Genomic DNA, 72,089 nt, shown 5'->3' with positions numbered 1-72,089 from the left:
TGACATCGAGCAGAGCAGTGTGCTATTGGTCCATTCATGCCTCAAAGACCCCCTGTAATTAAGGGGTCCACCCGATCTCGTAAGGGCATCCTCATGATTTTATTTATTACATCTGCTAACAAGCAATTGACCTGGGTGTAATCAGAAGAATTTTTTATTTCTTATTTCTGACTATATGGACTCTAATCTATTCACTTAATTAGTTTGGAACATATTGATTTCCAGCAGTTATTGTTTCTTTTTTGCGCTGCACTTAATTGTTTAATGACATCTGACCGTGTGTTTTATTCCTTGAATCTTGGTGTGTTTTGTGTTTTCCTTCCAGATCTGTGTAGTAATCCAGTGTGAGACTTTACCCCTGTGCAGGAGCTTCCTGTAGTAAAGACCGCTCACTGCTGATCTCTCTCCTTGTGCAGAGTGACTGGTCTTGTCTCCCCACCCTGTAGTTTTCTGAAGGCGTCCTGTAGTGGGTTGAGCCAACAGGGCTCTGCTCTCTTCATAGGCTATGTACATGTAACACTATGTATTGTTACTGTACTGCAGAACTTTATTTTGGCCACAAGATGGCAGTGTTCAGCAACTTAGTTCAACACAAGGCCCAATACAGGAGTGCTGAGGTTGCTGGGACTTGAATGTTGTAAGCAGAACGTTTTATACAGTTTAGCTAAGATTGAACTACACTGCCCAGGAGTAATTTCCAGGGGATAGGAGCAAATAAATTTAAAAAGCCAGGAAACACTGGAGGAGGAGAGAGCGTGAGACTGTGCTGAAGTATGGGAGAGCTGTTTGGATCGGCGTAGGCCCAGACCAGATAGGGCCAAGCCAGAAAGCTGCAACTGTCACCAGAGAGCTGAGCATCCTGAGGAAGCAGTCCATGGGTGGTCAGTTTAGGTCATCACCATATCTACTGAGGACAAAAGGGGCCCACCCAACAGGACTCTTAAAGCTTTACCCTGCTTTGCTTAATGACCATATGAAAGGGTTCCTAACCCCTGGGAACCCTAATCCTAATCCCCTAATGCTACCCATGTTTCCAGTGTGTTTGCCATTTCCAGTTACTGTAAGTTTAAATACATGGGGCAGCACAGTGGCTAAATGGTTAACACTTGTGCCTTGCAGCACTAGGGTTGCTGGTTGGAATATCAACAACTACATTATCTACCTGGAGTGTGCATGTCCTCCCTGTGCCTGCATGGGTTTCCTCTGGGTACTCTGGTTTACATCCACACTCCACAGATATGCTGGTAGGTTAATTGGATAATTTTTCTGTTTAAAATTGTCCCTAGTATTTGTGTGAATAAATATGAGTTAGGCACCTTAGAACCCCGTAAGAGCACCCAGAATGGGAATGCCTGAGGCATAGAGAGTGACCACACTGATCCTGCATGGAGACCACACAATCAAATGCTGGGTAGGGGGCAGGGCCATGTTGCCTTTTCTGTTTCAATAGACACAGACAGGGCAGCTCAGGAGGGAGCATGAACGGGGGCACTTGCCAAAGAGAAGGGGCCTGGAACACTGGCGGGGGACCCCAGAAGAAGAGGATCAGGGCTGCTCTGTGCAAAACCATTTTTGGATGCACTTATGTATATGTATGTTATCCATGATGTTTTATGATTGTTATGCTAATGAATTTATCAGTCACAATTATTTTTACATTATATTATGTTTTATTGTACTTTGCACTTTATTGGACATCAGTGTGTTTGGTTTATATTACTCAGAGAATCAATTTTTTATTTATTTTTATTATTTATTTCTTATTTAATATATGTTGATCACTCTTGAACAGCGCCAATTCCCATATAATAGGATTTCCGTTTTTTGAACTTCACTGAGGTGATGTTCTTTGTTGGGGGGCTGCAGTTCCTTTTTCCTAAGCGCGGAATAATTAGCTTTTATGTAGAAGAATACATATCAGCCTAAAGTGTAGAAAAAAATTATTATAGCAAAAAGTACAAAATACAGTATTGTGTTTTTTTTAAAAACTGTCACTCTTTTTTTGTTTATAGCGCAAAAAATAAAAAAATAAAAACCGCAGAGATGATCAAATACCACCAAAAGAAAGCTCTATTTGTGGGGGAAAAAGGGACATCAATTTTGTTTGAGTACAGCGTCGCACGACCAAGCAATTGTCAGGTAAAGCGACGCAGTGCCGTAACGCAAAAAATGGCCTGGTCATTGAGCAGCCAAATCTTCCGGGTGGTTAATAAGTGGTTAATAAAAAGGATAATATATCCAGCTCTGAAAGATATCACCCCCTAATAAGGAAGTGAATCGCAATCGTTCAAAGTTATAACAGGCACTTGTTAACTATAGACAACTTAGGTCCATTTTATTTATTTTTATTATTTATTTCTTATTTAATACATGTTGAGCACTCTTGAACAGTGCCAATTCCCCTATAATAGGATTTCCTTATTCTTCTACATATTTTTGGTAATAAAAATCTCAATAAGCGTATATTTATTGGTTTGCGCAAAAGTTATAGCGTCTAAAAAATAGGGGAAAGATTTATGGCATTTTTATTATTTTTTTTTTTTAACTAGTATTGGCAGTGATCTGCGATTTTTATTGGGACTGCAACATAGCGGACAGATCAGACACTTTTGACACATTTTTGGGACCATTGACAATTATACAGCGATCAGTGCTATAAAAATGCACTGATTACTGTGTAAATGTCACTGGCAGGGAAGGGGTTAACACTAGGGGCCGATCAAGGGGTTAACTGTGTTCCCTCATGTGTGTTCTAACTGTAGAGGGATGGGACTGACTAGAGGAGATGACAGATTATTGTTCCTAGCTAGTAGGAACTCACGATCTGCCTCTCCTCTTCTCACAGAACAGGGATTTGTGTGTTTACACACACACCTTGTCTGCTCTCGTGCCCGCAATCGCGAGTGGCCTGAGGGATCGTGCCGACCTGCCACAGTATAATGACGGCGGCTGGTCGGCAAGTGGTTAATGATTTTCTTCTATGTGCCTTCCTTTATTGTGAATGGCTGTATGTGCCTTCCTTTATTGTGAATGGTTGTATTTCCGGTAATCTGGAACGCTGCTAATATCCGTTATTTTTGCATAAGCCGTCCCTTATATAAATAGCCGTATCGTCCTTCCAAGCCACGCCCCTGACGACATCATCTGATGATGAAACGCGTAGGGAGGAACCCAAATGTGTGACGCTATCACGTGTTGGGACGCAGAGGCCATCTTGTTGGTTGGAAACGCTGGTCATTTCTATATGCGATTATCTTACTATGAGAATGTGAGTTATATTCCTTTTTTTACAATAAACCGTTAACTGGGATGTCTGTGCAATGAGGAGTGTTTCATTTGTATTTTAAGAGTATCATTGTCGTGGTGGAAGCATCATTTGACATTCATGCGGATTGCTGGTGGAATATACTCCTAAATTGGCATCCATTATCTGCTAATCGGTGCTAGTGAAATCTTGCTCTGGTGGAGGTGATATCCTTAGAGTGGAGGATTGCTGAGTTTGCCATCAGATGATACTTATTGCCTATATGTTTCTTCCTAAGGGTAAGAGTCGGTGTGATGATCGGGTGTTGGTGACGCTCTCCATGCATTATTGTTACATAGCATAGAACACCACTTTGATTACTTATAAACTCTTTAATTTATTACAGACTTTATTTAATTCAGTGCTGCACCATTACCACATATTACTGTCAACAATCCTGTACTAGCTGCTTTATGTAGGATTCTTATACTAACCCTAGCGCACTAGATGTGTGTTTTTTGAATGTGTAGGGATCCTGCTCGGTTATGTAAAATTATTTGTTTTAATTCTAACCTTTTAGAATAGGGTGCGTCAAGATTGTGCATAATTTTAAAGGGTGCCTTGATTGAAAAGAGGTTGAGAAACACTGATATAGAGAACAGCATTCCCCCACAGATTGCTAGGATTCCTCGAGCAATGAGAAATTTCTGCCTCTCAGATAAGTTCCTACAGACATCATTAATCCTTTTAGCTATCAGCACGGTAGTAATACTTCTCAATCACCAAAAGTGTAAGGAATATATATATATATATATATATATATATATATATATATATATATATATATACTATATATTATAGTCATTTTTAGTAGGGGGTTCCCTGAGATTGGAAAAGTTAGTTTAAGGGTTCCACTGTGTTTAAAAGGTTGAAAAAGACTGCTCTATATAGTTACACTGTGAGTGCCAGGTATCGTTATGATGTCCCCTCAAGGAGCAGTATCCAAAACACCCTGCACTCACTTGGGAGAAAAGAACAGTCGCTTCTAAAAGTATCTTCAAAAATCCCTACTGGGTTTTCTTTTCCTTTCATTTATTGGAATTTAGAAGATACTCTGAAGTGCTTTTATTCCTTTCTTACAGTTTGGCATCATTGGCACCTTTGGTGGAGTAGTTGTTTCAGAAGTCTTGAAGGATTCTTTAAAAACTTCTAGATCACCTCATGTGGAAGATTGTTTGTCTTTTGACCCCTATTCATTTAAGGTTTTTTTTTTCCTTATTTGGACTACACTCACTTGTGTCCTTAGTTTTCCAGGTTGAATAATTCTGAACATCATTCAGCCTGGAAGGCAGTGCTAGAGGGAAGGTGTGCATTGCTGTTTTTATGTATATTTAAGATGGCTGGAGCACCATTTAAAAAATAAATTGGCCAAAGTTGGGCTTTAAGGAGAAAATCCTCTGACCATTATATTGCAGGGAAGCATATGAGTTCTCACGACTTTTTTCCCTCCTGGGTATTCTCCATTGGTATGACTCTTCCTCTTCAGACCCTTCTGAACCCTGCTGTTATGTAATTCTCTCATGGTTTATTGAGGAGTTCTAAGTTTTAGGAAGAGTGGGGAAGATTCAGAACCTGAGTTTTTTTTTTACCACTGGCTGTATCCCTATTTGGGAGGTTTTCCTTCACTTCCTGGCCAGGTGACAGTTGTAAGATCAGGAAGTGATGGGAAATCCAACATTTTCTAGTTGACACAGAACAAGAGGTAAGGGTATTTATTCCACAGGGGGCATCTGTTCTGATGGCAACTGTCTAGGATGGGATCCCCCCCCCCCTTTTGGGAATATTTCTTTCACTTTCTGTTGTGTCTGTGGAACAGGAATTAAAAAGAAATATAACTATTGGGGGCAGCAATAAAAAAATTACCAGAGGTTCTCTCATTTTCCAACTCCGCAAAAAAAAAAAAAAAAAATCTGCCCATGTACCGCTTTAAATTCTCCAAATCCAATGAAATGCAATACAAAAATGGTGATGATATTGTTTATCCAAACATCTTTACCACATTCAACTTTTTTCCACATGTTTTATTTTTTGTCTAATCATAAATATATAAAGTATAGACATCTCACAGCAATATAAATATATAAAATATATAAATACATTAAATAACAAAGATATGCTAGGATTTGCAACATACATTGCTACTCAAATAACCACACTTTTAAAGTGCTACTGATTCTTATTATGCATGGTACAGTTGCCTATACATACTACAGATAAATGTCCAATTCAAGAGACCCTGTCACTGGTGGCTATTTTGTTAGCTGACCTAATACTCATTACTTTGAAAACAAGTCACATCACAATTGGCAGCATTCTCTGGAATAAAAGAGAAGCCAGCAATATTGCCGAGTGACAGGATCTCTGCAAAGTGAACTTGTCAATGTGTAATAAATTATATTTTGCAAAGGAAGCGGTTTTGGGAGGTTGGCACTGACCTTTTTTAAAAATTATTTTTACTTTGGTTTTGAAGGCTTGGTCTATTTCGAAAAGGTGAATGATCTCCTGTACTGATTATGATAAACAATACATATTACAATGTTACCCTGTCAGCGGTGGAGTGCTTAGGTTATGGAAACATCAGTGTTACCTCTAGCGATGTCTTAGGGTGACAATTTAGCCTATCACATCAAACTGTCTAACAACCTAAACTTTTTGCTCTAAACATGAAAAATGCTTATCATAATCAGCAAAATCAAGAAGTAGAAATTCCTTCCACATAGAGAACTGTTTATGGATGGCACCCCAAAGGAGTCCAGTAACATCACTCTCGTTCTGTGTTATTGCTCTTGGACCATGGGCCGGACGCAGGTGCAGCCAACAGTGACCACCTTCTTCTCCAGCTTAAAGGTGGGGGTACAACCTTTCATCTCTCGGTGGAGGACCAGAATCTCTTGTCTGATGGGGACTGAGTTCAGGTTGATGTCCACATTACCCTCTGCATCCAAACATCCGGTATGGAGACACTTGGCCTCAGCAATTGTAGAGGGGAATCGGTTGTTGTTTACATCATAGCTGCGTAAAAGAAACAACATTATAAGTTATTATTGAGAGACCTCAGGCAACAAGCAAAATGAGTCAGAGAATATTTAGTGGTGTCATTACTCTGCAACTGAGCTAAAAAGACATTTAACATATATTGTCTTAAAGTCCAACTCCATACTCTGACATCGGCACCGCTCTGCATATATACACTATAAATGAAGGATACTGTAGCCTCTTAGGGATTAGACCCAAGATGATTATTCATTTATCGTATGTCCTCAGATTTCCCAGGGTTTATTTACTAAAACTACAGAGTGCAACATCTGGTGCAGCTGTGCATGGTAAGCCAATCAGTTTATAACTTCAGCTTGTTCAGTTAAGCTTTGATTAAAAAAAATAAAAAATAAAATAAACTGGAAGCTGCTTAATTTCTATGCACAGCTGCACCAGCCTTTTCAATCTCCAGTTTGAGTAAATCAACCCCTGTGTGTTATTCAACTTGAAATTTGAGGCCTTTTGTGGTGAAATAGAAATTCATCAGGAGTCTACTCCAGATTACAGGTGAGTATTGCAGCCTAAGCTGCTTTTGTATATTTTTTACAATGCTTGGGGTCTCAGTTTAATAATCAAAAAAATGCCTGACGTGTTATAAAGTGTTTCTGAAGCCAAAAGATTTTGTTTTGAATGGAGTGATGAGGGATTATAACCTGTGTCCCCATTAAGAGAATTCACGCTTTCTATTTGTCCTTATAACCACTGTCACCAGGACTAAAAGTGAAAAAAGTTAAGTTGTCACTAGAACAGGAGTAGGGGAATGGAGATACTTGTTTGGGTGACAACTAAGGGAAGAGAAGGTTTCCTTCACTTTGGAGAAATTTCTTTTCATTTCCTGTTTTGTCTACAGGAAATGAATGTAAATCTCCCCAATGACACATTGATGGCAAAAAAAAAACCTGACATGGATATTAGCCCCTCTCTACTCTATCCAAATACCATTTAAGGAGAACTTTTATAAGTTTAAGATCTCTGGTCCGCTGTCAGGAAGAACTTTGGAACCCTGTCAGAAAAAAAAATCTCTTCAAAGTGAAGGAAAATTGCATCTTTGATACTCTTTACCAAAACAGATACCTCCATTAAAATAATTTCTCATACCTCCTGTTCTAATGACAACTGTAACACATGTTAAATGATCCCTCATTCCATCCTGGTGCAATGGTCACAATGATACATTGTGAGGTGAATAACAAACTTGAAATAAAAACCTGTAATAGCTCAACCAACCCTGTGGTAGCACATGTCTATGGAACTTCACTCACCATACAAACATGATTAGCAAAAAAGATTTATTGGTGTCAAAAATAAGAAAAAGACATTAAAAAGCATCATACATACATTAGCATCGAAGCTATTAAAAACAAAAGAACCATCTCTGGACAGGTGGTGCAATTCCACCCAAGTAGCGGGAGTTGTAAAAATGCTGTAGTACAGCTGGGATGATATCCCCAGGTCTAAACGACCTAAGAAGAGTGGCCCATAGTAATGTAGCTTTTACATCCCTTCCACCTATCACATTTTTCTATTGGCCAGTGAGGCAGCCCATCCTAGTCATTGACCGATAGGAAAGTGTGGGGTTCAGGAAGGAGCAGGCAAGCTATGACACTACCCATAAGTGTTGGGGATTTACTCATTCAAGAGGGCCTTGCATTTGGGCAGAGGAGAACAATAAAAGCTGCTTCATGTACGCAAAAACATCTCTAACATTCTGCCCTTTATGCCTGTTTTTTTAATGATAGAGTCACTTTAATAACAATCTATAACAACTTTCAAAATCAATAACACATTTTAAAGTTTTCCCCATAAGTTATTTAATGTGCAAAGTGTGAGCTGTCATATATGGTGAACATAAACATACTTAAATATTTTTGGGGTTTGTTCCCAAGCTTCTTGCCCTAGTGATGACACACAGTGAGGGAAAACCCTTGATAGTTGTAACCAGGACAAGTGCACTGAAAGGAAGAGTCCCCTCACCTCTTGTTCTGGAACACCTGTCAACTGACGGATGTTCCCTCACTTTCTCTGCCTCACTGAGGCAACAAATGAAGCCAAATATTCCCAACAGGGATGTAAACAGCAATTAAAACAGGACAAACGTTGTAACCCATTGCACAATTACTAGTTGCAAATTTCTGCCAATTTTTGTATGAAATCTGTCTGTGGGTTCAAGTAGTAAAGGGATTTTTCCTTTAAGGAAGCTAAGATCCTGGCAATTATGACAGCAAAGAAAGATTACCTGTACTCCCATGGAGAGATGGAACGTGTCCTCACATCACCACTAATGGCGGGAGCATTCTGTCCACTAATGTTCAGATTAACTTTCACTGATGGGGGGAACTTTGTAACAGGGGGACATCCTCCTTTCTTCAGGTGATGGAGATCAAAAGCCGCGATAGGGACCAACAGAGAGTCCCCCAAGAGCAAAATCAGTACAGTGAGCTGGATCTGGGGAATAAAAAGAAGACCAGTTAATGATATATATTTTACAGCACTACTACTGGGATAATCTAGGTCAAATTTCCATTATCAGTAAAAAAAATATGACAACTGATTTTAAAGTATGTTTAAGTAAATATAAGTAAGCATGTTTTTACTTCAAAATCTATTCTACACAAAATACCAAAAAATTATAATTAGGCATTATTTTGAAATGTATTTATATGTATATTGTGAAACAGAAAATACATTTACAGGCAATAATTAAAGCAAAACTTGTAAGTAATATTAAAGTACCCAAGGTGCACAAGAGAGCATTTTAAAATTATAGACTTTCAACATTTGATAGTTGGATGGTCTCAAAAACACAGTGGGATTGATTTACTAAAACAGGAGAGTGCAAAATCTGGTGCAGGTGTGCATGGTAGCCAATCAACTTCTAACTTCATCTTGTTCAATTAAGCTTTGACACAAAAAAAAAACAAAAACTGGAAACTGATTGGTTTCTATGCAGAGCTGCACCAGATTTTGCACTCGCCAGTTTTAGTAAATCAACCCCACTACTCTTTGCTCGTACAGCTCCCTAAATGACAAAAAGTAAAATATAGGAATTTCCATTTTTTCATACCTTCCCTGCCTCAGTAACCTTAAGAACTCAAACAAGATATGTACTGATAAACTCTTTGCAAAACCAGTTATCTATGCCCAGAAATTAAACAGCAATTTCTTCTGTAAAATTCTTCCAAAGTATCCAAAGAGTACAAAACAAATTGAAATAATACTTTATGTCATAATGTATAAATCATTCCATATGCAAGCCAAAAAAAAACATTTCAACTTGGGCATAAAAATATCCTTCAAAAGTCTTATTTTATAGAACAAGATTTGTAATAAATAAACTATTTCCAAAATTGATTTACAGGCAGAGGCAAAAGCAACAAAACATACGGCCCCAAATATTCATCTAAAGCAGCTTTTCTCAACCTTTTTGAGGAAGCCTTGAAATAATTTTCAGGTCTTGGGGAACCCCTGCTAAAACCAATTCATAAGGGGTCAGTGGGACAAATGCTCATTGCACTGTGAAGAATTCCCCTTACAGTGGTGATCAGAATGCCCCCCCTCCCTAATAGAGTCAACTAAAAAGATCATTGGTGCCATGCTGCTGGCTTGCAAAGTGGTATTTTACCCAGAACTATGCAGGGACCATCAAATGGAAGTCAATCAGACACAGCTCAGGGAACCTCTGGCAACCTCTTGAGGAACCCTAGGGTCCCCCAGAGTGAGAATGGCTAATCTAAAGTACCCACGTTGAAAGGAAATGCATTTTAAAGGGTTACTTTTTGTCTCTGGGATTTTAATCAAGTGGTAACAAAGATATAGCATTCCCTACGTGTATAGTCCCCACATGGCAGCATGCATACTTCAGCAGCCTCAGAAGCTTCAGAAACGAGAATGAGGTATGTAAAGAACAAAATTAGAAAAACTTATCATTTCAGTTCCCCGAATTACAACTTCAAAAAAACGACACAAAAGGCTGGCTCTTAAATTTGCATGGTTTAAGCATAATGTCAAATCAAGAACTCATATTTCATGTATTATAATTTATTATAGGTATTTATATAGCAAAAAAAATGTATTGCACTTACAATTAAAGGTCTCTATCTCACATGCATACACACATACTAGGGCCAATTTAGACAGGAGTCAATAATCCTACCTATATCATGAATATATTTGTATAATCATTTTGCTGCCCTGACTTACAGCAAAAATGTTGCTAAAAAGATACCAAACAACACACTGCCTCTTAATTTTGCAAGATATGAAAGCAATGCCTAACCTAAATAAAAAAGAAATATAGTCATTAAAGTGGTCCTCACCATGGTGGCTCTTGTGCTGTCCATAGTTCTTCTCTGTCCTCTATGTGAATGTATCTGCAGCAGGTAGGTGCTGTGAGTTGTACATCAGGTTGGGACCCCGGCATTATATAGCCAGCTCTATGGGCTTTCCACTGATCTCTGGTAAGTCTGTGGTTTGGTTTCATTGTAGTATGGTTTCCTCTCTGACATTGGTGTACTAAGCACGCTCTTATTTATTGAGCAGAGGGAAAATCTTACCTTGATAAATCATATTGACAGTGGCCAATTTTCCTGAACTAAAATGTAGTGCTGATAAATCATAGACCATATTTGCATATCTCTACCAGACGTCACTCTGCAATTGTGTCCTGGTTTTCTTTCATAAATAGTTCATGAGCTGTGACTGTGCGTTTGTGTATTCACATTGGCTTGCTGTTGTTTTTTTCTTTTAAAAAGTCAAAAAAAGCAATGTTAAAAATACTAAAGCTACTAAAAAATACATCTTTATTTACTGCTTTAACCACTCTTTGGGCTCATTCATACCAGTCTGCATGCTAAGACATGTTTAATTAAAGTTAATTAGTTTACTTTTTCATTTTTGTAAACCTTATTGAAGTGCCACATTCAGCTGGAATCAGCTTAAATTCGCGCTAATTGACCGGCTTAAAATCTCACACATTAAGCCCCTGTTCACATCTGCATGATTGGACATGCGATTTGACATGTCAAATCGCATGCCAAATCGCAGACTATTGCCGGCAATGGCACTGTCCCAGTCGGTGCAATGCCGACTTTGTGTCGCCGCACCGATTTCCAATAGTAGTTCCTGCACTACTTTTGGCAACTTCGGGGGAGACTTCAATAGACATCTGTGCAGGAACCCGCACAGATGTCTTTCAAATCGCCCCCGAACTCGCACTCAAATGCGGGTTTGAAATTGTGTGAGTTCAAACCCACACAATTTCAAACCTGCCTTCAGTGTGAGCGAGGGCTCAACATCATTACACATCACAGATACATTGACACATTGACATATGTCACTTTTATAATATTATAATCATTTCAATATGAATACAAAAAACTTAACATTACACATTACAGATTCATGAGCATATTAAAAAAACCAAGGGAAATATTTTGGGGCTTATGACTTATATGTGATTTGTAAAATTAGTTCTGGATAGGGAAGGAGGACGGGGTACCTAAACACCTTGACAACGGGACAAACAGGGAGATGGAATCTTTCTGGCGGTGACGCAGACAACAATAAAAACCTAAAAATTGTTTAGAACTTCCCAGCTGAATAAAAAAAATTAAAAATACACAGTAATATATATATTTAAGTCACAATACTTGGGGGTAGGGGGCAATAAAAAATCTAGTTATGCTAGGTGGTAACTAGCCTGGGTAATTGGTAGGTTGATCCACTGATTCCTGTCTGAGTATCTCTCTTCTGTCAATAGTTGGCCATGTTGCTTTTGGAATTAGAATGATGGATTGCCATAAATTTAGATAATGGTTAACTAGGTTGTCTCAGCCAATCAGCAGAAGTTTCTTTGACTGCTGTGTATGCTGGGATAGGCTATTTATTTGGGAGGGGTCAGGTGATCGGAGTTCTTCACACCCGAGGCTACAGCCTGGGTGGGTGTGTGTTGGGAAGCTCCTGGTTGCTAGGCCTGAGGCCTATCCAGGAGGCATGCTGGCTGCTCGGTACACTTAAGGCCTATCCAGCAGTTCGGGGTTCCGCAAAGAAGGAGCAGCCAAGGTTAAGCCTGGAGTCTGGGGAGGAACCTAAGCTAAGCAGGGCAATAACTTCTCCGCAGGATGTGGAAACCTTGCAAAAAGACCTGAACAAATTAATGGGGTGGGCGACTACATGGTAAATGAGGTTCAATGTAGAAAATGTAAAATAATGCATTTGGGTGGCAAAAATATGAATGCAATCTATACACTGGGGGGAGAACCTCTGGGGGAATCTAGGATGGAAAAGGACCTGGGGGTCCTAGTAGATGATAGGCTCAGCAATGGCATGCAATGCCAAGCTGCTGCTAACAAAGCAAACAGAATATTTGCATGTATTAAAAGGGGGATCAACTCCAGAGATAAAACGATAATTCTCCCACTCTACAAGGCTCTGGTCCGGCCGCACCTGAAGTATGCTGTCCAATTCTGGGCACCAGTCCTCAGGGGGGACGTACTGGAAATGGAGCGAGTACAAAGAAGGGCAACAAAGCTAATAAAGGGTCTGGAGGATCTTAGTTATGAGGAAAGGTTGCGAGCACTGAACTTATTCTCTCTGGAGAAGAGACGCTTGAGAGGGGATATGATTTCAATTTACAAATACTGTACTGGTGACCCCACAATAGGGATAAAACTTTTTCGCAGAAGAGAGTTTAATAAGACTCGTGGCCACTCATTTAAATTAGAAGAAAAGAGGTTTAACCTTAAACTACGTAGAGGGTTCTTTACTGTAAGAGCGGCAAGGATGTGGAATTCCCTTCCACAGGCGGTGGTCTCAGCGGGGAGCATTGATAGCTTCAAGAAACTATTAGATAATCACCTGAATGACCGCAACATACAGGGATATACAATGTAATACTGACACATAATCACACAACTGCCTTGTTTGACTTTTACCTATAGGTAAGCCTAGAATAAGGCTTACCTATAGATAGTGGAAATATCTCCGAAACACGCGCCATTTAGGAGATATTTCACTTGTGTGCCAATGTTGTCATCGGCGCATGCACTGTGAAGAAATGGACCTCCGTGCCATTTCTTCCCCAGCGTGTGCCGTGACTAACGGCTCCAGCGCGCATGCGCGGGAGTAACGTCACGTGGCTCCAGCCAGTCACAGAGCCGGAGTCCGCGGCCCCGGAAGGAAGAGGGGTGAAGATGGACGCGGCTTGCACAGGGGACAGCGCGAGCTTCATTTGCAGAAAAGGTGTCACATAATGGGCTAGTATGCATTGCATACTAGCCAATTATGCTTTTAGTTTGCAGAGTTTGCAGGGAGCAAAAGAGGAAGTAAAACCCATCAGGGTTTACTTCCTCTTTAAGGATCTACAGTGGGTTACTGTGAGTTAAACTGGAAGATCTAAAGTAGGATACTGTGAGAGAAGTGGTTGCTATAGGAGACAGCGGTTGCCACAAGATAAAGATTGCTGCATTCAGCTTAAAGGCCCTCGTTCTGTATTTGAGTTAATTGCTATTGCATTTGCCTAAGGGTGTCCTGTGCCCTAAACCCTTTCTCCCCGACGTTCCGGTTAAGAGAAATAAAACTCTCTCTTTGTTAATTTTTACAAAAGTGACTGGCACCCAATCTTTTCACCTTGAACCACACCCACTATGCCTAGTAACCTGGACCCAGAGGAGGAATGTAAGTTCTCCCTGGCTCTGAGGGTCACTATCAGACCCTTGGAAGTCGGGGAGACCGCTACACTTGTTATTGGTGCAGGGACTGGGTGGTATTGGTGCCTAATAGTCAATGGTCGAATACTTTCAGCAAAGTAAGTTTTTTTTTTTTTTTTTTTTTTTTTTTTTTTTATATAATTCCTTTAAAAGGTAGCGTTTTTAAGGGATTAACTCTAATGTTAGGGTTTAAGAATTATATTAGGATTAGGGATAGGATTAGAGGTTGTAAACCCTTGAAATGAAAAATGAACAACGCATATCCCTCAAAGTCTGTACTTGTCTCAATCCAAAACACCTAACTTGATTTCTTTCTGCTCTCTCATTCCTCTGCTATCTGAATCTCTTCTAAAGGCCCGTACACACGATCGGACTTTCCGACGGGAAATGTTCGATGACAGGCTGTTGTCGGTAAATCTGACCGTGTGTATGCTCCATCGGACAATTGTTGTCGGACTTTCCGCCAACAAATGTTGGCTAGCAGGTTTTCAAATTTTCCATGGATAAATGTGTGTTGACGGATTTTCTGGGCGTGTGTACACAAGTCCGTCGGACAAAAGTCCAAAGTACAAACACGCGTGCTCGAAAGCAGAAGCAGTCGGTCTTGTAAACTAGCGTTGGTAATGGAGAATTAACAATTGCAAATTATGAAATCTCTAAATGCAGCGCACATTCTCTTCTTCTTTAATGGGATAATAATGAAGCTGCTTTGCTGGTGATACTGATGGAGCTATTGCAAACACATTTTTAAAGGCTTTTTTTTTCTAGTGATATCAAGAATAATATTTTTATGCTTTTTTTTTTTTTTATTTGGGCAAGTTACCACAACACCATTATCCCGTAGTTTTTAAGATCAAAGCTACAACTATGTTGGTGTCCCTTCTTAATTTTACATTGTATTTTGTAAAATGTAACTGCCTACTCCCAAACTGTCATTTGAAGTAAAACACATAGCCAAGTATTAATCTACACAATTTTTTTATTGTGCATTAAAAAAGAAAACAAAAAAATTAGTAGTTATTTGCCAATAGAACTTAACCAAAAAGTACATTCTATGCATCCAAAAATATAGAAAATATACCAAATCAAATCATTATTCAACCAAAAAAAATAATGCCAAAGCAATAACTCCAAGGCCAATAATAAATAACACGTTATCCCCTCCGGTTCGGCAACAAACTGAAAAGCGCGAAATGAAAAGAGCAAAATGAAAAGTGCAAAAAGAAAAGCAAATTTCTACTAACATGAAATTAGCAGAAGGAGCCCAAAGGATGGCGCTAAAGAGCTGAAAAATCACATAGTACGTCTAGTACATCACTACGTTCGTAATTGTTGGCCAACAATTGTGTGGCCGTGTGTATGCAAGACAAGTTTGGGCCAACGCCCTTCGGACAAAATTCCACAGTTTTGTTGGCCAACAATCCGATCGTGTGTACGAGGCTTTAGAGTCTATGCTGACACCAGGGGCGTTGCTAGGTCTACAAAAGATCTGGCCATAGCAGTGTAGTAAAGAAAGTCATATGCTTGGGTGGGCATACACATGTATATACAGTAGTATACATGTGTGTGTGTGTGTGTATCCTCAGAGAGCCCCCCTTACATCAGGGTCCCCAGAGAGTCCCCCTTACGTCAGGGTCCCCAGAGAGCCTCCTTACATCAGAGTCCCCAGAGAGCCTCTTCCTTGACTCAGGGTCCTCAGAGAACCTCCCCCTTGCATCAGGGTCCCCAGAGAGCCTCTCCCTTGCATCAGGATCCCCAGAGTGCCTCTCCCTTGCATCAGGGTCCTCAGAGAACCTCCCCCTTGCATCAGGGTCCCCAGAGAGCCTCTCCCTTGCATCAGGGTCCCCCAGAGAGCCCCCCACTTGCATTAGAGTCCCCAGAGAGCCTCCCCCTTAAATCAGGGTCCCCAGAGAGCCTCCCCCTTGCATCAGGGTCCCCAGAGAGCCCCCCACTTACATCAGGGTCCCCAGAGAGCCTCCCCTTGGGGACCCCTGCAGAGACTCGGGGCTATGGGCCCCAGATTTGGGGCTATTGCCCCAAAAGCCACCCCCTAGCGACGCCACTGGCTGACACCAAGAAATCCTGGGACATAATCAGGTTGGGTAGAAAGCTTACCTACCACTACTTCCAAAACAAAAATAATATATGTGCCTTTTTCGGTTATGTGAAACGCAGGGTCCTCTTTTTATTCTTCTTTCTGCAATGTAGGCAGTTCTTGCAAAGCAGTACTATGAGCCCAGGGAGGCATAATGATGGGGTTTAACCCATTTAAGACTGGGTTATGTCACCAGGTGTAAGTGGTAATACTGGGATGATGCCTGCAGCTACAGGCATTGTCTGAGTGTTTCTTTCAGCAGCTTATTCTGTGTTTTGCAAAAGCAGCCCGTGCGCCTACTTACCATAGAGGTGATCGGGAACCGGATCTTCCCCCATTATTTCTATGGTACTAGAAACAAGAAGTAATTTTTGACTTGTAAAAAGCATCTGATCTTGGTTTGATCAGATGCTTTTTGAGGGCAGAGACGAGATCTGGGGTCTAATAGACCTCAGATGTCTCAATAAAGAGGACCTGTCACTGCTTATTGCTATCACAAGGGATGTTTACATTCCTTGCGATAGCAATAAAAGTGACAAAAAAATGTAGAAGAGACAATGTAAAAATAAAAAATTCAACTAAAATAAATAATTAATATTTATATATTTTTAAAGCACCCACGTACAACTGTGCTTGCGCGTAAAGGTGAACACTTGCTTCAGTAATGCACGCATGCATAAACAGAAATCGCAGCACACATGTGAGGTATCGTTGCAAAAGTCAGAGCAAGAGCAATAATTCCAGCACCAGACCTCCTGTGTAACTCTAAACTGGTAACCTGTAAAGGCTTTTAAAGCGTCACCTGTGGAGATTTTTAAGTACCGTAATTTGGCGTCATTCCACGAGTATGCACAATTTTAAAGCATGACATGTTAGGTATCTATTTAATCAGTGTAAAATCATCTTTTATATTTTTCTAATAAAATTGGGTATTATATTGTGCTTTTTGTATTAAAATTAATTAAATGATATATTTTTTTAAATTGCGTTTGAAAAACCGCTGAGAAAATACCATGTGACAAATAGCAAACAAGTGTAAGAATAGGCCTGGTCTACATTAAAGATAAACTATCCAGTCAGAAAGGAAAAAGCTCCTGCTGTGCTCTCTTTTTAGTAAACTCGGAAAGCACTGCAAAAACAGTTTCATTAACACTCTTTGTAATAAATGTTTCAAGCTATTGAGATAAATTAAAAACAGATTTTAAAACAATTGTTTAAAAACTTGTAAACTTAAAGCTGAACATCAGGATGAGCAAATATTGTCTAAACACATCTGATTGTGTGTTTTATTCCTTGAATCTTTGTGTGTTTGTGTTTTCCTTCCAGATCTGTGTAGTAATCCAGTGTGAGACTTTACGTCTGTGCAGGAGCTTCCTGTAGTAAAGACCGCTCACTGCTGATCTCCCTCCTTGTGCAGAGTGACTGGTCTTGTCTCCCCACCCTGTAGTTTTCTGAAGGCATCCTGTAGTGGGTTGAGCCAACAGGGCTCTGCTCTCTTCATAGGCTATGTACATGTAACACTGTGTATTGCTACTGTACTGCAAAACTTTATTTTGGCCACAAGATGGCAGTGTCAGCAACTTAGTTCAACACAAGGCCCAATACAGGAATGCTGAGGTTGCTGGGACTTGTATGTTGTAAGCAGAACGTTTTATACGGTTTAGCTGAGATTGAACTACACTGCCCAGGAGTAATTTCCAGGGGATAGGAGCATATAAATTTAAAAAGCCAGTAAACACTGGGGGAGGAGACTGTGCTGAAGTTCGGACGTGTATGGGAGAGCTGTGTGAATCTGCGTTGGCCCAGACCAGATAGGGCCAAGCCAGAAAGCTGCAACTGTCACCAGAGAGCTGAGCATCCTGAGGAAGCAGTCCATGGGTGGTCATTTGGGTCATCACCATCAATATATCTACTGAGGACAAAAGGGGCCCACCCAACAGGACTCTTAAAGCTTTGCCCTGCTTTGCTTAATGACCATATGAAAGGTTCCTAACCCCTGGGAACCCTAATCCTAACTTAACCCTAATGCTACCCATGTTTCAAGTGTGTTTGCCATTTCCAGTTACTGTTACTGTAAGTTTAAATACATGGGGCAGCACAGTGGGTAAGTGGTTAGCACTTGTGCCTAGCAGCACTAGGGTTGCTGGTTAGAATCTCAACCACTACATTATCTACCTGGAGGGTGCATGTCCTCTCTGTGCCTGCGTGGGTTTCTTCTGGGTACTCTGGTTTCCATCCACACTCCAAAGACATACTGGTAGGTTAATTGGATCCTGTTTCTGTTTAAAATTGTCCCTAAGTGTGTGAATAAATGTGAGTTAGGCACCTTAGAACCCCGTAAGAGCACCCAGAATGGGAATGCCTGAGGCATAGAGAGTGACCAGACTGATCCTGCATGGAGACCACGCAATCAAATGCTGGGCGGGAGGCAGGGCCATGTTGCCTAGTCTGTTTCAATAGACACAGACAGGGCAGCTCAGGAGGGAGCATGAACTGGAGCATTAGCCAAAGAGGAGGGGCCTGGAACACTGGCGGGGGACCCCGGAAGAAGAGGATCAGGGCTGCTCTGTGTAAAATCATTTTTGGATGCACGTATGTATATGTATGTTATCTATGATGTTTTATGATTGTTATGCTCATGATTTTATCAGTCACAATTATTTTTACATTATATTATGTTTTATTGTAGCTCTGTTGAAGGGGGGGTTTCTTTGACCCCCGAAACGCATTGGATGTCTTTTAACATGTAGCAAGGTCTCCGGTCTTGTCCAGTCTAATGAGGACCTCCAAGGCCAAAGATAGCTGACATCCTTCAATATGTAGTGGGTTGAGAGGCATAGTGGGTGCAAGGATGGTGAAAGTCATTGGGCGCCAGACACTTCTTGGATGTAAAAGAGGTTTTATTTCTTTTGATAGTCCTTTTTGTTTTCAACTGGCAGACTCTGAGACTTCAATAAGAGGACAGCCCCACAGGGAAAGGCTTCAGCAAGGTGCCACTTCTGCACATCTAGGAATGCTGTCTCCTATGGTAACAGTCCTTTAACAGTTCCTAACTCAAACGTAACAGTTCTTATAGCTCCACTACAACTGCCTCTTGTAGTTCTTCAACACTGAGCTCCCAATCTCTCATTAGACCCTCTGATTCACTGACTCTGAATACCTTGAGCTCCTCCAAGGTTGGCGGTGGTATCTCCTCAAGCGTCACCCACGCTTGCCTGCTGGGTCCCTAGCTTGGCACTCCAGACACTTTTCAAGCTTCACCCCTGCTAACTGGCGAGGGCCCTTGCTTGACTCACAAGGCAGCCTTGCAAGCGTCTCCTCCGCGGGTTGGGTCCTGACTTGATCACCGCCTGAAGCTTCTCGATTCTCCACCGTGCCCGTTCAGTGAGAATATGGTTCCAGGACTTTCTTCAGTTACTCACTGTGGTCCCTGGTAAAGGTGGTTGGTCCCTTAGTGGCGACAGCTTCCCTTCTACCTCCAACCACTGACAGGTTCTCTGGCTGACAGAACCGTCACTTTCGGTTGGACTGCAAGCCGCAGTCCCAACCCTGTGCTGCCCTCTTACTTCTGGATAGGCCCCCACAGCCTGGCAGCCAGATGCCCCCGGGATAGCCCAATCTCTGGCCTAGCAGCCCGGGGCGTATGACACACGTCCATCCAGACAGCCTTCCAAGTGGCACAGAACAACGATCACCTGCCCTCACCCGAAAATATAGGTTCTCCCAGCAGGCCAATGGATTCAAGAAAACCCCTGTCCATTGGCTGAGATACCCCACATACCCATAACCTGACCTTCTGTTGCCCTTCTCATATCTAGTACCACCAAGTTCCCGACCACCTAGTGGTAGAAGAGAAAAGTGCAACAAGGCCAAACTTAGGGAGAAATCAATAGATCTCTATCAATCGACCAAGATAACTACTCTTGGCAAGTAAATTTGTGAGGAGCTCCCTGACTAAACCCCAGGGTGCTACAAACATATCATTAATAAATTAATTTAAACTCTTATCTTTTGGTCTGGTGTTCCTCCCATATATGCACATCTTTTCCTGGTAACCTGCTGGGGTACCCACAATAGGGTGACCTTGCCTGATGTGAGCAGCCTAACCTGAGCCAGTGAGTTCTTCAAATGTTCTTTTTACCCTCTTACTACCTTGTTTAAGCACTTCAGCACCGGGCCATAGACAAATGACGTCCACAGATGGGATCTCCCATCCTGGGTGGACGTCATATGACGGCCTGGGATTCCCAGCCGTCTAGGGGCGCACGCGCGCGCTCGTCGCGTTGCTCGGGACCCGGTGCGTGTGCCCGGCGGCCGCGATGTCCGCCGGTCACCCGCGATTGCCCGTTAACCGGGCCGGACCGTGGATCTGTGTGTGTAAACACACAGATCCATGTCCTGTCAGGTGAGAGGAGACCGATCTGTGTTCCCAGTACAGAGGAACACTGATCGGTCTCCTCCCCTTGTACGTCCCCGCCCCCTACAGTTTGAATCATTCCCTAGGAAACATACTTAACCCCTTGTGTCCCCCTAGTGGTTAACCCCTTCACTGCCTGTCACATTTACACAGTAATCAATGCAATTTTATAGCATTGATCGCTGTATAAATGTGAATGGTCCCAAAAATGTGTCAAAAGTGTCCGATGTGTCCGCCATAATGTCGCAGTCACGAAAAAAAATAGCGATCACTGCTATTACTAGTAAAAAAAAAATTTTTTTTTTTTTAAAAATGCCATAAATCTATCCCGTATTTTGTAGACGCTATAACTTTTGCGCAAACCAATCAATATATGCGATTTTTTTTTACCAAAAATATGTAGAAGAATACGTATCGGCTGAAACTGAGGAAAAAATTTGTTTTTTTTTTAAAAAATTGGGATATTTACTATAGCAAAAAGTAAAAAATATTGTGTTTTTTTCACAATTGTCGCTCTTCTTTTGTTTATAGCGCAAAAAATAAAAACCGCAGAGGTGATCAAATACCACCAAAAGAAAGCTCTATTTGTGGGGAAAAAAGGACATCAATTTTTTTTGGGTACAACGTCGCACGACCGCACAATTGTCGTTTAAAGTGCGACAGCGCTGAAAACTAAAGATTGGCCTGGGAAGGAAGGGGGTGAAAATGCCCTGTATTGAACCGGTTAAACATATATCAAAGTCCAAACTCCTCTTGGATGCCCTTTTTTCATAGGAGCTGAGACTCGTTTTTTATGCTGAGCCATATTTTGTTAATATTTTTCAGGTGCATTTCAGAAGTTTTTTTAGAATGTAAAAAATGGCCTCCTTCCTCAAGTGCTTTCCATTGGCTAAATCAAAAATGCCTGAAACTATATATAGCCTTCTAAAACTCTCGTATACACCTGCAAAGATGCAAAAAAAAAAACGTCATGGGGTCCCCCCCAAAATTCTGTGTGAAGAATAGGTGGTTGTTAAGCAGCAGGCCAGGAAGCTGGTCACAGTGTCCTTAACAACCGATGACTCATCAGGTGTCAGCATGCTTTTCCACTGACAACGGAAATGTAAACAAAACAATGCCAGAATTTTTTTTTTTTTTTTAAAACAGAGGGGGCCCACCCAATCCATACTAGGCCCCTTAGGTCTTGTATGGATTCTAAGGGGAACCCCACACCAAAATTTAAAAAAAAATGATGTGTGCCCCCCCAAAATCCATATCAGACCCTTATCCAAGCATGGAGCCCAGCAGGCCATGAAAGGGGGGTGGAACGAGTGAGTGCCCCCTTGAACCATACCAGGCCACATGCTCTCTACGTGGAGGGGTGCTTTTGGGGCTCTGCCCCCCGCCCCAAAGCACTTTGTCCCCCAACAACCTCTGGAGAAACCCTAGGATGCCACTGAAACCTGGTTGAGAATGGCTGCCATAGACTGATCCTTTTAATCCAATACTAAAGAAAACCAATATAGAACTAGTAATAACATTTACTTTGAAATTAACTTTACAATATTCAGCTTTGTGTTACTTCTTTTATTTTTTTATATTACAATAAATAAATAAAGTGTAGACATCACATAAAAGATATAAATATATAAATACATTGTTAAAAAAACAATTACTATAGAATATGCTATATACATTGCTACACAAGTAACTACACTTAATCAGTGCTACTGATCCTTACTATGCGCAGTATATCTGGCAATATATAATACTGACAAATGCCCAATTCAGTAGAACCTGTCGGTGGTGGCCATCTTGTGGGTTGATCCAATGCTCGGCTTTCATATCACTAAGAACATGTCAACAGGATACAAATATTGGGATAATAGGCAGTATGCTTCAACGTACCGATCAAACCTATAATTTGGGTTTCCACTGACAACTATCTAGCAGAGGATTTCCTTTAATGTGGAGAGATTTTCTCTTATTTCCTGTTGTGTGTCTGAGACATGATATAAAGGAAAATATCCCCAATGGGACACAAAGGGAAAATAAGTTGACAGGGGTTGAACCTTTCCTTACTCAGACTCATACAAAATTTTGGCTATTTTTTTTTTAAGTTTTAAGTAAACTCTTTGAGTACATTGTGATTATTTTAGGAGTGGAACATTTTGTACCATTAGGTAGTTATATAGTTTATAAGGTTTAAAAAAAACAGGTCCACCCAGTTCAACTTATGTGAACAGGTCAACCGTTGGGAGCAGGTCATGTTGGATGGTTTGCCTTTTCAATATCTTTTAGAGAATTATTTATGGCTGACAGGTTGGCAGAGTCCAGTAACATCACTCTTGTTCTGTGTTATTGCTCCTGGACCATGGGTCGGGCACAGGTGCAACCAACAGTGACCATCTTCTTCGCCAGCTTGAAGGTGGAGGAACAGCCTTTCATCTCCCGATGGAGGACCAGGATCTCCTGTCTGATGGGAACTGAGTTCAGGTTGATGTCCACATTACCCTCTGCATCCAAACATCCTGTATGGAGACACTTGGCCTCAACAATTGTAGAGGGAAATCGGTTGTTGTTTACATCATAGCTGCAGGCAAGAAAAAAAACATGCATTGTAAGTCATTATGAAGAGACCTCAGACAACACGTAAAGTCAATCAGTAAACTTTAATGATATCTGTGTACACTGCAACTGAGCTGAATTTTCAGCCAGAATTAATTTTAATGACCCGAGAGGAACACTGAGGTCAGAACTGCTGACCTCTCCTTCTGAGAATCAGTCATGCTGATCCTCCACCTTCAATACATTGAGTCAATGACCTACAAGTCACATAGGGGTTGATATACTAAAACTGAAGAGTGCAAAATCTGGCTGCCCAGCAAAAAGTTGCTGCCCAAGTGTGTCTCCGCTGTTGTTCTAAAGATGGAGGAGCCACACTAAGACAGGGAATGTGTTACTAGCTAGATCACCAGTTGTAAATAAATGAAAAAAGCCTAAAAGAAAACTAAATCAGCCACCACATCTAAAGACTGGTAAGGACTGGTACTGGTACTGCTTTAAGCCTTTCCCTTAGCACAAGAATGTTTAAAAAGAAAACATTTGGCATTCTTACTATTTTGATTATTTAGTAAAAATGGTTCATATAAAATGATTTAAAATTTGAGGTAAACATAATTATGGAAGATGTCTTTTTTTAACTCAATTTTTACTGCAGTAAATTACATTTTGCAATCTGAAGACTTTCTCAAAATGATCAGCACATCCAGGCTAAAGGTTATTTATTTTCAAAGGGTATGTTCATATATTTGCTTTAGCAATGAGATGTTATTCGATGTAAAAAAATAGCAATTTTTTTTTTTTGGTAAAACTCCTAGTTAGCTACATATGTCTGACCAGGTATGTTGTATACCAGTTAACCTATTAATGCTTGTTGACTTTAGGCCTTGCTCTTGAGTCTGTTTACCGCTGTTCTCTTAGTTTCATACTGTGAAGGCTATGCTATTTCTCCCGATTTCTTTGCTGTCATATGATTCTTGTTTATGATATTTTTCTACTTTTATATGGAAATTCTTAATAAACATATAAAAAAAAAATAGCAATTTTGTACTTTACTCTGAAAATACTGAAGGCACAACTCTTAAACCTGAAACCTAAATTTTGCGGGTTTTTTTTGTTTGTTTGTTTTTTTTTTAATGATGGCAGAAGTAAAGAGTTACCTGTACTCCCATGGAGAGGTGGAGCGTTTTCTCAAATCGCCGCTCATGGTGGGAGCATTCTGTCCATTAATGTTCAGGTTAATTTTTACTGAGGCGAACTTTGTAACAGGCGGACACCCTCCTTTCTTCAGGTGATGGAGATCCACAGCAGCAATAGGGATCAATAAGGAGTCTCCCAGGAGCAAAATCAGTACAGTGAGTTGAATCTGCAGAAAAAAAATCAGGACCAGTTAATGACATATATTTTACAGCACAATGGTGTTGACTTACTAAGTGAACAGAGGCTGTTCACGTAAAAAAATAATATTTGCTGAGCTTAGTAAATGAGATAAATCTACGTTTATTTAATGCAGCCTCATAACAAAAAGCCTGATTTTTTTTTAGCTTCCATCACACATATTTGGGTGTTTCAACTAAATAGAGGTTCACCTTATTTCCTTACTTTCACCTTGAAAAGTAAGTGAACACTTTGCAAAGTGATCGTTCCATTTTACAGGTGAACAGAATGTACTCTGCAAAAATCTGCAAGATTTAGAATAAGTATGTTATCACAAAAAAATGGTTTCATTGGAGTTGCAGATAAAACTTATTTCTGTGAAACGTTTATTCTAAAGAAATTCAATAATTAAAGATTATTTGCCACATTTTGAATGATTTTCCAGTTTCAAGCAACCAAAATTGCAGTGAAAATCCAGCGAAACCATCAAAATTCTGGTCAAAAGAAACTGCATTTGGTAGATTGCTACAGAGTGTTCAGTTCCATTCAGTCGTGTTTCTACTGATACAAGACTTTCAAAACTGGCAAAAAAATTGAAATATATGGACAGAAGAAACAAACTAGGACCTGATACAGATATTCAAAATTTATATCGCTAGACAGGTATGTATTAATATTTTATTATCTTTTCTCAAGGTAATCTAAATCTGCCTCTGATTTTTTATTCTATGTTAAATCAAATCTGTTAAAAATTAAAGGAAAGAACATTGATAAATTCTGTTAAAATCAATGTTAAACTACCATTTATTCTTTACAGTTTCGATCAATAGGGATGGGACTGGACAATCAGAATATACTCTATCTTATAGCACAAATGTATTTTTTCCCTTTAATCAGCTTAAAAAAAGAAACATATTTTTGAAAGTGTTACTTTTAGTTCTGAGCATGAAAAAAGAAAATATAAAAATAAAAATCAATATGTGCAGAAATTCTTGTGTGTGTAACTTAACTCTCTCTATATATATTAAATATATGTAATACTATACAGCAATACAATAAATGAATACACTTTGCAAAAGATAACCACCCCAATGACGCTACTGATTTTGAATCCAGGGATCATGAAAAGGTGTGTTTTACCCTGTTGGGGAAAATCAGAGCATACTTTATAAGGTTTTTTATAGCCTTCCTCTTGTTCAATTGTGGGTTTAGGGTCTCTGTATATAAATATCATGTTTTCTATTTATTAATCATTTTTGAGTGGTTGAACTTGATGGGCTTATGTCTTTTTTCAACCTAACAATGTAACCTCTGTAAAGTCTTTATAGGCTTTTAAATATCCATGCTAGCCAACAGAAAATTGTCATGGGAAGAGAATTTAAAACTCTGACAATAGACAACGTTTCAAATGTCTACATTTCTCCACAGACAGAAAGTAAAATACAAATTTGCCTTTACATGCTTTTAAAATATCAATTTTAGCCAACAGAAAATTGTCATGGAGAAGCAAATAAAAAATATGACTCCTCCATATGGCGTAAAAGTAAAATAAGATTTTTTCCAATCGGAAACTTTGTACTTATAGAAGTATCGAGATGAGGTAAGATACATCATAAAAAAACTATTTACAGAATTATTTTGCTGCCCTGAATTACAATTTGAAACAATATGATAAAATAGGCTTTTAAATATCCATACTTGCCAACAGAAAATTGTCATGGATAAGGGAATTTAAAAATCTGACAATTGAATAATAACAAAGACTCAACATTTCATATGTCTACATTTCTTCATAAGCTGAAAGTGAAATAGGAATTTTCCCAACTGTAAATTTTTGGCAATTTTAAGAGCATTTACTAGATGAGAGAAGATAGACTGTGAGAAAATATTTGCAGAATAATTTTGCTGCTCTGGCTTACAATTTGAAACAATATAATAAAAAGGTACAAAATTACAGGCTCCCTCCTAATTTTGCATGGTGTGAGAGTAACTTTTAATCAAGAAAGCTAGAAATAAATAAAGGTCATTAAAGTGGTCCTCACCATGGTGGCTCTTGTGTTGTCCATAGTTCTTCTCTGTCCTCTATGTGAGTGTCTCTAAAGTAGGTAGATGTTCTGAGTTGTACATCGGGTAGGAACCCCGGCATTATATAGCCAGTTCTGTGGGCTTTCCTCTGCTTTCTGATAATCTGTGGTTTCAACGTAGAGTAGTTTCCTCTGTGACATCGGTGTACCAAGCACGCTCTTATTTCTTGTTGAGTAGAGGGAAAATCTAACATAGATAAATCATATAGACAGCGGCCAAGCTTCCTTAACTGGAACGTAGGGCTGATAAATGATAAACCATATTTGCATATCTCTGCCAGACGTCACTGTGCAATTTTCATTCATAAATAGTTCATGAGTTGTGGTGGTGTGTGTTATCACATTGACATCGGTGTCTGTTTTACACAGTCAGAAAAGTAATGTGAACTAAGACTACTAAAGACACCAGGAAAACAAATCTTTATTTAATGCTACAGACACTCATTCCAGATTGGGCAGCACAACCCACCACAGAATCCTTTTTTAACCTGGAACCCCCCCCTTTCCAGCATTTTTTTTTATTTGTATTCATACAGCATGGGTATATGAAGTGGCTGCTATTTTCTGCAATCCTTTGTACCCAGGGGGCACGTCCATGATACCTTGGGCTCACAAGAAGTGGGTTGAATGATGCTGGATGTCATTCAACCCAGAAGAGACCAGTGGCAAAGGATGTGGGGGTATTACTGGCACGCTAGCAGTGCTTGTTTTCCAACCTCTTTTTTAACTACTTCAATACAGGGCATTTTCACCCTCTTCCTGCCCAGGCCAATTTTCAGTTTTCAGCGCTGTAACATTTTGAATGACAATTGCGTGGTCATGCAACACTGTTTTTCCCCCACAAATAGAGCTTTCTTTTGGTGGTATTTGATCACCTCTGCGGTTTTTATTTTTTCGCTATAAACAAAAGAAGAGCGACAAAAACACTATATTTTTTACTTTTTGCTATAATAAACATACTATTAAAAAAAAATGTAAAAACAATTCAAAATGTTCTCAGTTTAGGCTGATATGTATTCTTCTACATATTTTTGGTAAAAAAATTGCAATAAGCATATATTGATTGGTTTGCGCAAAAGTTATAGCGCCTACAAAATAGAGAATAGTTTTATGGCATTTTTATTATTATTATTTCTTTTACTAGTAATGGCAGCGATCTGCGATTTTTACCGTGACTTTGACATTGCGGCGGACATATCAAACACTTTTGACCCCAATGCAATGCATGAATCCTTCCATTATGCATATGGCAGGGTGGCGAGGATAGAGGGGGCGGCGACCGTGTGCCCTTAATGCACGGGCTGCCCCTGGTCGATTGTGAGATCATGCAACGCTGTAGATAAATAGAATTTCTGTCATTTTTTTTTCCCCACAAATATAGCTGTCTTTTGGTGGTATTTGATCACCTCTGCATTTTTTTTTTTTCGTTTTTTCTCTATAAACAAAAAAAAACACAACAATTTTGAAAAAAAAAAATGTATTATTGTACTTTCTGCTATAAACCCTATCCAATAACAAAAAAAAATTAAAATCTAATTTCTTTATAAATTTAAGCCAATATGTATTCTGCTACATATTTTTGTTAAAAAATGTCACTAATCATATATTGATTAGTTTGCGCAAAAGTTATAGCGCCTACAAACTATGGTATATATACTGGAATTTTTTTTTTATATACTAGTAATGGCGGTGATCAGCGACTTATAGCGGGACTGCGATATTGCAGTGTACAATCAGACGCTAACTGACACTTTTTATGCTTTGTGGGAACCAGTGGCACTAATACAGTTATCAGTTCTAAAAATATGCACTGCACTAATGACACTGGCTGGGAAAGGGTTTAAATGTGTGCCTAAGCAGTGTTTTTGTGTAAACTGTGTGCTGCTTTTACTAAGGGAAGTGTTGGCATTTGCTCCCTGCTTTGCAGGGGCACAAGATCCATCACTTTCCCCGTCAGAACGGAGCTCTGCCTTGTTTACATCAAATCATCTATGGAAGAACAACAAAATAGGAACAAAATAGGAATTTCCTTTTCACGTAATTAGATGAAGTGAATATAATGATCAACAGGACAAACAGAGAGAGGGAATCTTCCCAGTGGTGACACAGACAGCAATAAAAAATCTGGAAAGGCACTTCCTTGATGTATGCAAAACTAAAAAAAAGAAATACACTGTAATATATATTTTTGAGATTACACAAGGGGACTATGCAAAACAAAACTTAGTGCTGCTTTTTTTGGTGCAGGGACTGGGTGATTTTGTTACCGTCTAGTGTTAGGGGTTACCTTACATGTAGGGTTGGGATCAGAGTTTTAAAGGTTTAAGTGTTAGGTTCACGTTAAGTGTTAATTGTTCAAGGTATGCCTACTGGTTATGTTAGGGTAAGGTAAGGAATTATGGGCTAATTCGGGCCTTAAAGTGTTACTAAAGTCAGATTTTTTTCAAATTAAAATAACAAACATCTTATACTCAGGGCTTTTTTTCTCAAACAATAGGTGCTGGAACTCAACCACGACCCCCCAAAATCCCTCCCCTACACACACCCTCCAAATTCCATCAAATAGTGGGTGTGGTCTGTCAAATTTCACGAACAGTAGGAGGGTCTTAAAGGGGCATTAAATACCAGGATTGCATTACATACAGAGTGCAGAGCTGTCACTTGTAAACACAGAAACCGGACTTTTGTGTTTACAAGTGATTGTGGTGGGCAGGGAGGAGAGGGTCCGAGCCAGAGGTGGTGGAACTGAGTTCCACCAAGTTCCCCCTGAAAAAAAGCCCTGCTTATACTTACCTGTTCTGTACAGGGGTGTTGGACAGAGCGACCCTGATCCTCCTGTTCTCGGCGATCTTGGCTCCTCCTCTTCTTTTCTGTGTCCCTATAGCAAGCCATTTGCTATGGGGACAAACGGTGCATGCTCGCTCCCGACCTGTGTGTCTATGGAGCCGCATTCCATAGACTTACACAGCGGGACTTTTGCCCGCCCCCCCATGTCCTCTTTACTGCATTTGATTGACAGCAGCAAGAAGCAATGGCTCCTGCTGCTGCTCAAATTATGTGTGAAGAGGAAGAAAGGGGAGAATAGTTGCATAGTTACATAGTAGGTGAGGTTGAAAAAAGACACAGTCCATCAAGTCCAACCTATGTGTGTGATTATATGTCAGTATTACATTGTATATCCCTGTATGTTGCGGTCGTACAAGTGCTTATCTAATAGTTTTTTGAAACTATCGATGCTCCCCACTGAGACCACCGCCTGTGGAAGGGAATTCAAAATCCTTGCCGCTCTTACAGTAAAGAACCCTCTACGTAGTTTAAGGTTAATCCTCTTTTCTTCTAATTTTAATAGGAGTTGATCCCCTTTTTAATGCATGCCAATATTCTGTTTGCTTTGTTAGCAGCAGCTTGGCATTGCATGCCATTGCTGAGCCTATCATCTACTAGGACCCCCAGGTCATGCTAGCACAGTGCTGATCTCTTCCCCCTTTCTTTCTCTTCACACAGGGAAGGGGAGGGGCACAGAGAAACTGAAAAAGTTTTTTACCTTAATGCAAGCAATGCATTAACCACTTCCTGCCCGGCCTATAAAAGATTGACGTCCGGGCAGTGGTTCTGTTATCCTGACTAGGCGTCATATGACGTCCAGCAGGACAACATGCCGGCTAGCGCCCGCGGGGGGGCTCGGGGCGTGGCGGTCGCGAGTACGGTGTGTCAGTCTGACACACTACATCTCCGATCGTGATAAGAAGCCTCTGACAGAGGCTTCTTACCATGTTATCAGCTGTGACCAATCAAGGCTGATCATCGCGTGAATCAGGTAGTGCCATTAAACGGCATTCCTCGGTTTGAGCTGACAGGGAGAGCCGATCGGCGGCTCTCCCTGTCAGAGGGGGGGGCTGTGCTGATAATCAGCACATTGATTATCAGCACAGCCCCAATCAAATGTACCCATAAGCTGCCAATCGGTGCCCAGTCAGTGCCCCATCATAACCCCCTGCCAGTGCCCAATAAAGTGGCAATCAGTGCCCACCACAGTGCAAATCAGTGCCCACCATAGTGCCAATTAGTGTCCATCACAGTGCCAATCAGTGCCCAGCATTAACACCTGTCAGTATCTGCCCAATCAGTGCTGCCCATCAGTGCCATCTATTAGTGTCCATCAATGCCACCTGTCAGTGCCAATCAGTGCCGCCTATTGCCGCCGGGTAGTGCCCATCAGTGCCGCTTTTCAGTGCCCATCAGTGCCACCTGTCAGTACCCATCAGTGCCACCTTCCAGTGCCCATCAATGCCGCCTGTCAGTGCCCAGCAATGCCGCCTGTCAGTGCCCATCTGTGCCCATCAGTGCCGCCTGTCAGTGCCCATCAGTGCCGCCTGTCAGTGCCCATCAGTGCTGCATATCAGTGCCACCTATCGGTGCCCATCAGTGATGCATATCAGTGCCGCCTATCAGTGCCCATCAATTCTACATATTAGTGCCTCCACATCGGTGCCCCCTTATCAGTGCCAACTCATCAGTGCCCATCGGTGCCACTTCATCAGTGCCCATCAGTAGCAACTCATTAGTGCCCATCAGTGAAGAAGAAAACAAAATTTTATAACAGAAAAACTTTTTTTTTTTTTTTAAATGTCAGTCTTTTTTAGCTTGTTTAGCAAAAAATAAAAACCGCAGAAATAAAATGATAAAAAATTTTTTTTTACAAGAAAAAAATGATAAAAATTTAGTTTGGGTACAGTGTAGCATGACCGCGCAATTGTCATTCAAAGTGGTTAAGGTAAAAAATGTTTTTAGGTTTAGTATTACTTTAAGTTTTAGGGTGGATGTAGGACGAAGGTACTTTATTTTGTTTCCATTTCAGTAGTGCTCTAATATTCTTACGGTAGATGTATGTTGAGGGTTAAGTAAGGATTAGAGTTAGGCCCCTTTCACAAGGATGGATTCGTTTTGATGGACTCCGCTTGCTCAGTGGGGATCGCTCAGTTGATCCCCGCTAAGCAGGCAGATGAGAGAGATGGACCTGTCAGAGTCCCGCTCTCCTCTATGGGGAGATCGGATAAAAACGGACAGCCTGTCCGTTTTCATCCGATCCCATCCGATCCGACCAGCTGGACGGATGGTGAACATATTGCCATATGCCTGTTTTCAGCTGATTTTGTCGGATCGGATGCAAGGTGGGCATCAGCGGATACATATCCGCTGACATCCGCCTCCCCATAGAGGACAATGGGTGGCCCGATCAGGTCCACCTGAAAACAGTCCAATCGTGTGAAAGGGGCCTTAGAAAACAGGTTTAGGCCCAACATCAAACTGGGAAGAAAGCTTACCTACCCCCTTATCCTTCTTTTGGTGCCCCCACCCACTTAAAAACTTTATAGTATACACACCTTTTTACCCATGATTAAGTGCTTTTCTGTACAGCTATATTGTGAGTCCAGGGAGGCGTGATGATGAGGGGTTAAGAAAAACTGCTGTTTACAAATCTAAATAGCTGAAGCTCAGGTTAATGCTGAATAAGCCAGAGAAGTGGCTAATCTGTCCTCCCTTTTCCCTTCTCTTTTGGTAGGGTTCCATGCAGAGTTTTAATTACAAGCAGTTGGAAAGGAAAAAAGCTACTACTGTGCTCTCTTTAGAAAACTCAGAAAGCTCTGCAAAATCAGTTTCGTGGGTGAACCATGTAGTAAATGTTTATTTGTAAAACAAAACTTTTTACATAAATAAATAACATAAAGAACGGATATATAAAAAAATAGTTTCAAAGCTTGTAAAATGTAAAAAAAAAAAAAAAAGAATTTAAATTTACCCTATTCATTTGAATTCTTTTTAAATATTACTTGTCCTAATCGTTGAAAATAAATGTAAACCTCTTTTGGAATCAACAGTTTATAAAAGTAATTAAATTTAGCTTTGGCGATCTTTTAATTTGGGAGAGATCTTTCAAACCAGCTTCATACATAAATCTGTATACTTGGATCACTGGGGGAATTGCCAGGCTATGCTCCTGTATGTACTACAGGGGAGACAAATGGAGTGCACACCATCCAGTGCTAGAGAAGTGTGTACTTAGTCATCTAGGAACAATATTGACCTCAAACATATCTGAATGACCTTTCATTATAGTTGAGGAAAGTGGAAAATAACGCTGGACCCAAAAGGCTATCTATTTTGGTGTTGCTATCCGAAAGTATTGGTGCTGTATAAAATGATCAGGTTCCCGGGCAGGCAGCTTCTACACCCCAGAGGATCTCCACAGTCTCCTTGGCTTGTAGTGTAATGTAACAAAAATTGAATTTGAAGTGCCACTCAATTGCCAAGAGTTCCAGATACCCCTTTATTCCAATAAAAGTCAAGGTGACAATCCAAAGAGTAATCAACAGGTATGGGGCGTCCTAAAATTCATCAGGGCTTGGTTGAAAACAATGTGAATAGGCTAGAATTGAACTGGACCTCTAATGTAATTTCCTTCAATGTGATTACAAGCACAGGCCTTGTTAGTAGCTGGTGTGGCAGCCTTTCATCCTAGCAATGGTCTTCTGGTAATTATCTATTGAGCCATAGACTTTAGATTGTTGTACAATTCAGAAAAAAATGTCATGTTAAACCAAAATAGTTTTATGCTCATGGCCTAATCTAGTTATGGATATTATGACTTTACTTAATAAAAAATTCCTATTCTTAAAGTGGGCCTCTTAATAACAAGTCTGCATAAATTAATTCCTGACAAAGCGTAGATAGGTGCAGTTTATTCTCCCCTCTGTAGGTAGCACTGTGTTGCCGACCACTGTCCATGGGGAACGGAGGATGAGAAAACGTTTCCTCTGCAGCCTCCGTAGGTGTCACCAGGAGAGTAGTGGTCCAATTGAATGCTGCAACACTGGATGACCTCAACTGCCATCTTGAGTGAGAGCAGTGTTAATAAATAGCAGTGCCCTGCTGCAGTTAGCACTCAGTTGCAAAGTAGTTTGAGTTAGGGACAGGATCCACGCTGGTTAGGGTCAGTATCCTTAGCCCTAGGGAGAGGTTTCTGATGAGGAGGGTCAGACTAGGAATACCACTCCCAGCTCTGCAAATCCCAGGACTCCTAAACTAAGACTCGAAACCCACCTCAGTCTCCTAGTTGCAATTTGCACAACTACTCTGCCTACAGCCAGCCCTCTACTCAGATGCTGCTCCGGTAATGTAAAGCGGACAACCTTTGAATTGCTGGAACCAATGTACTTCTAATATTGCTGAGTACTTCCGCACCTGTGTTCTTGTGTACTGTGTTGCTGATATCTTGTCACTGATATTGCACTCGTTGTCTGTTTACCTACAACATAACCCAATATAATTGTGCTACTTTTCTTGGTCTCCTTGTGCCATTCTTCCACATTTGGTACCAACCCATTGGCCCCATACATCAGTATAAAGCAGTACATTCTTTCGTCAAAAAACTGGTCCTTGATTTCATGTCAGGTGACTTTGCCTAGGCAGTCTACTGCAGGCAAAAAAAAAACTGGAGGAGAAGTTGTTCAACCTTCAACTGCATAGGGGGTTCTTTACTGTTAGAGCGTTAAGGATGTGGAACTCCGTCCCACAATCAGTGGTGTCAGCGGTAAGTGTTGATAGTTTCAAAAAACTCTTAGATGGGCATACATTATGTCCACAATTTAAATTTGAATAGACAGTTTTTGGGCTTGGAGATTGGAGGAACTAAGGGTGGCCATAGATGGATAATGTTCTGGCTGATCAGAAAAATTAGCAAATTTCTCGATCTACATGTAATGTTACCCCTGCAGGGGGCACTGAATTTTTGTCCCAGGTTCTTTTCCCTTGTTTAGCAGCAGCCAGACAAACAGCAACATTCACTCTCTTGACTCAAATAAACAGTCTAAGAGTTGCCTTTTTAAAGTTTATTGCAGAGTAACTTGGATGAGGCTTAAGGGAGCTGTGGGATACAACAGGACACTGAACAGGATTGTGAGGAGCTACTTCTCAGAACAATCCCTTTAGCAGCAAGACATCAAGTGGACAGCGATGGGACACCATAAACAATGCTCAAAGGCGAGGCAAGCCTTAATACTAGTGTACCAGGGGTTAAAACAGCAGTAACAGTCACTAGAATCCCTCTCTCAGGTCTGTCCTCACAGTGTCCCTGGGACTTGGATGTCTTACTCCAGACTCAGGCAGATAGTCTCTTCAGTGAGCCTCCAGACTGGATCTTTGGTGAAACCCCTCTATTAGCTCTCTATGATCTTGCAGCAGAATAGCCCCCCCAGGCAGAACAGTCAGGCAGAATATGCATCTGGATTGCCAGGAAAGGCTGGCAGCCCTTCTGGCTGGAATGGGAACCTCTCCTCCTGGGGAAGAACCCTGCTCTCTGAGGCTCCAGGCTCATTTATACACTCTCCCAGCCACCATCTGGGATTGACTGGAATTGCATAAATATTCAGGCTGCTCATGTGATTCTCCCACCCACTATATTCTGTAAATCTCCAGAAGAAAGAGGGAAGCAATCAATCTTGCAGCCTGCAAAGCCCATAGCAGCCTAAAACAATCACTTGCTGCTCTGCTGATTACAAGAGAGCCATAGAACTAAATTTGCCTAACCTTACTAGAAGCCTATCTGGGAAGGTACTACACACGCAAATGAGGTTGATGGAGGATCCTCCCCACTGTACCATTAATATTTTGACAGCAGGACTCCTGCGCTGTTAGAATACACTGATCAGCGGCTGCAGCTGATTGGCTGCATTTGGCTGATGGAGAAAAGTTTTACAACAGTCAGTCCTTAGATCAACTTCAGTTGAGCGGGAATGGCTATACATAGATCGCAATTTGACTGGTTACCGCTGAACTGGCCAATTTTCAATCCATCTATGGCCAACTTAACACTTAGCTGATAACAACCCTCTGACAGATCCTGTAGGCTTGTGTGCAGATATGGGCGGACAGCTGTCACCTCACCAGCCCTTAAAGGGATGCTTCAGACCTGTCGGCCCCAGAATTATCTGGGGGGGGGGGAATTATCCCATATCGGAGGGACCAGACTATCTGCTGCAACACTCATTTTCTCAGGATCAATTAAATTATGTTTAATTTCTAATAAAGGTCAAAATATAAGTCAAAGGGAGATAAAACTGGTCTGGGCAACATACAGATATGGTTGTTGAGAACCTACTCAGAACCAACAAAATGATTACATAGGGCTTACTCGTGACAGCCATGTGGTGTGTAGACTCATCAGTCTGATGGCGAAAATCCTAATCCTGACCCAGCCATCTAGGTCTTCTCCTCCCAGCAAAGGAAATAACACCTCAAAGGTCAAATGCCAAAGAGGATAAGTCCAACCCATTTTTTATTTTACTTTCATAAGAACAGGTCCATTGTAGTTAAAGATACTCCCTGTAACCCCCAGGAGCCATTGCAAGATAATTAAACACCACCACCAAAAACCCTTTCATTCAGCCTTCCCCATTGCTTCAATGCATTTTGCCAAAATTATGACATTTTACAGAAATCTCCAGATTTTTTAGTAATTTTAAGGAAATAAATATTCACAGTTTCACTAATCCATAACTTAGAAATGTTTGTCTATTCAGAAAGTAACGTGGTTATTTTCAGCAAATAATTTGAAATATAATTTACCTCCCGACAAACCCATTGATGGGTTTTTTCACACTTTATATTATTTTTTTGGGGCAGGCTTTGGGGAAGCTTGGCCTCTGGGTATGGCGTATAAACTCAGCTTTATTTTTCTAATTTGCACTATGTTTTTTAAACTGCTCTGACCCCTTGCCTGTACAGAAATTTTTTTTGAAAGGTGAAATAGCCCTTTAACACTCAGGGGCCGGCTCAGACCACTAGGCTCCACCTATGACTAAAATATCATTTTGTGGGAAATGATCCTTTAATTCATATCAAAAGATAAGCAATACAGAATTAGATCCTTTGAGAAAGTCAATTGGGCGCTACGCGTCAGGTGGGCAGTGACATCATCACAGTGTTTTGCCTGTGTTTATATCATGCCTGATTTTATGGATTACATGAAAGTACAATGCTTGTTTTTAACAATAAATATGAATTAAGTGGTCTGTGCTTCCTTGGTTTATCGGCTAATGAGAACATACAGTACTTGAAATCTGATGGTCAGCTTTAAGGAATGAAGAGGGATTTGAGTTATTACTTACAAAGTGCATATGACTTCACATATTAGTGGGGTCCACAGTATCAGGTGAGGGAATACCCACAAGGGGTGGTGAAGGGCATTGTGGTGGTGTTTTGCATTTCTGAAGATACTGTGGAATCGAAAATCCTTACCAGATGGTACAGAACACCGGCAGTACTACATCGGATATTTCCTCAGGTATCGGATGTTTGTTGGTGATGCCTGGAGTCTGAGGGCACTATGTTACACATTTTTGGGGAATATCCGGGGCTGAAAGAGTTCCGAATGATGGTTGCTGAAACTGTTAAAACAATTACAGGTGTGTCTCTTGGAGAAATCTTGCAGCTTTCCTATTACATGACACCTTTTTATCTATTAAAAAATAATAAAACTCACTTTTAAAACATCTGCTTACCGCAGCGAAGGCATGTATCCCAGCGTTGTGAAAGAGTATTACACACCCCCCCACCCCCCGAATAGATTACACTGGTTTGCCAGGATAACAGAAATCCAACAAATGGAAAATCTTACTATGATGCTGAAAGAGCAAGATGAGAAATATCGGGAAATCTGGAGTCCTTCTTTTATTTATAGGGAACAGATCTTCCCAGCCTCTCAGCAGTAAATGGCCCACTAACTTGTCCCGTAGAGGTTATCTATTGGAAAATAGAGGGGTGAATAGTTGAACGCGTTTGGGGGGGGGTTGTGTTTTTTTTTTTTCTCTTCTGCTTCTTTTTTATTCTTTTTTCTCTTTCTATCCTTTGATGCTTAATCAGGGTTCTTCTTGGTTAAGGAAAATACAAGAAAAAAAGAAACTGTGTTGCTTTTGACTGACTACAATGAAAGTTTGCTGAACTGTTATATAATTTAACCACTTCAGCCCCAGAAGATTTGGCTGCTGAATGACCGGGCCATTTTTTGCGATTCGGCACTGCGTCGCTTTAATTGACAATTGCGTGGTCGTGCGAAGCTGCACCCAAACAAAATTGACGTCCTTTTTTTCCCACAAATAGAGCTTTCTTTTGGTGTTATTTGATCGCCTCTGCGGATTTTATTTTTTGTGCTATAAACAAAAAAAGAGCAACAATTTTGAAAAAAACACAATGGGGGTTATTTATGAAAGGTAAATCCACTTTGCACTGCAAGTTGAAAGTACACTGAAAGTACACTTGGAAGTGCAGTCGTTCTAAATCTGAGGGGTAGATCGGAAATGAGTGGAAGCTCTGCTGATTTTATCATCCAATCATGTGCAAGCTAAAATGCTGTTTTTTATATTCCTTGCATATCCCCCTCGGATCTACAGTGACTTTACTTCTAAGTGCACTTTTAGTGCACTTTCAAATGCACTTGTAGTGAAAAGTGGATTTGCCTTTAGTAAATAACCCCCAATATTTTGTACTTTTTGCTATAATAAATATCCCCATTTTTTTTTTTTTTTTTTTTTAAAAAGCTAATTTTTTTCTCAGTTTAGGCTGATATGTATTCGTCTACATATTTTTGGTAAAAAAAAACGCAATAAGCATATATTGATTGGTTCATACAAAAGTTATAGCGTCTACAAAATAGGGGATAGATTTATAGCATTATTATTATTTTTTTTATCTACTAGTAATGGCGGCGATCTGCGATTTTTATGCGACATTATGGCGGACACATCGGGCACTTTTGACACATCTTTGGGACCATTGGCATTTATACAGCGATCAGTGCTACAAAAATGCATTGTTTACTGTATAAATGTCACTAGCAGGGAAGGGGTTTACACTAGGGGCCAATCAAGGGGTTAACTGTGTTCCCTGTGTGTGTTTCTAACTGTAGGGGGAGGGGACTGACCTAGAGGAAATGATAGATCGTGGTTCCTAGTTATTAGGAACTCACGATCTGTCACTCCTCACAGAACAGAACAGGGATGTGTGTGTTTACACACACACATCCCTGTTCTGCCCCTCGTGCCCGCGATAGCTCGTGGCCGGCAGTCATTGCGACCTTCGTTCACAAGCACCGGCATCCCCGCAGTGCAGCGGGCGCATGCGCGCCTGCTATCCCAATCCCGTGATCCAACATATACCTACGACGGCTCGTGGGATCGTGCCGACCTGCCGCAGTGTAATGACGGCGGCTGGTAGGCAAGCGGTAATATATTATAATAATAATAATAAAAATAATAAGATAATATAGCCTAGCAGTATTTGTATTAGTAAACCCTATTAGCTATGAGATGGGCAAGTCTCATAATAGATGCTATGTCTTAGTTGTGAGCTGTCTTCTTATGTAATTGTAACACTGTTTCTGTGAAAATAAAGAATTAAAAAAAAAAAGATACTGTGGAATCGGAGGAAGTTCTTCATTTTTTTTCATTTCTCATTTGATTGCACATATATTGTATGGTCTATGGGACTATTTGGACTATGAATGTTTTTTTTTTTGCACAGTTTTTTATCATTTATCTTCTGTGGCACTTTATGGAACTATTTTGTGTGTGTAAATAAATATATATAAATATATATATATATATATATATATATATATATATATATATATACATATATATATATATATATATATATATATATATATATATATATATATATATATATTATAATTATTGCACTTGCCACTTTAGTGTGTTTAGTTGAAAGTGCTTGACTATTATTTTATTAATTTTGAGTACAGAATTAGTAACATTTATTATAAAGATGACTTTACAACACTCAGTTTTCATTTACATCTTTTATTTTTTTATATCATCATATATCAAATAAATAAAATGTAGCTAACCCATTAGAAGATATAAATATATAAATACATAGTTAAAAATACAGTTACTATAAAATTTGCAATGTATATTGCTACAAAATTAACCACACTTAATCAGTACTACTAATCCTATATATATTTGGCAATATATAATACAAACAAATGTCCAGTTCAGTAGAACCTGCCATCTTGTCCAAGTTTTTTCATTTCACTAGGAACATGCCTCATCACAGCAGGCAGGAGACAACTAGTGGGATAATAGGCAATATGCTTCAATGTACTGGTCAAGCCTACAATATAGTTGGAAGACAGAATCTATTTAAAGTGCACCTGTCATTGTGCAGTAAAAGATATACTGCAAAGGACTAGGATTAAGAAATACATAGCACCGGCTATGTATGTTTCTTCTCTAGTTACGAAGCTTAGAGTCATTTGGAAGTTGAATGATTGTTCACACTAAACTTTCCCACAACCTAAACTCCTTGTGCTATCAAGGTAATGTATATGAAGTTTATCATAAGCAACAAATTCATGATGCAAAGGACACAAGGACACACAGACCTATGTTAAGTGTTTACAAAAATAGAAATGCCACGCTTAAAAATTCAGTATAAAACATAAATATATAATAAACTCTGTGAGAAATTATTGATAATTGTGAAACTAGTTAAAGTCCAAAAAGAAAAAAATCCAGCTGTCTAATTAATAGCACTCAGTGATTGGATGAAGTGAAATGCATTCCCTACTGATGAATGGCATGCTTACCGGATTGCAAGCCAAATCACGCAGGTGGCTTAAACCCAGCTTGGGCCTTGATATAAACCGGTCACAGTGGGGTATAGTAATTTTCACTCACGTTGAATTTGCGTTCAATCCACGAAAAATTAACCCAAAAAAATATAAAGTGACAACATAGCGTAATACTGACATATGAATTGATATATAAAAAAAAAAAAAAGAGTGACACTCACATTGTGAGAAAAATATAAATTTCATATATTAAACACCCCGTGTTTGAGAAAAAAAAATTCTTTGATAGCAACAGATGTCACACGAAAGAACACCTTAACCGGATAGCAAATTTTAAGTGCAAATCATATGGGTATGTGAATCCTCAGCCAGTAAAGAAAACAGTAAGTGCACCAACTCCACACAGGGAGCCTGCTTACCAGATGGTAAATAACAAGTAGTGAATCCTGTAGTCGTGTGAACTAACAACCAAATTTCTACCAGTGAAGGGGTTAATAAGTGCACCCACACCGCATGAAAAGCCTGCTTACCAGATGCCAGACTTCAGAAGGCAAGTATATTATCAACCGGATGAATGACCAGCTATATAGATAGAAGTTGTGGATGGTCTATCCCTGCAGTCATAACCGAAGGCTATGCATTGCTTGCTGTGTCCACCTGTTGCTTATGATTCTGTTCGTTGTTAAGTGTTTAACAGGAAACTTCCAAATTACTACAAACCTTCTTCATTGAAAAAAAAAAACAGGAATAGTGCCCACCTTCCCTACTCAGACCTCCAACGTGATCCACTTTGTATGGTACAGAATGCTTTGTTCCTCCATTAAGGACTCTTATTCCAGTGGCAAGAATCTAACAGAGGATTTTAATTTGTGTGGAGAGATTTCTCCTTATTTCCTGTTGCGTTAAAGGAAAATCTCCCCCATGGGACACAAAGAGGAAAAAAAAAGTTGACAGGAGTTGAACCATTCCTTACTCTAGCCAAAACTTTGGCTTTGGATATATTTCAAGTAAACTCTTTGAGTACATTAATATTATTTTAGGTGTGGAACTTTTTGTACCCACGGGGAGTGGGTCATGTTGGAGGTTCTGTCCTTATCTTTTAGAGAACTATGTATGGCTGGCATGTTAACAGAGTCCAGTAACATCACTCTTATTCTGTGTTATTGCTCCTGGACCAAGGGCCGGACACAGGTGCAGCCAACAGCGACCATCTTCTTCTCCAGCTTGAATGTGGGGACACAGCCTTTCATCTCCCGATGGAGGACCAGGATCTCCTGTCTGATGGGAACCGAGCTCAAGTTGATGTCCACATTACCCTCAGCATCCAAACATCCTGTATGGAGACACTTGGCCTCAGCAATTGTAGAAGGGAATCGATTGTTGTTTACATCATAGCTGTGGGCAAGGAAAAGCATACATTGTAAGCCATTATGGAGCGACCTTAGCCAACAAGTAAAGTCAGTCAGAGAACTTCTAATGGTATCTGGGTCTACTGGCAAAAGGGCTAAAATCACAACCTGAATACATTTTACTGAGCTGAGAAGAACACCAAGGTAACCACGTCTGACCTTTCCTTCTTAACATTAGTCATGGTGATCCTCCAATTTCACTACTCTAAAATCCAGAAAGAACACAGCTATACCAATCCAGTCTGTGTTTAGTGGTTGGTTTACAGCTAGTCACTTTGCAATAGAATTTTCAATTTTCTCCTAAGCTTAGTGAATGTGGTGGAATTTTACTTTGCAAAGAATACCCAATCACACGCAAGGAAAATAAAAACAGCAATTTACTTACACATGATTCACCTAATTCATTAAGCTCTTAACTAAATTCTCTTGCAAAGTGAACAGTCTATTTTCCTTTAGTAAACCAACCCCTATGTATAGACTGGATTGGTATAGCTACTTTCTTTCAGATTTTTGGGGTAGTACAGAAATATTTTTTATTCATACATTTCATTTTGTTCATTTTTTTTACTTTATTAACCTCCTTGGCGGTTTTCCCGAGTGTGGCTCGGGGTTAAATTTAAGTACCATTAGCAGTAACCCCGAGCCACACTCGGGATTGCATTGCAGGATTCTGGTGCGGTATACTTCCCTTGTCCCCAGAATCCTGCGATGTCCCCCCGCTGTGTCCGTGGGCTCTGTCCTCCGCCCGAAGCCTCTGTGTGCCGGGCTCCGTTCCCTGTGAGCGGCGCGACGCACGGGGCGGAGCCTGGCAGCAAATTCAAAAGATGTAAAAAATCATAACACATACAGTACACTGTAATCTTACAGATTACTTTACTGTATGAAATTATTTCACATCCCTTTTGTCTCTAGTGCTTTGTCCAATGCCCTGCATGCAGTTTTATATGATATATACTTTTCTTTCTGCCTGGAAACTGGAGATTGTCCATAGCAACTAAAAAGTGTCCCTTTACGTCAAAAGTGGTTTTAGACCAGCTAGAAAACAGCGATAGTAAATTAGAACACTTGCAGAACTGAGTGATAGTGAATCGTAGGGAAATTAATTTTATTATTATTATATTATTCTTTTTTATAATTATTTATATTTATTTATTATATTATAATTTATGATTTTGTGTTTCAAACTTTATCATACCCGGTATATCTACTAGACTCTTGTTTGGACAAATTTAAGTGTGTTATTGCAAAGAATTACAGGTCTACAATATAAAATGCAAAATTTCTATGCAAAATAATTGTACTGCTTTGAGACGCAAAAATCTGACATAATCATACCGCCAGGGAGGTTAATATTGTCCCTTTAGGTGGACATTTACACACCTAAAAATATAATAAAGCCTAAAAAAGTTGTTTTGTTGCAATATTATTATAACGTTTTAGATACCTTTTTACAATTTTAAATTCTATTTAATGGAAGCGTCTGCATCGTTATATAACTTGTGTTGTGCGGCAGGCAGTATAAATCTTAGGACTAGCTGAACAGAAAAACCAATACTTTGGCAGGTAGAAGAGCTCCCCTTTGCTTATTGCATTGGTATAATAAGCTGCATTTAAAGTTAAATGCAAAAGATTTAATAAAAGACATCTTCCTAATTATTCTCTTTCCAAACTATGAAAATTTAAGCTAATGTGAATTACAAACAATACACATTTAGAAAAAAAGGTGCACACACAATCTCCATATCTGTCTCCTAATGCATTTTTTTTCAGAGATGGCAGAAGTAAGGAGTTACCTGTACTCCCATGGAGAGATGGAACGTGTCCTCACATCACCGCTTATGGCTAGAGCATTCTGTCCATTAATGTTCAGATTAACTTTCACTGATGAGGGGAACTTTGTACCAGGCGGACACCCTCCTTTTTTCAGGTGATGGATATCCACAGCCGCAATAGGGATCAATAGGGAGTCTCCCAGGAGCAAAACCAGCACAGTGAGCTGAATCTGGGAGGAGCAAATAAAGAACAGTTAATGATGTATAATTTACAACACAATTGGGTCATTTCCTATAGAACAGAGGCTGTTCACTTGGCAAAATGAATGTTTGCTGAGCTTACTAAATAAGATAAAACTGGGTTTATTTATCTCAGCCTAATAACAAAAAGCCTGATTTTTCAACTTCCATCACTCATAATTGAGTATTAAAAGTGAACAGAGGTTAACCTTATTTACTTACTTTGCACTTTGCAAATTGATAATTCACTTTGCTAGTGAACAACATTTACTCTGTACTAAAGCAACTCCACTGGAATTAAATCAGTAAAAATGTCATTGTTATCTGATCACAAAAAATATGTTTCATTGGCGTTGCAGATAAAAATATTTTTGTGAAGAGTTTATTCTACAGAAAACGCCACAGTTAAAGATCATCTGCCACTTTTTGCATGATTTCCCAGTTTGAAGAACCCAAATTTGCCGTAAAAATCGAACAAAACAATTCCAGCCTATAGGTGTTTCTAAGCTATCCCCACTATAATTTTGGTAATTTTAGTTAATTGAGCCAGAGAGAGTTCAGTTCCAGGCAATCATGTTTCTACCGAACAAAATTGGTAAAAGAAAAATTGCCAAATATATGAATACCAAAAAAAAATAAACTCTGACCTAATAGAGCTATTCAATCCTTTCTAATGCTAGACTGGTGTGTGTGTGAATATTTTAGTGTCTTTTTTCAATGTAATCTAAATGTGTCTCACACTTTTTTTTCTTAGTTAAATCAAATCTGATGACAAAAAATAAAGGAAAGAACAATTACCAATTTTGTTAAAATGACCTTTAAATTAAAATTCATGCAATACAGTTTTGATCAATATGGATGTACAAGTAGTAAAATTGGACAAACAGAATATATGCATCACAGTACATATTTTGTGTTGTGTTTCTAATTTACAACTTACATTTAATTAACTTAAAAGTAAGAATATTTTTGAAAATTATATATTTAGTTCTGACTAGAAAAATAAATAAATAAACAAATATATATATAAATATATATAATATATATATATAAGAGAGAGAGAGAGAGAGAGAGAGAGAGAGAAGAATATTTTTTAAAGTGTTATTTTTAGTTCCGAGCATAAAAAATAAAATATAAAGAGAAAGAAGAATAGTATTGAAAATGTTATATTGAGTTCTAAACATAAAAAATAAAATATAAAGAGAAAGAAGAATATTTTTGAAAATGTTATATTTAGTTCTGAACATCTGAACATAAAAAAAAGAAAATATAAAGAAAAAAAAGGTGTAGGAATGCTTAGGTGTAATTAAACTAATTAAACTCTTTCTGTCTCTATGATACTTTTAATATTGTACAGCAATACAATTAAATGATTGCATTGTGCAAAAGATAATCACACCAATAACCTCACAGATTGTTGATTCAGGGAATATTTGATCACCTTAGGGGATCAGGGAAGAACTGTAAAATTTCCAGTTTGTGCAAATTAGACAATGCTTTATAGGAGCTTTTATTACCTACCTTTGGATGAATTGTGGGTTTCGAGTTCTGTATATAAGATATATATTATTATAGGTAATAACACCAAGGATTGTTTATTCAAGGAATATAATTGCCTAATGGGGGATCAGAAGGGAATTTTTTTTCCCTGCTGGAGCAAATGTCGGTGTATAATTGTGTATATGGAGGTTTTTTCTTTGTTTTTCTTGTTTTTTTTATTGGTAGAACTAGATGGGCACGTGTCTTTTTTTAACCTGAATAAATATGTAACTATATGGGTTTTAATCATTTAATTTATTTTTCTAATGGTTGAATTCAATGAACTTATGCTTTTTTCAACCTGACTAAAGCCAGCTATTGATGGATTGAATCTTGGCCAGTTCAGTAGCAACTTCAGTACCACCAGCCTGTCATTTTTTTTGCATGCAATTATTGCCAGCAGCTATAGCTGTCTGCAGTATTCATTGCTTTCTGCCAGCAGAAAAGGCTCCCTACCTGCAGAACACAATAGCACTGCCAGGGGGATTCCCCCATCAATATTGACTGTGTTGATGGGGCAAACCAGCAATTTTCTTTCCTGCAATCCGTGGTTGCAGGAAAGAAAATTGCATAATTTATGGGTTGCTTAACTGTGTAACCTCTCTATGCTGTAAAGCCTTTACATGCGTTTAAAATATAAATTTTAGCCAACAGAAAATTGTCACGGAGAATCAAATAAAAAATATGACTCCTCCACATGGCAAAAAAGTAAAATAAGATGTTTTCCAATCGGAAACTTTGTACTTATAGAAGTAACGAGATGAGGTAAGATACATCATTAAAAAAAAAATTTGCAGAATTATTTTGCTGCCCTGAATTACAGTTTGAAACAATATGATAAAATAGGCTTTTAAATATCCATACTTGCCAACAGAAAATTGTCATGGATGAGGGAATTTAAAAATCTGACAATTGAATAATGACAAAGACTCAACATTTCATATGTCTACATTTCTTCACAAGCTGAAAGTGAAATAGGAATTTTCCCAACTGTAAATTGGGAATTTTAAGTGTATTTACTAGATGAGTGAAAATACACCGTGAGAAAATATTTTCAGAACAATTTTGCTGCTCTGGCTTACAATTTGAAACAATATAATAAAAAGGTACAAAATGACAGGTTGCCTCTTAGTTTTGCATGGTTTGAGAGTAATGTCTAATCAAGAAAGCTGAAAACAAATAAAGGCCATTAAAGTGGTCCTCACCATGGTGGCTCTTGTGATGTCCATAGTTCTTCTCTGTCCTCTATGTGAGTGTCTCTGCAGCAGGTAGATGTTCTGAGCTGTACAGCAGGTAGGTGCTCTGAGTTGTACTTTAGGTTGGGACCCCGGCATTATATAGCCAGTTATGTGGGCTTTCCACTGTTCTCTGGTAATCTGTGGTTTCCTCTGTTACACTATTTGTTGAGTTGAAGGAAAATATCACCTTGATAAATCATATAGACATCAGTCAGGCTTCCTGAACTGGAATGTGGTGCTGATGTATGATAAAACATATTTGCATATCTCCACCAGACATCACTGTGCAATTTTCATTCTGGTTTTCGTTCAGAAATAGTTCATGAGTTGTGGCTGTGTGTATGTTGTCACACTGACATGTTGGTGTTTGTCAAAAGATCTAAGAATAGTAAAGCCACTAAGAAAACAAATCTTTATTCAATTTTATTTTAATACTAATTCCAGGTTGGGCAGCGCCAAAGACCAAAGAATCCTTCTCGATCTGTAATCCCCCTTCCCCCCGGCATTTTTTTCGATTTGTATATATGTGTATAAATATATAAATGTAAATAAATAACTATATATATATATATATATATATATATATATATATATATATATATATATATATATATATAATGGATATAATGGATATATAATGGATTACAGATAAGTACAATACTTGTTTTTATTATTAAATATGAATTAAGTGGTCTGCACTATTGGATGTCTGTGCTTCCTTGGTTTATCGGCTAATGAGAACATACCTAAAATCTGAATGAAGAGGGATTTGAGTTATTACTTACAAAGCACATATGACTTCACATATTAGTGGGGTCCACAGTATCAGGTGATGGAAAACCCACAAGGGGTGGTGAAGGGCATTGTGGTGGTGTTTCGCACTTCTGAAGATACTGTGGTATCTAAAATCCTTACCAGATGGTACAGAACACCGGCAGTACTACATCGGATATTTCCTCAGGTATCGGATGTTTGTTGGCGATGCCTGGAGTCTGAGGGCACTATGTTACACATTTTTGGGGAACAAATGGACTAGGCAAAGGACATTTGGGTCCAGATCAGCATAAACACAGTAGTAAGGTCATCTCAAGTGCAGCAGTGAGCAGTAATAAAGTTTAATCTACTGAGTGCTGGAACTATACTGCCAGAGCACATTTATGGCAGCGATGCTAGTCCCAGATCAATTGGGTATGCACTGCCCAAAAGAAAAGGAAGATGGTAGTGGAGGGGGCAGAGGGACAAAGGGTGACTTGCAGAATAATTACAAGAGGGGCAGTCCTTTGAGATGTTTTTCTGCTGGCTATCGTTATGGCTCTTTAAGAGCGTTGTTGCACTTAATGACAGTCCCAGTTAACCTGCATGCAGTATAGGTACGTACTGTATCTTTTTTACCAGTCCCTGGGATGCTGCAGTGACCTCTTGTTGTAGAAGGGGGCCCCCTCTAACTCCCCAAAAGCCTCCAGTTATCAGAGGTGGGAAGCAGAGGGCAATTGGATGCTCTAGTCTCCCTGAGGCAGCTGTGCAGGTGCTGTGATGCGGGCATTGCTGCACTGACCCCGGGTGTCCTTACTCCCAATCTCAGGCTCAAATCTCTGCTTGTATGGTCTGGCAGGCAAATAATTAGACAGAGGTGCACCATGAAAAAGAACTTTCCCGGGCAGTTTAATAAAATCATCTCTCCACTCCTCCTACTGCACAGTGATTTTGGGATCTGTAGTGTAAGGAGTCTATTCATCCCATTATATGGCTGCCGACTCAAACTACAACTCCCAGGATTCTCAATGCTCTGCGTTGAAGTCTATGGGCTTTATTGGCTTTAGCTCTCCCCTTCCTGGCTGGAGGAGAATGGTGCAGCATAACATCAGTAGGGAGAGAAGAATAAAAGGCGGTGTCTCTTTCTCAACATTGCTGTAACCTGTAACCCAGCACCTGAGTACATTTACATGGTTGCACCATGTGAAATAAACCTTCCAAGTGCGATGATAGACTTGGCAAGAGGTTGATTTCCTAGCTTTATACACCGTCGGAATAAAAGAGTAAAATAAACCCAGATCTCTCAGGACTTGGGCTTGCCCTCCATCCTGATTCTGCAGTTAAGGAAAAATCTGAAGTAGAGGGAAGGTGTATTAGCCGGAACTGATCCCACTGGGTCACGAGTGTGTTCACTGCAAAGCCCTTTGGATTCCTGATCCTGGCCACAAACCTGTCCACCTTGTTGTTAAATCAGATTTCCAACAGATCTATGGTTGGCATTCCCCAGCAAAGACAGATTTCCTGAAACACCACAGGGTAAGAAGACCGTTCCCTCACATCCAGGCTCTGACGATTGAGAAGGTCTGCATGCCATTTTTCTATTCCAGGAATGTGGACAAGGCTAGAAAGTGCCATTTGGCTTAAGCCCTAATTAGGTCTGGTACTCAGGTGCCACCCTGATAATTGATGTAAGAAAATGCTGTGGCATTGTCTGACTAAACCCTTGTCAACTACCTTTAGGCTGGTTGGTCCAATGGAGCAGGTATAGGCAAACAGCCCTTAGTTCGAGAATGTTGATGGGAAGTCTGGACCCCTTTGATGACCATGTCCCTTGGAACGTTTCTCTACCTAGGTCATGGCCAGCGCTCGCTCGCTCCTCATCCATTCCCTGTTGAGGCGGAGCCTGCTGGCTGCTGCTGGGTTTGCTTGCAATGTGATTGGCCAGGACAGGGGCAGGGGGAGTGGCCAGCTCGTCGACAGTGCACGTGGACACAGCAATAACAGATGTATGCAGATAGATCCCAGAGTGCAGCATGGAGGGTAAGTCGCAAAAATGTAATGTTTGCTGCTGACTGCGCCCCCTCTTGCTGCCTGTAGATTTTATTTGGACTTTATTTATCTCCTTCTTGGATGGGACACCCTGAGGCTGACAAGCTGGTATAATTGAGTTGCATTGTGAAAATGAATGACTCTGGGTGCAGATTAGAGTTACATTTTGGAGAGCCTCTTCACTATGTAACTCTCATCCCCACCCAGAGTCATCCTCATCCATTTTCACAATGCAACTCAATCATCTTCACCCCCACCCAGCATCTACTCCATCCCTCCAGTCTCCACAACGCATCACCACCCACGCCCAGCACCATCCATCCCTCCAGTCTCCACAACACATTGCCACCCACACCCAGCACCATCCATCCCTTTAGTCTCCACAACCCATCCCCACCACGCCCAGCACCATCCATCCCTCCAGTCTCCACAAGGCATCGCCACCCATGCCCAGCACCATCCATCCCTCCAGTCTCCACAATGCATCGCCACCCACGCCCAGCACCATCCATCCCTCCAGTCTCCACATAGCATTGCCACCCACGCCCAGCACCATCCATCCCTCCAGTCTCCACAACCCATCGCCACCCAAGCCCAGCACCATCCATCCCTCCAGTCTCCACAACGCATCCCCACCCACACCCAACACCATCCATCCCTCCAGTCTCCACAAAGCATCAGCACCCACACCCAGCACCATCCAACACTCCAGTCTCCAAACGTGTAAGAGTGTTAAAATTAGGTGTGTGCACCGAAGCACTCGGTGGGATGGCCTGTGGGCGGATTCGGTGGGACGACCAGTGGGCAGGCCCTGGATAATGTTGGGGGTTGGGCCCCAGGAGGCCCAGGCCTAAAGCTATGTAAGGGGCCCCAAAATTTCTGATGGCTGCCCTGGAAATGCCCTCGGGGGAGATTTACTAAAACTGGTGCACACAGAATCTGGTGCAGCTGTGTATGGTAGCCAATCAGCTTCTAACTTCTCCTTGTTCAATCAAGCTCCAGTTTTGGTAAATACAGTGGCATCGGCAGGGGGGGGGCTGACAGTGGCTGAAGCCCCGAGTGAGTCCCCAAAAAGACCCGGGTCTCGTGTGGGCATGGTTCTATTATTAGCCCTGAGCGCCGCCGCCGAGCGGGGACCGATCGGATCACGAGCGCGGCCGAGTGCGGCCAAATGTAATAGCAAATCCCGCCTTCTGGAGCCTGTAGCGCTAATGGATGTCCCATTGGTCCAATGCTGGGACCGTGTGACGTGTGACATCCATCATAGGCGCTGCAGGCTCCAGAAGGCAGGAATTACAATGCGGCCACTGTACCACTGTCAGAAGATCCCGACCCCACTTGGCGCTCGGGCGGGCAGCTCTCCTTATCATGGCTCTGGCTGCCTGGAGTCTACTCTACTGTGTGAGAGTAGCTTTCTTTCTTAGCTTTCTTCTTACTGGGTGAAAGTTTTTTTCTACCCATAATATCCTTAAAAATGGCATCTAATGACTCTCCAAACAGTCACTCTTTGTCTAACAGAATCCTTTTGAAGTGATTCTTATAAACTGTCTCCAAAGCCAGTTCCACAGCCAGTGGATCCTGCACATCTGTACTGACATGACAGCCAGGCTAGAGTTTTGGCATAGTGAGTCTGTCAAACCAAGGTTATTAGGAAGAGCTTAATTTTTTGCAGTACAGAAGAATCTGTCAGGATTGATCCAGGGTTACGCGTGATGCACTTAGAACACACTGCCAGAGTTTGGCAAACAGCCATAGATACCATGGCTATATGGACAAGCTCAAGAGAGTGCCTCAAACCATTTCTCCTCTGGGCCTTTGAAGACTGGGACATTCTCAAAGGAAAATGTAAGGAATTTCTTGGGGCAGGAAAAAGCAAGATCCACCACAAGCAATTTCTATTTTTGTGGTAGGCCTCCACTGTGTACTGCTGCATAAACCTCTTGATAAATGTATACAGTTTGTTTGGTCTCAAGTATGGATGAGCCGAACACCCCCCGGTCCACACCAGAACACCTCGAACAGACAAAAAAACTGTGCGAACACCGTTAAAGTCTATGGGACATGAACATGAAAAATCAAAAGTGCTAATTTTAAAGGCTTATATGCAAGTTATTGCCATAAAAAGTGTATGGGGACCCGGGTACTGCACCAGGGGACATGTATCAATGCAAAAAAAGTTTTTAAAAATAGGATTTTTAAATACAGCTTACCTGTAAAATCCTTTTCTTGGGAATACATCACAGGACACAGAGGCTTGGTAATTACTTAGTGGGTTAGATAGTACCTTCAGGTGATTGGACACTGGTAACCCTAAGGTGAGTTCCTCCACTATATAACCCCTCCCATATGGAGAGTACCTCAGTTTTGTAGCAAAGCAATAAGTACCCCAAAGTATAATCCTGAAGAGGGGCGGGAGCTCTGTGTCCCATGATGTATTCCCAAGAAAAGGATTTTACAGGTAAGCTGTATTTAAAAATCCTATTTTCTTGTTCATACATCATGGGACACAGAGGCTTGGTAATTACTTAGCGTGATGTCCTAAAGCAATGCCCAAATTGAAGGGAGGGAGACACAGATCAGAAAATACATAGACTGCCAATGGACAAGAGGATCTATACTACTGCCTGCAGCACACTGCTCCCAAAGGCGGCATCCTCATGCCCTCTTACATCCACCTGATAGAATCTAGTGAATGTATGGACTGAAGACCAATTTGCAGCCTTGCAGATCTGAGCTATGGAGGCCTGGTGATGTACTGCCCATGAAGCACTAACCGCTCCAGCTGAGTGCGCCTTAACCTGAAAAGGAGTAATCTTCTTCTTTATACCATAGGCCTGAATAATAACTTGCCAAATCCATCTAGAAATAGTGGATTTTGATGCTGCCTGGCCCTTTCTGGGGCCTTCTGGCAGAATAAACAGACAGTTTTTTGTATCTGAGCGGTTGCCTGCAGATAGATACTGACTGCTCTTACAACATCTAGAGAGTGTAACAACTCCTCTTCCACGGACTGCGGATCTGGAAAAAAGGACGGTAGGATCACATCTTGAGTCAGATGGAATCCTGAAACCACCTTAGGTAAAAAAGTCGGGTGAGGACGCAACACCACCCCGTCTTTGTGAATAATCAAATATGGCTCTTTACAAGAAAGAGCTGCTAATTCTGATATCCTTCTAGCCGAGGAAATGGCTACCAAAAAGACCATTTTCTTTGTCAGAAGAACTAGAGAAGCATGGTGCAATGGTTCAAAGGGTTGTTCTTGCAAAACGGACAAAACCAAATTCAGATCCCATGGGCACACAGGAGGTTTGACTGGCGGATTCAAGCCTATTGCCCCCTGAACAAAGGCCCGGACCAGGAATGTGAGGCAAGTGGCCTTTTAAAGAATACTGATAAGGCCGAGATCTGGACCTTGATAGTGCTGAAAGCCAGCCTCATTTCAATGCCTAATTGAAGAAAAGCAAGAGTCCTGCTAATGGCATACTTTCTAGGATGCCACCCCCTGGGTTCACACCAGGAAACATATGCTTTCCAGATTCTGTAGTAGATAAGCCTGGAGGCCGGCTTCCTAGCATTAACCAGAGTGAAAAGGACTGATTCTGAGAGCCCACGGCTTTTCAGAATGTGAGTCTCAGCAGTCAAACCGTCAAATTCGGTCTTCGTAAGGCAGGATGGAAGATTGGACCTTGTAAAAGTAGATCTGGACCAAGGTCGTCTGGGCCAAGTTGGAGCCACCAGAATGACCGATTTTGCTTCCCTTTTGACCCTCCGAAGGAACCGCTGAATAGATCAGAGAGTACCGATCCCATGGAATCATTAGGGCATCTGACCCTTGTGCTAGCAGATCCTTTGTTCTTGACACAAAGCTGTCCAGTTTTTTGTTGAACCTGGACGCAAATAGGTCTACATCCAGCAGGCATGTACTGGCCATCGGGACTACTGGGAGTTTCCCGGTGGGCCGATGGCTCAGTAGGCCGGTTTCAGTGACAGCCTGTCAAAATAATGGCTGCTCGGGCATTATTTTGAGCACTGCTGTACTGCCCAGGGCCGGCCCTACCATGGGACCGAGGCAGCAATTCAGGAGTGGACTGGGTCGGGATGAAGCTTCAGTGTTTCACTGCATCTGTTGCCGGCCCGCCCACCACCTGTAGCACAGAGCCGATAGGCTCTGCCGCTGCAATAGGTGTCTGAAAGGTCACGCTGGTGGGCGGGGACAGAAGTTCTCCGAAGGCCGCTGCATCCTCCAGGGACATCCCTGGTGTCAGTGTGTGGGCAGCGGCTCGGTGCAGCTGCCCTAGAAGAGGGGGTTCGCACAATGCTCTGTCTCAGCTGTGAATGAGCCAGCTTGTGACACACCGCTTCTCGACCCTCTCTCCCTGCCTGCACGTTACATCGATGAAGAGCAAGAGGGAGCGGGAAGATTAAACAAGTAGTCGACTCGACAGCCACATTAAAGCCCCTCCTGCACCATTCAAGTTTGTGATATGAGCACTGTCACTGACCAGACCCGGACCCCCCTCTCTGCACCCTCCCCTCTCTCTCTCCCTGTCCCCCCTCTCTCTCTCTCCCTCCCTGTCCCCCCTCTCTCTCTCTCCCTGTCCCCCTCTCTCTCTGTCCCTCTCTCTCTCTCTCTCTGTCCCTCTCTCCCTGTCCCCCCCTCTCTCTCCCTCCCCCCTCTCTCTCTCTCTCTCTCTCTCTCTCTCCCTGTCCCCCCTCTCTCTCTCCCTGTCCCCCCTCCCCCCCTCTCTCTCTTCCTGCCCCCCCTCTCTCTCTCCCTGTCCTTCCCTCTCTCTCCCTGTCCTTCCCTCTCTCTCTCTCCCTGTCCTTCCCTCTCTCTCTCCCTGTCCCCCCCTCTCTCTCTCTCCCTGCCCCCCCTCTCTCTCCCTGCCCCCCCTCTCTCTCCCTGCCCCCTCTCTCTCTCCCTGCCCCCTCTCTCTCTCCCTGCCCCCCCTCTCTCTCTCCCTGCCCCCCCTCTCTCTCCCTGCCAGGGCTGAAAGAGTTCCGAATGATGGTTGCTGAAACTCTTAAGACAATTACAGGTGTGTCTTTTGGAGAAAACCGGCAGCTTTCCTATTACATGACACCTCTTTATCTATTAAAAAATATAAAAACTTTTAAAACATCTGCTTACCGCAGCGAAGGCATATGTCCCGGCGTTGTGGAAGAGTACTACCCCTCCAACTAGATTACACTGGTTTGCCAGGATAACAGAAATCCAACAAATGGAAAATCTTATTATGACGCTGAAAGAGCAAGATGAGAAATATCGGGAAATCTGGAGTCCTTATTTTATTTATAGGGAACAGATCTTTCCAGCCTCTCAGCAGCAAATGGCCCACTAACTTGTCCCGTGGAGGTTATCTGTTGGAAAATAGAGGGGTGAATAGCTGAACGCATTTGGGGGGGTTGTGTTTTTGTTTGTTTTTTCTCTTCTGCTTCTTTTTTATTCTTTTTTCTCTTTCTATCTTTTAATGCTTAATCAGGGCTCTTCTTGGTTAAGGAAAATACAAGAAAAAGAGAAACTGTGTTGCTTCCGAATAACTACAATGAAAGTTTGCTGAACTATTATATAATTAAAAGATAATATAGCCTAGTAGTATTTGTAATAGTAAACCCTATTAGCCATGTGATGGGCAAGTCTCATAATAAATGCTATGTCTTAGTTGTGACTGAGCTGTCTTCTTATGTAATTGTAATACTGTTTCTGTGAAAATAAAGAATAAAAAAAAAAAAAAAAGATACTGTGGAATCGGAGGAAGTTCTTTGTTTTTTTCATCTCTCATTAGATTGCACAGATATTGTATGGTCTATGGGACTATTTGCACTATGTTTTTTTGTTTTTTATCATTTATCTTCTGTGGCACTGTATATGCATCATCTATAGAATTCACATATGAACTATTTCGTGTGTATATATATATATATATATATATATATATATATATATATATATATATTTATTTATTTTTTTTGTTTTTGTTTTTTTTTTTTGTTTTTGTTTTTTTGTATAATTATTGCACTTGTCACTTTAGTGTGTTTAGTTGAAAGTGCTTGACTATTATTTTATTAATTTTGAGTACAGAATTAGTAACATTTATTATAAAGATAACTTTACAACATTCAGTTTTCATTAAATTTTTATTTTTTTATAGCATCATATATCAAATAAATAAAATGTAGCTATCCCATAAGAAGATATAAATATATAAATACATAGTTAAAAATACAGTTACTATAAAATTTGCAATGTACATTGCTACAAACTTAACCGCACTCAATTAGTGCTACTAATCCTATATATATATTTGGCAATATATAATAAAAAACAAATGCCCAATTCAGTAGAACCTGCCATCTTGTCCTCCTTTTTTCATATTACTAGGAACATGCCTCATCACAGCAGGCAGGAGACAACTAGTGGGATAATAGGCAATATGCTTCAATGTACTGTTCCCAGCCTACAATATAGGTGGGTGATAGGATCTATCTAAAGTGCACCTGTCATTGTGCAGTAAAAGATATACTGCAAAGTATTATTTAAGTGTCAGCTTTTTTCACTGTACACTGTGTATGTACACACATTTTGTATTCATTTACACATCTTTTATATAGCTTTGCACTTTTCTTTGGCGCAGTGGAGTAAGAGACATTCAGGGGCGGTTTATTTGTATATCTCTTGCTACAAACCATAGTGGGATAATAGGCAATATGATTCAATATACTGGTCAAGCCTACAATATAGGTAGGTGAAAGAATCTATTTAAAGTGCACCTGTCATTGTGCAGTAAAAGATATACTGCAAAGGACTAGAATTGAGAAATACATAGCACCGGCTATGTATGTTTCTTCTCTAATTACGAAGCTTAGAGCAATTTGGAAGTTGAAAGATTGTTCACACTAAACTTTACCACAACCTAAACTCCTTGTGCTATCATGGTATCGTATATGAAGTTTATCATAAGCAGCAAATTCACAATGCAAAGCACACAAGGACACACAGATCTATGCTAAGTGTTTAACAGGAAACTTCCAAATTACTCCAAACCTTCTTCAATGAAAAAAAAAAAAAGGGAATAGTGTCCACCTTCCCTACTCTGACCTCCAGCATGATCCACTTTGTAAGGCACAGAATGCTTTGTTCCTGGGCTTCTCTTTTTCTGAATTATATTACCTGACAGCTAAAGTGTATCCAAAGCCACTTCTTTTTGTTTTTGGATGGAGTGTAGAAGGGTTAGAACCTCTGCCAGGTTTTTATTGCTGTCGGTGGGGAGATTCACTCATTCTATTTGGTCTGGTCCATTGCCACCAGTGTCCATTATCCATTGTCATGGGACAGAAAGCAAAGAGATAATCTAATAGTTGCCAGAGTAAAAGACATGAAATCCTCCATTAAGGACTCTTATTCCAGTGGCAAGAATCTAACAGAGGGTTTTAACTAGTGTGGAGAGATTTCTCCTTATTTCCTGTTGCGGTAAAGGAAAATCTCCCCAATGGGACACAAAGCGGAAAAAAAAAAGTTGACAGGAGTTGAACCATTCCTTACTCTATCCAAAACTTTGGCTTTAGATATATTTCAAACTCTTTGAGAACATTAATATTATTTTATATGTGGAACTTTTTGTACCCACGGGGAGTGGGTCATGTTGGAGGTTCTGTCCTTATCTTTTAGAGAACTATGTATGGCTGGCATGTTAACAGAGTCCAGTAACGTCACTCTTATTCTGTGTTATTGCTCCTGGACCATGGACCGGACACAGATGCAGCCAACAGCAACCATCTTCTTCTCCAGCTTGAAGGTGGGGACACAGCCTTTCATCTCCCGATGGAGGACCAGGATCTCCTGTCTGATGGCAACCGAGTTCAAGTTGATGTCCACTTTACCCTCTGCATCCAAACATCCGGTATGGAGACACTTGGCCTCAGCAATTGTAGAAGGGAATCGATTGTTGTTTACATCATAGCTGTGGGCAAGTAAAAGCATACATTGTAAGCCATTATGGAGCGACCTTAGCCAACAAGTAAAGTCAGTCAGAGAACTTCTAATGGTATCTGGGTCTACTGGCAAAAGGGCTAAAATCACAACCTGAATAAATTATACTGAGCTGAGAAGAACACCAAGGTAACCACTTCTGACCTTTCCTTCTGAGCGTTAATCATGCTGATCCTCCAATTTCACTACTCTAAAATCCAGAAAGAACACAGCTATACCAATCCAGTCTGTGCTTAGTGGTTGGTTTACAGCTAGTCACTTTGCAATAGAATTTTCAATTTTCTCCTAAGCTTAGTGAATGTGGTGGAATTTTACTTTGCAAAGAATACCCAATCACATGCAAGGAAAATAAAAACAGCAATTTACTTACACATGATTCACATAATTCATTAAGCTCTTAACTAAATTCCCTTGCAAAGTGAACAGTCTATTTTCCTTTAGTAAACCAACCCCTATGTATAGACTGGATTGGTATAGCTACTTTCTTTTAAGTTTTTGGAGTAGTACAGAAACATTTTTTTTTCATACATTTCATTTTGTTCATTTTTTTTTACTTTATTAATATTGTCCCTTTAGGTGGACATTTACACACCTAAAAATATAATAAAGCCTAAAAAAGTTGTTTTGTTGCAATAGTATTATAACATTTTAGATACGTTTTTCCAATTTTAAATTCTATTTAATGGAAGCATCTGCATCGTTATATAACTTGTGTTGTGCGGCAGGCATTATAAATCTTAGGACTGGCTGAACAGAAATACCAATACTTTGGCAGGTAGCAGAGCTCCCCTTTGCTTATTGCATTGGTATATTAAGCTGCATTTAAAGTTGCAAGTTTGCAAGTTAAATGCAAAAGTTTTAATAAAAGACATCTTCCTAATTATTCTCTTTCCAAACTATGAAACTGTAAGCTAATGTGAATTAAAAACAATACACATTTAGAAAAAAGCTGCACACACAATCTCCATATCTGTCTCCTAATGAATTTTTTCCTGAGAAGTAAGGAGTTACCTGTACTCCCATGGAGAGATGGAACGTGTCCTCACATCACCGCTTATGGCTGGGGCATCCTGTCCATTAATGTTCAGATTAACTTTCACTGATGAGGGGAACTTTGTACCAGGCGGACACCCTCCTTTTTTCAGGTGATGGAGATCCACAGCTGCAATAGGGATCAATAGGGAGTCTCCCAGGAGCAAAACCAGCACAGTGAGCTGAATCTGGGAGGAGCAAATAAAGAACAGTTAATGATGTACAATTTACAACACAATTGGGTAATTTCCTATAGAACAGAGGCTGTTCACTTGGCAAAATGAATGTTTGCTGAGCTTAGTAAATAAGATAAAACTGAGTTTATTTACCTCAACCTAATAACAAAAAGCCTGATTTTTCAACTTCCATCACTCATAATTGAATATTAAAAGTGAACAGATGTTAACCTTATTTACTTACTTTGCACTTTGCAAATTCATAATTCACTTTGCTAGTGAACAACATTTACTCTGTACTAATGCAACTCCACTGGATTGAAATCTGTAAAAATGTCATTGTTATCTCATCACAAAAAATATGTTTATTTGGCGTTGCAGATAAAAATGTTTTTGTGAAGAGTTTATTCTACAGAAAACGCCACAGTTAAAGATCATCTGCCACTTTTTGCATGATTTCCCAGTTTGAAGAAATCAAACTTGCAGTAAAAATCCAACAAAACAATTCCAGCCTATAGGTGCTTCTAAGTTAGCCCCACTACAATTTTGGTGATTTTAGTTACCGGTAATTGCCAGAGAGGGTTCATTTCCAGGCAATCATGTTTCTACCAAACAAAATTGGTAAAACAAATATATGAATACCAAAAAAAAAAAAAAACTCTGACCTAATACAGCTATTCAATCCTTTCTAATGCTAGACTGGTGTGTGTGTGAATATTGTAGTGTTTTTTTTCAATGTAATCTAAATGTGTCTCACACTTTTTTTTCTTAGTTAAATCAAATCTGATAACAAAAAATAAAGGAAAGAACAATTACCAATTTTGTTAAAATTACCTTTAAATTAAAATTCATTCAATACAGTTTTGATCAATATGGATGCATATTGATGAAGTAGTGAAATTGGACAATCAGATTATATGCATCACAGTACATATTTTGTGTTGTGTTTCCTTTAATTTACAACTCACATTTAATTAACTTAAAAGGAAGAATATTTTTGAAAATTATATATTTAGTTCTGACCAGAAAAAAAAAAAAAAATTGTCATGGAAAAGCAAATAAAAATATGACTCCTCCACATGGCAAAAAAGTAAAATAAGATTTTTTCCAGTCGGAAACTTTGTACTTAGGAGTAACGAGATGAGGTAAGATACATCATTAAAAAAAATGTATTATTAAATTATTTTGCTGCACTGAATTACAATTTGAAACAATATGATAAACTAGGCTTTTAAATATCCATGCTAGCCAACAGAAAATTGTTATGGATGAGGGAATTTAAAAATCCTATAAATCTTTGGCAATTTTGAGAGTATTTACTAGATGAGTGAAAATACACCGTCAGAAAATATTTCAGAATAATTTTGCTGCTCTGGCTTACAATTTGAAACAATATAATTAAAAAAAAGGTACAAAATGACAGGCTCCCTCCTTATTTTACATGGTTTGAGAGTAATGTCTAATCAAGAAAGCTGAAGACAAATAAAGGCCATTAAAGTGGTCCTCACCATGGTGGCTCTTGTGGTGTCCATAGTTCTTCTCTGTCCTCTATGTGAGTGTCTCTGCAGCAGGTAGATGTTCTGAGCTGTACAGCAGGTAGGTGCTCTGAGTTGTACATCAGGTTGGGACCCCGGCATTATATAGCCAGCTCTGTGGGCTTTCCACTGATCTCTGGTAATCTGTGGTTTCCTCTGTTACACTATTTGTTGTGTCGAAGGAAAATATTACCTTGATAAATCATGTAGACATCGGTCAGGCTTCCTGAACTGGAATGTGGTGCTGATATATGATAAACCATATTTGCATATCTCCACCAGACGTCACTGTGCAATTTTCATTCAGAAATAGTTCATGAGTTGTGTCTGTGTGTATGTTGTCACACTGATATGTTGGCATTTGTCAAAAAGTAAACTAAGAATACTAAAGCCGCTAAGAAAACAAATCTTTATTCAATTTTATTTTAATACTAATTCCAGGTTGGGCAGCGCCAAAGACCAAAGAATTCTTCTCGATCTGTAATCCCCCTTCCCCCCAATTTTTTTTCATTTTGTATATATATATATATATATATATATATATATATATATATATATATATATATCTATATATTATTTTGGTGTCTGAATAATATAAAACAGGTACAGGATGAGGGTCCCAAAAATGGCATGCCATGTATCCCTTTTAAATCAAGTAAAAAATCCCAACACATGTTTAATTATAATCACTGTACAATATTATTATATATTAACCACTTCAATATCAGGCACTTTACCCCCAACCTGTCCAAGCCAATTTTCAGCTTTCAGCGATGTCGCTTTTTACCAAATGGCGACCAGCTCACGCCGATATACCTCAGCAGAATGGCACTCCTGCGCTAACTGATGTACCTGTATGTCAGTCCGCAAAAGCAGGATAGCGGGCGCCGGCGGCCCACGATCACGACGAGGAGAGGCAGAACATGGAAATGCCTATGTAAACAAGGCATTTCCCTGTTCTGCCTAGTAACATGACAGAGATCTACTGTTCCCTGTGATCGGGAGCAGTGATCTCTGTCATGTCAGTGGTAGCCCATCCCCACTACAGTTAGAACACACTGAGGGAACACACTTAGTACACACTTAATACCTTGATCGCCCCCTACCAATGACATTTATACAGTAATCAGTGGCTGTTTTTAGCTCTGATCACTGTATAAATGTCACCAAAAAAGTGTCAAAAGTGTCCAATCTGTCCACCGCAATGTCGCGGCCCCAATAAAAATTGAAGATCACCGCCATTACTAATAAAAAAAATAAATAATAAAAATGCCATAAATCTATCCCTATTTTGTACACGCTGTAACTTTTGCGCAAACCAATCAATATACACTTATTGTGATTTTTTTTTACCAAAAATATGTAGAAGAATACATATCAGCCTAAACTGAGGAAGATTTATATATATATATATATATGTATATATATATTGGGGATATTTAATATAGCAAAAGGAACAAAATATTGCTTTTTTTCCAAAATTGACAGTCTTTCTTTGTTTATAGCGCAAAAAAAAAAAACTGCAGAGGTGATCAAATACCACCAAAAAAAGCACTATTTGTGGGAAATAAAGGACGTAAATCTTGTTTGGGTACAGCGTCGCACAACGGCACAATTGTGAGTTAAAGCGATCGCAAAAAATGCTCTGGTCATTAAGGGGGTAAAAGTTTTTCTTTGTTTCTGTTACAAAACGTCGTAAATAAGTACGTTTTCCCCTTCACTGATGGGCACTGATCAGGCTGCACTGACGGGCACTTATAGAAGGCACTGATAGAAGGCACCAATGAGCATTGATAGGCGGCACTGATGGGCACTCATAGGTGCCACTGATGGGCACTGATAGGCGACACTGATGGGCACTGAAAGGCGGAACTGATGGGCACTGATAGGTGGTACTGATGGGCACAGATGGTGTGATAGGTGGCACTGATGGGTGGCACTGATGTACACTGATAGATGGCACTGATGGGCATCACTGAAAAGGAGGCACTAGCAGGCATTAGTGATGGGCCCTGATTGGCAACAATTGTGGGCACTGATTGGCATCCCTGGTGGCCATGGGTGGCAGACCTAGTGGTCACAAGTGCTGGGCATTCCTGGTGGTCCTGGTGGCATCCCTGGTGGTCCTGGGTGGGCATCCTGGGGGGGCTGCACTGATAATCAATCAGTGCAGACCCCCCCTGTCAGAGGAGCAGCTGATCAACTCTCCTCTAATCACGTCTGACAGACGCGAGTGAGGAAAAGCCGTTACAGGCTGGAACACCTCATAGTGTGCTTACACTTTTTACAAAGTGTCTGAATTCCTGGAATTCAGCTTTAAACATGTCCTCATTTAGTGACCTGGAACATGTAAACATATCAGGAACGTGGTAGAAAAGTCAAAAGTCCCTATTGGGATACTTGTTCCTGATCACCAACCTAAAGTATTGAGGTCAGGGTGTTAGGATGACAGCCAACTAACTAGCATTTTCAGAAGCGATGGAGCCTCCAGTTTTCCCCATGGCATGTTTATTTTTAAAGGAGGCCTAACGCCAAAGTTCAAACTTTTCACAAATGAATGAGAAACAAATTACCAAAATCAGTTATTATCATGATATCAGTGTTTAATTATCATGGTATGAAAGTCTGGAGCTTGAACTGTTTATCAGTTACACCAGATTAAATATACATTGGCATATTGAAAGATGTTTTGTGAAATATGCCACATGTATAATATGATCATTTCAAAATAAAAGAAACCTGTATTAGAAATTCATAAGCATACTGAAAAAACGTTATGCCATGTAAAATATGCAACGTAAATACCTTTTATATATTACGTAGGTGGTTTACTAAGCCAAGGAAGCCTATGTTCTATGAACACCAAATCATCTGCGGAAGAATTCAACAGAATAGGAATTTCCTTTGCACATGATTAGATGAAGTGAGTACAATGATCAGCAGGACAAATAGAGAGAGAAAATCTTCCTAGCAGTGACACAAACAGCAATAAAAACCTGGCAATGCACTTCCCTAATAAAAAATATATATTACAGTGTATTTTCCTGTTAGTTTTGGATACAGTGGGAACACCGTATCCAAAACTAAAAAAAAAGTACACTGCTTTTTTATGGTGCGGAAACTTTGTGGCTTTGTTACTGAGCCTGGTGCCCAATTTCCCAATACTTTCAGCAATGGCAAAGTTAATTTGGATTTCAAGGGGTTAATCATAGCATAGGGGTTATAGTTAAATTTTAAGGGTTTAAATGTTAGGTTCTTGTTAAATGTTGTAGTCTTAGGGCATACCTAAGGGATGTGTAAGGAAAGGTAAGATATTATGGACTAATTTGGGGGGTAAAGTTTTAGGGTGGAGGTGGGGAATTGGTGATATGAATCCCCTACAGCCAGTAAGGTTGAGCTCTGTAAAGAACCCAAAGAGGAGGACAAGTCAGAAGATATCTCTGTTTTGTCTGCTGAACATCTGGCAGCCAGCTGGGATGACGACGAGTCTACTACAGAGGCCTGTCCTGTGGTGACACCCACAGAGCGGGCACAGGTTCCACTCTTGTTGGAACCTCTAGGTCCAAGGAAGGAGGAATTATCCTCAGTGAAAGAGGAGGTGCCTGAGAAGTGGATGCCCCTGGGGTTACAGCAGTGGCTATGGAGTCTGCTGCTCCTACTGCATCCAATGAGTCATCAGACAATTATCTGGGGGAGAATTATCCCATATCGGTGGGACTAGACTATCTGCTGCAACACTCATTTTCTCAGGAGCAATTAAATTATGTTTCATTTCTAATAAAGGTCAAAATATAAGTCAAGGGGAGATGAAACTGGTTTTGGCAACATGCAGATATAGGTTGTTGAGAACCTACTCAGAACCAACAAAATGATTACATAGGGCTTACTCGTGGTGTGTGGACTCATCAGTCTGATGGCGAAAATCCTAATCCTGACCCGGCCATCTAGGTCTTCTCCTCCCAGCAAAGGAAATAGCACCTCAAAGGTCAAATGCCAAAGAGGATAAGTCCAAACCATTTTTTATTTTACTTTCATAAGAACAGGTCCATTGTAGTTAAAGATACTCTCTGTAATCCCCAGGAGCCATTGCAAGATAATTAAACACCACAACCAAAAACCCTTTCATTCAGCCTTCCCCATTGACCACAATGCATTTTGCCAAAATTATGACATTTTACAAAAATCTCCAGATTTTTTATAAATTTAAAGGTAATAAAGATTCACAGTTTCACTCATCCATAACCGATAAATGCTTGTCAATTCAGAAAGTAACATGTTTTTATTTTCTGCAAATAATTTGAAATATAATTTACCCCCAGGCAAACCCATTGGTGGGATTTTTCACACTTTATATTATTTTTTTGGGCAGGCTTTGGGGAAGCTTGGCCTCTGGCTATGGCGTACAAACTTAGCTCCATTTTTCTAAGCAGCACTATGTTTTTTAAACTGCTCTGATCCCTTGCCTGTACAGAACATTTTTTTTAAAGGTGAAATAGCCCTTTAAAACTCAAGGGCTGGCTCAGACCACTAGGCTCCACCTATGACTAAAATATCACTTTGTGGAGAATGATCCTTTAATTCATATCAAAAGATAAGCAATACAGAATTAGATCCTTTGAGAAAGTCAATTGGGCGCTACGCGTCAGGTGGGCAGTGACATCATCACGCTGGGCAGGGCTTGGGCGGCATCTTAGAAAACAGTGTTTTGCCTGTGTTTATACCATGCCTGATTTAATGGATTACATGTAAGTACAATACTTGTTTTTAACATTAAATATGAATTAAGTGGTCTGCACTATTGGATGTCTGTGCTTCCTTGGTTTATCGTCTAATGAGAACATACCCAAAATCTGAATGAAGAGGGATTTGAGTTATTACTTACAAAGTGCATATGACTTCACATATTAGTGGGGTCCACAGTATCAGGTGATGGAAAACCCACAAGGGGTGGTGAAGGGCATTGTGGTGGTGTTTCACACTTCTGAAGATACTGTGGAATCTAAAATCCTTACCAGATGGTACAGAACACCGGCAGTACTACATCGGATATTTCCTCAGGTATCGGATGTTTGTTGGCGATGCCTGGAGTCTGAGGGCACTATGTTACACATTTTTGGGGAATGTCCAGGGCTGAAAGAGTTCCGAATGATGGTTGCTGAAACTCTTAAGGCAATTACAGGTGTGTCTTTTGGAGAAAACCGGCAGCTTTCCTATTACATGACACCTCTTTATCTATTAAAAAATATAAAAACTTTAAAAACATCTGCTTACCGCAGCGAAGGCATATGTCCCGGCGTTGTGGAAGAGTACTACCCCTCCAACTAGATTACACTGGTTTGCCAGGATAACAAAAAACCAACAAATGGAAAATCTTACTATGACGCTGAAAGAGCAAGATGAGAAATATCGGGAAATCTGGACTCCTTATTTTATTTATAGGGAACAGCCTCTCAGCAGCAAATGGCCCACTAACTTGTCCCATAGAGGTTATCTGTTGGAAAATAGAGGGGTGAATAGCTGAACGCATTTGGGGGGGGGGGGGGGGGGGTGTTTTAGTTTGTTTTTTCTCCTCTGCTCCTTTTTTTTTCTTTTTTCTTTTGTTATCTTTTGATGCTTAATCATGGCCCTTCTTGGTTAAGGAAAATACAAGAAAAAGAGAAACTGTGTTGCTTCCGAATGACTACAATGAAAGTTTGCTGAACTATTATATAATTAAAAGATAATATAGCCTAGTAGTATTTGTAATAGTAAACCCTATTAGCCATGAGATGGGCAAGTCTCATAATAGTCTTATAATAGATTAGTGTGTTTAGTTGAAAGTGCTTGACTATTATTTTATTAATTTTGAGTACAGAATTAGTAAGATTTATTATAAAGATGACTTTACAACATTCAGTTTTCATTTAATTCTTTTATTTTTTTATAGCATCATACATCAAATAAATAAAATGTAGCTATCCCATAAGAAGATATAAATATATAAATACATAGTTAAAAATACAGTTACTATAAAATTTGCAATGTACATTGCTACAAACTTAACCGCACTCAATTAGTGCTACTAATCCTATATATATATTTGGCAATATATAATAAAAAACAAATCCCCAGTTCAGTAGAACCTGCCATCTTGTCCACATTTTTCTCATATTACTAGGAACATGCCTCATCACAGCAGGCAGGAGACAACTAGTGGGATAATAGGAAATATGCGTCAATGTACTGTTCAAGCCTACAATATAGGTGGGTGATAGGATCTATCTAAAGTGCACCTGTCATTGTGCAGTAAAAGATATACCACAAAGGACTAGAATTAAGAAATACATAGCACCGGCTATGTATGTTTCTTCTCTAGTTACAATGCATAGAGGAATTTGGAAGTTGAATGATTGTTCACACTAAACTTTCCCACAACCTAAACTCCTTGTGCTATCATGGTATCGTGTATGAACTTTATCATAAGCAGCAAATTCACAATGCAAAGGACACAAGGACACACAGACCTATGTTAAGTGTTTAACAGGAAACTTCCAAATTACTCCAAACCTTCTTCATTGAATAAAAAAAAACAGGAATAGTGGCCACCTTCCCTACTCAGACCTCCAACATGATCCACTTTGTATGGTACACAATGCTTTGTTCCTGGGCTTCTCTTTTTCTGAACTATATTACCTGACAGCTAAAGTGTATCCAAAGCCACTTCTTTTTGTTTTTGGATGGAGTGTAGAAGGGTTAGAACCTCTGCCAGGTTTTTATTGCTGTCGGTGGGAAGATTCACCCATTCTATTTGGTCTGCGCCATTGCCACCAGTGTCCATTATCCATTGTTATTGGACAGAAAGCGAAGAGTTAATCTAATAGTTGCCAGAGTAAAAGACATGAGATCCTCCATTAAGGACTCTTATTCCAGTGGCAAGAATCTAACAGAGGATTTTAATTAATGTGGAGAGATTTATCCTTATTTCCTGTTGTGGTAAAGGAAAATCTCCCCAATGGGACACAAAGAGGAAAAAAAAAGTTGACAGGAGTTGAACCATTCCTTACTCTAGCCAAAACTTTGGCTTTAGATATATGTCAAGTAAACTCTTTGAGTACATTAATATTATTTTAGCTGTGGAACCTTTTGTACCCACGGGGAGTGGGTCATGTTGGAGGTTCTGTCCTTATCTTTTAGAGAACTATGTATGGCTGGCATGTTAACAGAGTCCAGTAACGTCACTCTTATTCTGTGTTATTGCTCCTGGACCATGGGCCGGACACAGGTGCAGCCAACAGCGACCATCTTCTTCTCCAGCTTGAAGGTGGGGACACAGCCTTTCATCTCCCGATGGAGGACCAGGATCTCCTGTCTGATGGGAACCGAGTTCAAGTTGATGTCCACTTTACCCTCTGCATCCAAACATCCTGTATGGAGACACTTGGCCTCAGCAATTGTAGAAGGGAATCGATTGTTGTTTACATCATAGCTGTGGGTAAGTAAAAGCATACATTGTAAGCCATTATGGAGCGACCTTAGCCAACAAGTAAAGTCAGTCAGAGAACTTCTAATGGTATCTGGGTCTACTGGCAAAAGGGCTAAAATCACAACCTGAATACATTATACTGAGCTGAGAAGAACACCAAGGTAACCACTTCTGACCTTTCCTTCTGAGCGTTAATCATGCTGATCCTCCAATTTCACTACTCTAAAATCCAGAAAGAACACAGCTATACCAATCCAGTCTGTGCTTAGTGGTTGGTTTACAGCTAGTCACTTTGCAATAGAATTTTCCATTTTCTCCTAAGCTTAGTGAATGTGGTGGAATTTTACTTTGCAAAGAACACCCAATCAGACGCAAGGAAAATAAAAACAGCAATTTACTTACACATGATTCACCTAATTCATTAAGCTCTTAACTAAATTCCCTTGCAAAGTGAACAGTCTATTTTCCTTTAGTAAACCAACCCCTATGTATAGACTGGATTGGTATAGCTAATTTCTTTTAAGTTTTTGGAGTAGTAAAGAAACATTTTTATTCATACATTTCATTTTGTTCATTTTTTTTTACTTTATTAATATTGTCCCTTTAGGTGGACATTTACACACCTAAAAATATAATAAAGCCTAAAAAAGTTGTTTTTTTGCAATAGTATTATAACATTTTAGATACGTTTTTACAATTTTAAATTCTATTTAATGGAAGCATCTGCATCATTATATAACTTGTGTTGTGCGGCAGGCAGTATAAATCTTAGGACTAGATGAACAGAAATACCAATACTTTGGCAGGTAGCAGAGCTCCTTTTGCTTATTGCATTGGTATATTAAGCTGCATTTAAAGTTGCAAGTTTGCAAGTTAAATGCAAAAGTTTTAATAAAAGACATCTTCCTAATTATTCTCTTTCCAAACTATGAAACTGTAAGCTAATGTGAATTACAAACAATACACATTTAGAAAAAAGCTGCACACACAATCTCCATATCTGTCTCCTAATGCATTTTTTCCTGAGATGGCAGAAGTAAAAAGTTACCTGTACTCCCATGGAGAGATGGAACGTGTCCTTACATCACCGCTTATGGCTGGAGCATTCTGTCCATTAATGTTCAGATTAACTTTTACTGATGAGGGGAACTTTGTACCAGGCGGACACCCTCCTTTTTTCAGGTGATGGAGATCCACAGCCGCAATAGGGATCAATAGGGAGTCTCCCAGGAGTAAAACCAGCAGAGTGAGCTGAATCTGGGAGGAGTAAATAAAGAACAGTTAATGATGTATAATTTACAACACAATTGGGTCATTTCCTATAGAACAGAGGCTGTTCACTTGGCAAAATGAATGTTTGCTGAGCTTAGTAAATAAGATAAAACTGAGTTTATTTACCTCAACCTAATAACAAAAAGCCTGATTTTTCAACTTCCATCACTCATAATTGAATATTAAAAGTGAACAGAGATTAACCTTATTTACTTACTTTGCACTTTGCAAATTGATAATTCACTTTGCTAGTGAACAACATTTACTCTGTACTAAAGCAACTCCACTGGATTGAAATCAGTAAAAATGTCATTGTTATCTCATCACAAAAATATGTTTAATTGGCGTTGCAGATAAAAATATTTTTGTGAAGAGTTTATTCTACAGAAAACGCCACAGTTAAAGATCATCTGCCACTTTTTGCATGATTTCCCAGTTTGAAGAAATCAAACTTGCAGTAAAAATCCAACAAAACAATTCCAGCCTATAGGTGCTTCTAAGCTAGCCCCACTACAATTTTGTTGATTTTAGTTAATTGCCAAAGAGGGTTCAGTTCCAGGCAATCATGTTTCTACCGAAAAAAATTGGTAAAAAAAAATTGCCAAATATATGAATACCAAAAAAAAAGAAACTCTGACCTAATACAGCTATTCAATCCTTTCTAATGCTAGACTGGTGTGTGTGTGAATATTTTAGTGTTTTTTTTTTCAATGTAATCTGAATGTGTCTCACACTTTTTTTTCTTAGTTAAATCAAATCTGATAACAAAAAATAAAGGAAAGAACAATTACCAATTTTGTTAAAATTACCTTTAAATTAAAATTCATTCAATACAGTTTTGATCAATATGGATGCATATTGGTGAAGTAGTGAAATTGGACAATCAGATTATATGCATCACAGTACATATTTTGTGTTGTGTTTCCTTTAATTTACAACTCACATTTAATTAATTTAAAAGGAAGAATATTTTTGAAAATTATATATTTAGTTCTGACCAGAAAAATAAATAAACACATATATATAGAAATAGAGAGAGAGAGGGAGAGAGAGAGAGAGAGAGAGAGAGAGAGAGAGAGAGAGAGGGAGAGGGAGAGAGAGAGGGAGAGAGAGGGAGAGAGAGAGAAAGAGAGAGAGAGAGAAAGAAGAATATTTTTGAAAATGTTATATTTAGTTCTGAACATAAAAAAAAGAAAATATAAACAAAATAAAAGGTGTAGGAACGCTTGAGTGTAATTTAACTCTTTCTGTCTCTATGATACTTTTAATATTGTACAGCAACACAATTAAATGATTGCATTGTGCAACAGATAATCACACCAATAACTTCACAGATTGTTGATTCAGGGAATATTTGATTGCCTTAGGGGATCAGGGAAGAACTGTAAAATTTCCAGTTTGTGCAAATTAGACCATGCTTTATAGGAACTTTTATTACCTTCCTTTGGTTGAATTGTGGGTTTAGAGTTCTGTATATAAGATATATATTATTATAGGTAATAACACCAAGGATTGTTGGTTCAAGGAATATAATTGCCTAATGGGGGAGAAGGGAATTTTTTTCCCCTGCTGGAGCAATTGTGGGTGTATGAATGTGTAAGAGGAGGTTTTTTTCTTTGTTTTTCTTGTTTTTTTATTGGTAGAACTAGATGGGCACGTGTCTTTTTTAAATCTAAATAACTATGTAACTATATGGGTTTTAATCATTTAATTTATTTTTCTAATGGTTGAATTCAATGAACTTATGCCTTTGGATTGAATCTTGGCCAGTTCAGTAGCAACTTCAGTACCACCAGCCTGTCAAATTTTTTGCATGCGATTACTGCCAGCAGCTATAGCTGTCTGCAGTATTCATTGCTTTCTGCCAGCATAAAAGGCTTCCTACTTGCAGAACACAATAGCACTGCCAGGGGGATTCCCCCATCAATATTGACTGTGTTGATGGGGCAAACCAGCAATTTTCTTTCCTGCAATCCGTGGTTGCAGGAAAGAAAATTGCATCATTTATGGGTAGCTTAACTGAGTAACCTTTTTATGCTGTAAAGCCTTTACATGCGTTAAAAATATAAATTTTAGCCAACAGAAAATCGTCATGGAAAAGCAAATAAAAAATATGACTCCTCCACATGGCAAAAAAGTAAAATAAGATTTTTTCCAATCGGAAACTTAGTACTTATAGGATTAACGAGATGAGGTAAGATACATCATAAAAAAAAATTGCTGAATTATTTTGCTGCACCGAAATACAATTTGAAACAATATGATAAAATAGGTTTTTAAATATCCATGCTAGCCAATAGAAAATTGTCATGGATGAGGGAATTTAAAAATCTGACAATTGAATAATGACAAAGACTCAACATTTCATGTCTACATTTTTTCACAAGCTGAAAGTGAAATAGGAATTTTCCCAACTGCAAATCTTTGGCAATTTTAAGAGTATTTACTAGATAAGAGAAGCTACACCGTGAGAAAATATTTGCAGAATAATTTTGCTGCTCTGGCTTACAATTTGAAACAATATAATAAAAAGGTACAAAATGACAGGCTCCCTCCTTATTTTGCATGGTTTGAGAGTAATGTCTAATCAAGAAAGCTGAAAATAAATAAAGGTCATTAAAGTGGTCCTCACCATGGTGGCTCTTGTGGTGTCCATAGTTCTTCTCTGTCCTCTATGTGAGTGTCTCTGCAGCAGGTAGATGTTCTGAGCTGTACAGCAGGTTGGGACCCCGGCATTATATAGCCAGTTATGTGGGCTTTCCACTGTTCTCTGGTAATCTGTGGTTTCCTCTGTTTCACTATTTGTTGAGTTGAAGGAAAATATTACCTTGATAAATCAAATAGACATCGGTCAGGCTTCCTGAACTGGAATGTAGTGCTGATATGTGATAAAACATATTTGCATATCTCCACCAGACGTCACTGTGCAATTTTCATTCTGGTTTTCATTCAGAAATAGTTCATGAGTTGTGGCTGTGTGTATGTTGTCACACTGACATGTTGGTGTTTGTCTAAAAGTAAACTAAGAATAGTAAAGCCACTAAGAAAATAAATCTTTATTTAATTTTATGTTAATACTAATTCCAGGTTGGGCAGCGCCAAAGACCAAAGAATCCTTCTCGATTTGTAATCCCCCTTCCCCCCAATTTTTTTTTCATTTTATATATATATATATATATATATATATATATATATATATATATACACGTATGTATGTATATTAATATTATTTTGGTGTCTGAATAATACAAAACAGGTACAGGATGAGGGTCCCAAAAATGGCATGCTATCCCTTTAAGTAAAAAATCCCAACACATGTTTAATTATAATCACTGTACAAAATTATTATATATTAACCACTTCAATATCAGGCACTTTCCCCCCCTTCCTGTCCAAGCCAATTTTCAGCTT

General features: G+C 39.8%; 4 protein-coding genes across 4 annotated transcripts; all 4 read right to left on the bottom strand.

The window, feature by feature from the left end:
• Window positions 1–5,304: 5,304 nt before the first annotated feature.
• On the bottom strand, window positions 5,305–10,786 carry LOC141141370 (interleukin-17F-like). The gene is made up of 3 exons (XM_073629034.1): window positions 10,657–10,786; window positions 8,577–8,785; window positions 5,305–6,316 (listed from the first exon to the last, which is right to left on the bottom strand). Exons 1-3 carry the CDS (start codon window positions 10,678–10,680, stop codon window positions 6,082–6,084), a joined length of 468 nt encoding a protein of 155 aa, XP_073485135.1. The 5' UTR covers window positions 10,681–10,786; the 3' UTR covers window positions 5,305–6,081.
• Window positions 10,787–22,257: 11,471 nt separating this feature from the next.
• Window positions 22,258–26,599, bottom strand: LOC141141369 (interleukin-17F-like). Its single transcript, XM_073629033.1, has 3 exons — window positions 26,519–26,599; window positions 24,260–24,465; window positions 22,258–23,130 (listed from the first exon to the last, which is right to left on the bottom strand). The coding sequence occupies exons 1-3, from the start codon at window positions 26,540–26,542 to the stop codon at window positions 22,896–22,898; spliced, it is 465 nt and encodes a 154-aa protein (XP_073485134.1). The 5' UTR covers window positions 26,543–26,599; the 3' UTR covers window positions 22,258–22,895.
• A 12,932-nt stretch (window positions 26,600–39,531) lies between these two features.
• Window positions 39,532–46,476, bottom strand: LOC141141368 (interleukin-17F-like). Its single transcript, XM_073629031.1, has 3 exons — window positions 46,377–46,476; window positions 43,414–43,622; window positions 39,532–41,606 (listed from the first exon to the last, which is right to left on the bottom strand). Exons 1-3 carry the CDS (start codon window positions 46,398–46,400, stop codon window positions 41,372–41,374), a joined length of 468 nt encoding a protein of 155 aa, XP_073485132.1. The 5' UTR covers window positions 46,401–46,476; the 3' UTR covers window positions 39,532–41,371.
• A 10,295-nt stretch (window positions 46,477–56,771) lies between these two features.
• LOC141141367 (interleukin-17F-like) lies at window positions 56,772–59,992 on the bottom strand. The gene is made up of 3 exons (XM_073629030.1): window positions 59,918–59,992; window positions 58,213–58,421; window positions 56,772–57,172 (listed from the first exon to the last, which is right to left on the bottom strand). Exons 1-3 carry the CDS (start codon window positions 59,939–59,941, stop codon window positions 56,938–56,940), a joined length of 468 nt encoding a protein of 155 aa, XP_073485131.1. The 5' UTR covers window positions 59,942–59,992; the 3' UTR covers window positions 56,772–56,937.
• Between the last annotated feature and the right edge of the window lie 12,097 nt (window positions 59,993–72,089).

The sequence above is a fragment of the Aquarana catesbeiana genome, linkage group LG04 (assembly GCF_042186555.1).
Source record: "Aquarana catesbeiana isolate 2022-GZ linkage group LG04, ASM4218655v1, whole genome shotgun sequence".
Lineage (NCBI taxonomy): Eukaryota > Metazoa > Chordata > Amphibia > Anura > Ranidae > Aquarana > Aquarana catesbeiana.
The sequence above is the reverse complement of the archived record's forward strand: the minus strand, read 5'-3'. Positions and strand labels throughout refer to the sequence as shown.

Bases quoted from the DNA above. Each gene is read 5' to 3' on its own strand.
- LOC141141370 (XM_073629034.1), bottom strand. From the start codon at position 10,680: ATGGACAGCACAAGAGCCACCATG. The intron at 8,786-10,656 runs GTGAGGACCACT...TTTATTCCCCAG, and splicing joins ACAGCACAAGAGCCACCATG to ATCCAGCTCACTGTACTGAT. The intron at 6,317-8,576 runs GTAATCTTTCTT...TCTTTTACGCAG, and splicing joins ATCTCTCCATGGGAGTACAG to CTATGATGTAAACAACAACC.
- LOC141141369 (XM_073629033.1), bottom strand. From the start codon at position 26,542: ATGGACAACACAAGAGCCACCATG. The intron at 24,466-26,518 runs GTGAGGACCACT...TTTTTTCTGCAG, and splicing joins ACAACACAAGAGCCACCATG to ATTCAACTCACTGTACTGAT. The intron at 23,131-24,259 runs GTAACTCTTTAC...TCTTGCCTGCAG, and splicing joins ACCTCTCCATGGGAGTACAG to CTATGATGTAAACAACAACC.
- LOC141141368 (XM_073629031.1), bottom strand. From the start codon at position 46,400: ATGGACATCACAAGAGCCACCATG. The intron at 43,623-46,376 runs GTGAGGACCACT...TGCTCCTCCCAG, and splicing joins ACATCACAAGAGCCACCATG to ATTCAGCTCACTGTGCTGGT. The intron at 41,607-43,413 runs GTAACTCCTTAC...CCTTGCCCACAG, and splicing joins ATCTCTCCATGGGAGTACAG to CTATGATGTAAACAACAATC.
- LOC141141367 (XM_073629030.1), bottom strand. From the start codon at position 59,941: ATGGACACCACAAGAGCCACCATG. The intron at 58,422-59,917 runs GTGAGGACCACT...TGCTCCTCCCAG, and splicing joins ACACCACAAGAGCCACCATG to ATTCAGCTCACTGTGCTGGT. The intron at 57,173-58,212 runs GTAACTCCTTAC...ACTTGCCCACAG, and splicing joins ATCTCTCCATGGGAGTACAG to CTATGATGTAAACAACAATC.